Raw genomic sequence first — 71,877 nt, 5'->3', positions numbered from 1 at the left:
ATAAGAGACGGACCGTGACATGCATGCGAGACTAGAAAATTAGTAAATACCCCCTTTTGCGCACTACCTTTGCAATAAATGAAACCTGACACTTATAGCCGTGGTAACTGTAAGACAAAGATGGGTAAAATATCATTGACAACAAAATCAAATGTCTTATAATGGCAGCTTCTTACCCCCTTATTTGTGTTGTTGCACATCTAAAGTAAAGAACTTTTTGTTCAGGTATAACTCAATTCAAAACAATATTTAACAAATTACCCTTAACTTTTCTCTGCAGTTTGAACCAAATGGGTTTTCCAAGCACCCCACCTCGCAGCTTAAAGGTTTAAGAGGAGCTTAGAGACTTCTGACCTTGGGTATTTTGTAAACCTCTTTACTCTTGACAGTGATTAATTTCAGGTAGAAATGCCAGGTCATGGAAACAATAAAGATGTGTTATCGCTTTATGAAACATTAAAAGACAAGTACAACTCATTCATTCTTCCTGGTACCTCTTCTGATGACGGCTAGACAAAATATGTCAGCTGAAAAAGGGTGTTACACCACATTCTATCATCAACACAATACAGTATATTATAACATGATATATTAATCATTGTCAAGCACAATGAAAAAAGGATTGGTACTGACTGCTGCTGGCACATAATTATCAAACAGACCATGTTTATGTTGGAGCCCTTTGACTTTATTCTCAAGAGACCGAGGGTTAATGACTTTGTTTACTCACTTGAATCTTTAGATGAATATTCTGCCTCCGGTTAATTCTGCTACATTCTTGCACGTTGACAATAAGTTGGTGCAAGACTTTGAAAGATGCCCCAGAAAATTGAGAGGTCATAAAATACAGCATATGGGAATTCAGCTCAATCCAGTGGTGGGTGTGCATGCATACATGCATCTAACCTGTGCGTGTTTGTGTGTGTGTGTTGCTAGATTAAGAGGAGAAAGATAATTAAATATGATACGAAGGGCACAAGAGGAGCACCACTCCAAAATGAGAAAGCCACCATTTGAAAAATGTGACACCCCCTCTGACACAATGATTGCTGGCATTAAAGTAAAACTCATTACAGAATACTAATGAAGATATTAGCCATCAAAATAGAATCATTTATGATGAGGCTATCAATCATCTGCATTCTTTAAATATTGAATAATATATTTCAAGTATCTTCAAAGAGGATATAAGGTTGTGGAATACATTTATAATCCAGGTCATATCATCGTGACATGATATCCTCTTTCTGGTGATCGATAATCTGGTCAAAGGATATCAAAAAAAAAAAAAAAATCTGATAAATGACAACTCATTTGAAGCAGGCTAGTGATGGCACCAGCCATACCATTATCAGGAACATCTCTGTGATGCATCAAGGTTATCTGAGGGTCAAACCTCCAAAATTGCCTTTATACTTAGATTAGGGAGATACACGAACACAAGGAAATGCACTCACTTTAAATCAGTTTATCCCCGGTTGAGTGACGGCACGTATGCACGCGCACATGTATAGGGACGGATATGTTACACCGCTGTAATCCAAAAATCTAACCTCATCTCTCTGTGTCTGACGCTAGATTTCAAGGCCAACTGGCATTCACTGGATAGAGGGATGAGGCGAGGGTGATCTCCTTTCAGGCATGTATTGGTCAACCCAATTTGTCTGTGGATTTAAAAATAATAGAATAGTGTGTACGTGTGTATGATCTTACTTGTTTCCTTTTCCTTTTCCTTTTCCTTTTTTTGTTTGTTTAAAAATTAACTTACAAGTGTTGCCAGATATACAGTATAAATATGTACATGTGTTTTCTCTTCTAATCAAGCATTGATCACCTTGGATCTCTTTTTTGCCAAAATTCTACTTTGTGCATTAAGGGTAAAAAAAAAACACAAGGATGAACATATTGCTGGATAATCAAATATGATCAGTTTGAGTTAAAAGCTGGTGTTTTTATTGTGTTTGCTCGATGAAACAGGTGCTCTATGATTGCAGTGCCCTGTGTAGAGTGCAATGCAATGGGGGGTTGTTTTAACAGGGACAATGCAAAAACAGTTTGCAGTGGCTTTCTCAGGCAGGAAATTGAGTGTTCTCCCCATCAGTCTAATGAGGATGGATAGCGTTCTGTTAAGCTTTGCAACCTTTTTTTCCCCCCCTTTGCGAACACAAACAGTGGATTTGTGAATCGCTGTCGCACAGCTCTGAATGGGAAACAGCAGAAATAAATCACATGCATCACTGAGGAATGGTAAGTAGATGTATTGTCATCATTTGAATGCAACCAGAACGAACAGCTTTGATGTTGAGGAATCTGTGTGGTTCAAAGTTAGTTTTATTTATGTTAGTGCTGCATGGATAATGGTTTACCTGGACCTCCTGGCTGAGGTAATTTTTCCTGGAAAAATGAATTATGGATAATTTTTATGAAAATAGTCTTGAGTGATGTGACACCAATTTTTTCTCCGTTCCTATAAACAGCAATTCTTACGTTAACAAAAAGGATCTGAAACTCTGAATACACAAGCTAAAACACATCTAGATGTTGATTTAGGTTATTATTCTGTATCTCATAGTTGTTTTTGTCTCGTATATAGGGCTATATATTGGATAAGAGAGCAGCTGGAGAGTTTACTCCATTTACTTGCAGGTGCTCTCTACAGACTGACAACACTATAGATTTTTTTTTTTTTTTTTTTTTACAATACAAAACCTTTTATAACAATAGTAAATGAAGAGAGTACCACAGCACAGAACACGGCCCAGAACTCACATCATTATCATTATTTTTCTGTTTGGTGATGCACTGCCCAACCACACAGCATCCACAGAACATGCCATTTCAGATGGTCATGTTCCTTCTAAGTAGCTGAACAAGAAGCGAAGCGAAGAGCAAAATGATTGTTAAACATACAGCAGAACAGCCAACTGTCAAAGCGACAAAGTATGGAATCATAACATGTGAAATGTAGATACCAAATGGCAAAATCTGTTATATAATATCATTTTAGCAGTTCAATGTATGGACAATGACATTTTATTTTGAAAATGACTGAGAAATTCATTTGTACTCCTCTTGCAGTCCACAGGTGTAACACTTGTCATGTATGTCTCTCTATTTCTCATAGTCTCCTTCTCTCTACCACACTCACACCAATCTAATCAGCCTAAATGCACAACCAACCAAAACTCCATAACACACTTACCAATGTTGTTGGGTCAGTGCCAGCTATCTCCTGTAACTTTGATGTCAATTAAGCTATAAACATGCTATGATTTGGTGGGTGTGAGGCCAGATGCTTCCCTTGATTACTAATCAAAATTTGGCAGTGGCATGACAGTATGTATCTGATTGGTTAATCATTCTTCTTTTTTTTTCATCAAGAGATGAAAACTTCCACCTGGCTTCCTCTGAGACTTTATTAATGACATGGGGATAGCTATGAAATATGAATGAAGTCTCTGTGAAACACACAGACACATGTAACTTTATGTGATAACAATCAAAATAGTTAAGTTGTAAGTCTGAGATGACATTTCAACTGAATCAACTGAACTGAAACAGTTAAAACAGGTACAAAAAATCCCTGAGTCAACCTCTGAGGGCACAGGTGTTTGAAATGATTATTAATAACATCTAGAATGTTTGTGGTGTTTTTCACCTACTTTCCTTTCAAAGACTGGTACAATCATTTATTAAGGGTCTATTCCCCCATGCTCTATCCCCATTTCCCCATTTAACTGAAAATGGCAAAAATGCGGCCACAATGTCTCTGGCTCTCTGAGGGAGACAGAGCCTAGGTTAGGCGCAGCCACAACAATAATTTTGCTTTCTTCTTCTTATGCAGATTTTGTTGACTCAAGCAACATACTTGCCATGACTGTGATTCAAACCCCCAGCCTCCAAATCACAAAGTCAGTGCCATTAGCCACTGACCTATGAATTGGTTGAGCCCTTAGCTCCAAATATGAGGCCATCGCCAAAGCAGAAAATCACCCTCGTCCTTGGTGTTTTTGTCATGTCTTCACCAGGTGGTAACCCCTCAAATTGCTGTGGCAACCTCTGAACACCGCCAGAGCCACAGCTGAGAGACCCATTCATTAATTAGGGACTCCTCTGATATCTTTGCAGTTGATCAACTTCTGACCCTTTTCTCCCACACATTTATTTGGTCTCTCTCTCTATCTCTCTCCCTCTCTCTGTCTCTCTTTCTCTCTCTCACTCACATGCACAAACATAAGCTCACAGAGGTAGGTTTTTGTGATTGTAGGATATTTAAGTTGTAAGCCTGAGTTTGAGAGGTACATTTCAATTGATTCTCATTGATATTTGTCATGGTTTGTGGTTTATCACCCACTTTACTGTCACACCTACTTTTACTGTTGACACAAACAGTACATACACACACACACACACACACACACACACACACACACACACACACACAGAAAGATGACCATGTGTCTGTCTGACTTGTCTGGCTGTCAGTGATGTGTGACTCCGGATGTAAAGGTCATGAGTTTGATTCCCATGTTGACAGAATAAATCATCCCGGCAGTGCCCCCATGGCACTCTCAAAATTTTTGTGAGGAAATTTTCAAATGAGGTTTTAACTACTGTAGTTTCACCACACTTTCACACATCAGTTAGAGAAATGCTGTTTACCCAAATGTGAATGGGGAGCAGGGGGGAACGCGAAAGCAACAGAATATTTTCTACGTCCAAGCAACAGTTAACAGTTGGTAAAATCCTTGGCTTCCCCTGGCTTCTGGGCAAAACACAACAGGACGCTGGTTCGACTGAAAAAGTTGCTAGCCTTGGTGAAGTGTGTGCATGCATTTGTGGCTCTTACTGTAATCAAAAATCTTTCACTAGGTCCCTTCATAAGAAGCGATTACACTCCTACACACCCACCTGAGGCAAAAAAGGGCAGGCCTGTGACCCCTGTGTTGCAGTGCAGACAGAGCCTTAACCCTCTAAATCAGCAGCGTGTGTGTCAGCTGCTGTGCTGAAAATAGCCTATTTCACAGGGGATGAGAGGCTAATCTCACTGTAATGACTATTCTTTGGTATGGCATCACACATCACATGCATGTGTGTTGTGTGTGTGTGTGCGCGCACACGTGTGTGTATGTGCCACAAGTCAAAGGCTTCTGATCTATCAAATGCCTAAATTCACTCAATTTTTTCCATGTAGTTTTGACCATTTTCCTTTTTATTGTGCTTTACCTTCTAAAATAGACCATTAGGAATCTTGTCAGAAACATGCTACCATACATCCTCTCTCGCTCTCTGTCTCTCTCTTTGCCCCTTATCTTTCCTGTTACTGATGAACAAAAAACATTATTGATCAAAGCTGACACTCCAAACTCCAGAAACAGCAGGACTAGGGTAGCCTATCTATTCACATTTAACCATTTATATATAAAAAAAACAGTTGGCATCCAGGTGGTGTGACGTAAGCCTCTTGTGTTGGCAGCAGCCTTTCATTTGGAGGTCATACCAACAGCCCCATACCAAACAGTAATGGTAAAGATGTAAATCTCCTGTAAACATCTAGATCTGTTGAAAGGAAAACATGAAGCTTATAGCTTTCTTTCCTATACAGCAGAAGCTGCTGTGCATGAATGTGTGTTTTCAGAGCACATATTAAAAGTAATACCATGTACTTTGTGTGAGATATAATTTCAACTGTCTGGAAATGAATGCAGTGATACTACATTCCTGGTTGTGCAGCTTTGACTGGCCATGGTGTCAGTCTCAAATAGCATTACATCTCAACATACATATGACCTCAGAGAAATGTGAATTTTTAATAGGAATCAAATTGGCCTGTCGTGTCTGCTTGCTAATGTTCTGTATAATTCATGAACCTAGCAATAATGTTCTTACTCTTTGTGGCAGCATTTCACACTGCACAGCTCTAGGACATGTGCCCTAGCACGCTGTACATTTTTTCCCATCAATAATACCCCGTGGTTGTCTCTCTATTTTCCCTGCTAACCAGAGAAAAAAACACTTGAGATACGATTTTGCATTTGTTACTCTTAGGGTTTCTGACAGCCTGATCAATAATTTTGAACATAAACATATCTCTTCTGTAAAAGGAAAGGTCCAAACTCCAATCTTAGTCAGAGCAGCCCACTCATCAGTCTCTGTCTCAGTTTCTCATCAGTCATTGTCACAACACACGCAAATCAATGGTTTGATTGGCTTCTCGAGGGAATCACGGCTTATTTGAACATGGTCATGCACACTTCCGTACAAACAAACATGATCTCTCTCTCACATACACACAGACACACACACACACATATGTAGCAGACACACAAGAACGCCTCGCTCTCAGCTCTAAATCAAAGCCTCACACTCTCATTAGTATGCAACAGCCCATCTCCACTTAAGAAATGGGTTGGTAATTGATGACGTTATCAGTTCCGCAGCAGAAGATGACGAATGCCATTACTAAAAGCACTCACTCGGTTGGAACATGGCAAGTCAGTTATTATTTTCCTGTCTGTTTTGGTGATGCTATTCTGTCAGAGACACTGTGCCCTGAGAGATCTGGAAGGAAAACAGCTGTTAGAAGCTCATCAAGCAATCCGTGGCTTTCACATTCACCCAATCTCTTCCTGAAAAGCAACAGCAAACATCGAGATTGTTCAAAGCAGCGAGAGATTTGTTTCTTTTCTTTTTCTTTTTTCTTTTAAAGACACCCCACCCTCAATCAGCCCCCAACTTCCCCTAAAGCACAATCGATGCTTACCAACAAGGTTGCCTAGCACCAGTTGCTTGGTAACCGCCAGCCCATTGCTTTCTACTACAGAACGTCTCACTAATTCTATGTCAGAGCTAAATTTAGAAACGCCTTTGATTTATCCCCCTCGCTGGATTGACAGAAGTTGGCTGCACAGAGGGAGCGTTCTCGCATGGTAGCCTGCTTGATTTTCACCTTCTGCGCTGAAATCAAAAGCTGCCCGTTATTATAAACAGGTACTGTCGCATCCAATCAGTGCCAAAAGGTAAAAATAATACATTCCTGTCATCTGTGGTTTAGAGCTACTGATTACAGCCACTCAGATGATTGACAGATAGAGAATGATAGCTGCCATCTGTGTCTCAAAATGTTAATCAAAGAGATACAGTTTTCTTAAGATTATATACTGTAAACACATCTTTCAATGACGTTGATCAAAGCTCACAATGGCCTGGAATCATAATGTTATTGTCACATCTTATGGGCAAGCTGCTTATACCAGATTTTAAAGATAATGATTGTCAACATGACAGGGGCATGTTCCTTGTCAGATATTGTAAAATATTTAGATGTACGTATATCCCCTTGAGTCATCAAGAATGTGAATAAAACATCTAATACACAGTGTTGGCTGAGAATAAATTGGCTTTTCTTCAGCATTTCTTTCTCAAAGTGTCACACACACACAACGATTTTTTCCTAATCACCCATAATCATCCACCCGGTCACGCATATTGAGATGATGTCCAATATTTTTATTAGCTCTAGATCTGTTTGATTTTTAAGAATTAGCTCCAGTTTTCAAGACACCAATGCAAGCCTGATGTTTTTAAATAATCGCTCATGGCTGTGGAGAAAGACAGAAGGCTTTTCTTACCGAGGTGCGTGAACTACGTCATCATGTCAATCAATCAGCGGACACAGTTGAAGCACAAGTTAGCCTGTCACTCTCTTCGTCTGTGCCTCCTTGCTGTTTTTGGAACCCCAACAAATCTTTAATGAAGGAGGCAATGAAGTGTAATAGATGCTTCAGCTACATCGAAGAATGGGAAGGTAGTTACAGAAAAGTGAAGCCAGACGAGGGATACTCACAGAGTGTTTTTTGTCTTCTCTGCCAGAATGCCTTCTCTTTCTACACCTCCATAATTATGTTTATTTATTGCTTAATTCGTGCTAAGGGGCTAACACTGACCTCTGGGCAAAGACACACACACTGGCACTCATTGACATACACACACACACGCACATACACACAGGAAACATTTTGTCTTTTGCGCTCTGCACTGGTGCCGGGCTATTCTCCACCCCTTCCCTTGTTTTCATGCCACTTCCTTCTGTGTCTCTGCAAATATGCGGCCCCTCTCTCAGGAACAGTACAGTATCACGCTAAGCCCTGACTTAATATTCCATGAAATCATTGTAATAAACTGTTTTAATCTGTTCATTCTCTCTAATGCAAAAATATTTTTGACAATTCCTATGTAATGACTGTTATTCATGTGTAATAACACATCCACCCAAGGCCACCCTGTCCTTGGAACTCTTGAGGGGGGCTGGGATTAATAAATGCTCTCACTCTCCCTTTCATGTGGCCAACACTGGGATTCAATCCCACACCCCCCAATCCAAAATCAGCACCTTTCCCACTGAGCTATCCAGCTGGAGGTGATCTGCTCTTTGCTCCACCATACACTTCCTGATAATACTTAATAATGACACAAAGCACAATTAAATCAAAACATACAACGGCATTCATTGATTAGGTTCTCCTCTGACTCTCCACACAAATACAAACAGACAAGTTGACAGCTCCAACAAGTCAGTGTTCATAGAGAGAGATGGTCAAGTGTCTGTTGAATTGCCTCTGCCTGTACAATGTGTGACTCCTGATGTTAAGGTTGTGGGTTCAGTTCCCATGTTGACAGAGTTCACATCCTGTCCGAGCCCTCCATGACACTCTCAAAATTTCTGTAAGGAAGGTTTTTAATTTATCATGCAGCCTTGCATTTGGAGGGTGAAAGCACCATTACTGTACAGTAATATAATTTAAACCTGCAGTCTGTGTATTTATTTATTTTTTTAGGCCTGAGAGATAATCTATCAACATTTTACACTACCTCTCATGGCAATGGCTGTCCCACATCGTCCAACATACTGTAAAAATTCTGGTCAATCTGGTCACCCCATACCAACTATTCACAAATTGTCTTCTCGGGCCTTTGCCAAAACAGTTGACTGACAAGTTAGAGCTGTTGACACATCCTACTCACTCCACCAAATTCAGACAGACAGAAAGGGAAAGCAAAGAGAGAGGCACAGAGACTGAGGTAAGAAAACAACAGGAGATGCCAAGTAATGAAACGGCTGATGAAACAGAGCAGAGCTGAAAAAGCAGAAGCAATGGCTCAGCACATCATTGTCTGTGAGTTTCCCCTGTGTTAATGAACCCAGAGTGAAAGGTGGCATCTGTTTATGTCTGAGTGCATAAACTATATCTTGCTTTCTGTGTATCTGTGTTCTCTCTCTCTCTCTCTCTCTCTCTCTCTCTCTCTCTCTCTCTCTCTCTCTCTCTCTCTCTCTTTCTCTCTCTCTCTCTCTCTCTCTCTCTCTCTCTCTCTCTCTCTCTCTCTCTCTCTCTCTCTCTCTCTCTCTCTCTCTCTCCGTGTTTTCAACATGTTGTCTTATTAAGACATAGAGGCTTTCACTGCATTGCTCTCTCGACATCCATCAGTGTATTAATCATTTAGATGGGAAGAAGGACCAGATATACAGCCTAAGCTGCATTACAACGTGTTTTTTTTTCCTAACATGGGCACATCATATGAGACATCTAATCTCCAGATCAGCAGTGAGCATAAGAAGCATGTGTCACACAGGCAGTGTGTGTCTGCTCTAACCAATTAACGACCGATGGGCGCCAAAATGAAAACCAAGAGGTTCCGCAACCCCCATGCACACACAATGCATCCGTGTGTGTTCCTCCAACTGTGGTGAGTGTTGATGTAATTGCACTCAGGTGTCATCACTAGAGTGCAATGTACCACTTTAAAATCCTTAATATCCACATTCTTTTTTATGTGACTTAAAAAATATGTCTTGAATAGTACAATGCCTAAATGCAAAGCACATTATTATCAACACTTCAAGCTTGGTGTGCTGCCCTGCTGTCATATTGTTTGCAGGGATATGCATTTCTATACAAATGGATAACGCTCTGAGAGATCCTTTCATATTGCTGAAAATGCTTATGGTCTGTTTCATCTAGCCCTTTAGAAATCTTTGCAGATGCAAAATCCCCTGCTATGCAAAGGTAATATGGTCAACTAAACCAAGCAGCAAGCCAAAGGAACAAAGCAGGGAAGCATTCAGTGCATTAAATACAATGTTTTTCTCTTTTCAACCTATGATACCATTTTCATTTCACCATCATTAGATCTGCATGCCACAATCAATGTTTACCTCTCAGTGAGCTAAGTGTGGAGACCTTTTTGCAAAATGTTACAACAATTACCTCTAGCCACACATACTGAATGACAATGTTGCTGATTTGATTATGACAAAGCTGTCAGTCTCTCCAGGGACAGAGCCAAGGACACTCCAAACAGGCCAGAATTGAGGTAAATTGAGTCACAGGCATCTACAGTTAATAAATATTACATTAGCGTAAGGTTATAGAAGCATGTTGGATTAAAAGAGACAGGTCATCAGAATCTCAATCAGGACTGTGTGATCGTGTTGCTGCAGAAGCTGATGAAGCAGCTAACAGGTTTGGCCTGCCTGAGCTCTTCAGGTACCATGACAGTTTTATCTGCCATTTCTTCTCTGTGAAAGGGGAAATGAATGGCCTGACTAGGACAACACATGCCATGTTTTCATTAGTTAGATAAAGCATGGTGTTTGATTTACTGACAGGGAAGGTGGCTGGCCTGACAGTGTCATGATGTGATACTCAGGCTGATGCCATTGCAAACAACCCTAAAACGTGCCTTACCAGAAAATAAATCTGTTTTCATGGTTTTATTTGAGTTGTAAGATTTTTCCTCTCCTTTCCCCCCTTTTCTTTATTCCTTATGCGTTCTGTTCAATATGAATGAATCTTAAACACTCAATATTCAAAGATCTTCCCCTCATTGAATCAATAGCTATTGGCAGTACGTGCTTCCCTCCCTGATGAGAAAGAGCACTGTTATTAACTCAGAGGTGATATACAAGGTGTCTTTGCCTTGTTAAAACCTTAATTTAAAAAAACTGTAAAATCCACAGAAGCAAACATGATGTAAAAATCATTTTGCGAATAAGCAACTTAGCTATTAACCTGCCATGCTGTTGTAGGTACAGCAGTGGTTTAAGCTTAATGCTTTCACCATGCTAACATGTTATGTTCAAGGTGACAATATTTGTATTTAAAAAAATAATGCTTTTTTAATGTCATTTTCCATTAGTGCTGCTTACTGCTTAGTTTAGCATGTTAGTATGCTAGTATTTGCCAATGAGGACTACCATATGCAAATTCAAGCAGAAGATGGGGTTGAAATTAATTTTGTGTATCATAAACCAGCTTCTGCTTGACACCCTAGTCACTTTGTTATTCAGTAAAATTGATGGATCATGAATGCCTCTACCACATATTATGATGTTTTGTTGTGGTTATATTTCAATCAGTCTCTCAAAATCTCACTCAACTCATGCTGGCACTGGAGAAAAAGTCAAGAGACCATCAAAGCCATAAAGTTACATTTTCTGTACATCACAATCCATCCAATAGTTCCTCAGATATTGCAATCTGAAGTGATTGCGTGAACATACAGTACCCATAGGCCTAAAATAGAGTCCTGTACTGTAGTCCATGTACAAGTCTATTGTTCTGAATTGAAAGAAACAGTTTGAACCAGTAAAAGGTAGAATTAGCACCTCATGTCAGACCGATATTATGTGCGTCATGCAGTCACTTGGCTTTATAATAAACATTACCAACTACAAATCATGGACCTGAATTGAACAGATCTATTCATATCATAAACCTGATTAATAAATTTCACCCCTACTTTCTCTTATTTCTTTACAACCTTCTCCGCATGACCTCCCCCTAAAGGGCAGAAAGGACAGGAACAGACGGACAGATATGTCACTCTCCTTCTGTCCAGTCCAGCATCCACAAAACCATGACCTGTCACTCAGTTGCGTGTTGCTGTGGCACCGGCTCTCCTGCTGTCGATGTGCACACACCACAGTGCGTTGACATACACTGTGACATGACAGAATGATTGTGGTGAATGAAAGACACTATCTATCTATCTTGCTCAGCCTCAGCTGAACTGTCCTCCTGCTGTATCTTACTGAGCAGCTGCTGAACAAGACAGAATTAAAGGAAGGAGGCAGTACACTGAACACTTGACCTCTAAAGGTGGCTTGTTTCTTGACTGATGTCAATCAGTCGTGTCTGAGCAACAAGCTCTTTTCACAGCCGGGATTCCGAGATGCTTTAGTAAGAAAAGCACAAGTGTGATTAATAATTATGTCTGTGTTTCATTCATGATGTAAGCCATTTCCAGAGACATTATTGTGCATGCTGACTCACTACTGTGGCTTACTGAGACACTTACGCACTTAGTGGAACTGAACCATTGCTAATATCATTAGCTACACCTGTGCATTTCCTGCTATGACAAGTCAAAATGTCTGCTGTGAAAATGTGGTTCACTCTCTCTTTTCCACTCTGTCAGACCTGATGAGGAAGCAGGTACTCAAGGATGGGGGGAGATACAGGTAACTAAGGTGAATGTAACTGAACTGAATTCAGTTTTAGATTCAGTTTTCTAACTGAATTAACTAATTAAAATCAAAATTAATTGAAAGCCCTCGCTGAACTTAACCTTGCTGTTTATATTTGAACTGAACCAACATTAGAGATAGCAGCGCCTTATCTGTAGTGATCTTTCTGCTCTGCTCTTCTGCTCTGTTTCCATAATGAGACCTTGAGCGGGCCGGTTAGGCAGTCTGTGGCCAATACAGATCAGTCCAGATGTCTACTCTTGGCTGATTGCTTTTCTTTAAACCAGTCGGAATGACTTCGCCCCTTCTATCATGCGGCTGTGACTTCCCATGAGGGCTGCCTTTCCCTCAAAGGTTGTGCACGTGTGTTTGTGCGTGCTCAACCCTGCATGCATTGCATATCTACTGTCCATATGTTTCTCAGCTCTTATAGGGGTTTTCCCTGAAAATCTGCGGAAAAGGCTGTTGGGGTTGCTATGAAAACACCACGCCACACAATCGCTGTTTCAGTTGTTTCATGAAGGTGAGAAGAAAAATGAAACTAAGTCATCCAGCCACATCCGCTGGCCTCTACAGTTAATATATTTTATTACTTTACTGTGCAGTTATCTTAAATGCCAAAACAAATAAACAAAGGGGTCAACCAGTACATTTCAAAACATAGGATTTGAACATGTTATAGACTTAGAATCTATAAAAACCACACGATGTGAGCTGCTATGAATAGTGTAAGCACTGGAGATAAAGAGATTGTGTTCAATTTTAAACATATAATTTAATCTGTACCTCGATCTCTTCAATTATGACTGCAAATTAGGGCTCACACAATTTTTAGTACAAAAGCAGTATTTATCGTTTCAAGAATTGTAAAGGAATGTTTTAATATTTTATTAGATATGATTAAAGTGTTCTACTCCCCCAGTGCATTCAAAAATGCCACCATAACTCTTTACACATATGTAGTTTTTTTTTATCATCTAAACCCACTTGAAACAGACAGACTAGGTCCATATATCATTTAACGTGATTTACAACTTCACATGTAGGTCATACATCATTTAGAAGTTAAAGGGCAAGAGTTATGGATGATGTTACACCTGCCATGCGACTGTCTTGCAACCACAGCCTTGTGATGGGGAGAGAAAAAGAGATGGGAGGTAGAAAGGTCTCAGTGGCAGAGTGGTGGGTTTGGAGCACCTTACAAAGGCTTGACGCTCCACATGACACTTTATAGCATGACCTTCGATCACAGCATGACTGTGTCTTTTGTGCTGTACATTTTCGAGCAGCTAAAAGCTTTTTCAGGCTCCTTTGAGGAAATAGATTTGGTCATGGAGAGAAGAGAGTGACACAGAATAGCAATCTATACTCTCAGATCTACAATCTTTTCCCCTTTCGCTCTCTCATGCCAGTAAAAAAAAATGGTACAAAAACATCTGGGTGCAGCAGATGGATGGACTTGTAGAGAGCTCTTTTCATTCCCTCAGTAGACAGCTATCTTACACCAGTGGACATATTTTCTCATCTCATCTAATATCTAACATGCACAGATCTTCCTCTTTCCACTTCACCTTGTCTTCTTATTTTCTCTCCATTTCTCTTATACATGAACAAAGGACAAGAGCAAGAGCAGAGAATATAGCATCTGCTCCCTTGCTTTCTTGCAAGCAGCCAACTCCATATACTCCTTTGGAATAGGAATCAATGTTCCATCAGATGTTCCCACTGCCCCACCAAATCCTGTTTCATCTCATAATTTAAAAAAGAACTCAAATGTGTCTGTTTGTCTCATCCTTGTCAATCAGTAACATGCATTCAAATAACGGATACTAATCTGGTTGGTCTTACCATATACAAAGTGGACACAGAAGAGTATTGCAAATTATGTTGCAGAAAATCAGTAGTAGACTAGAAAAAGACACACACAAATATACAGTATTAGCGTACGTATCATTTGACTCCATGACTTTATTTTTAGATAAAAAATAAGTCAAAACAATCTGGAAAGAGGTCCTGAATTTAGTCAGTTTTGTTGTTTATTGCTTAAAGTTATTAAAATGTCACCATTTTAAAATTTAAATGTGAATCTTAAAGTAAAAACACAATTTAACATACTTTCATTTACACATGAGTGTTTGTGGAAATAAGTTTCAGTGGAAGATAATTGCAATTATATAGCTTGGGGTCATTTATTATACTGAATCTGCAAATAGTTGATTCTGGTCACGGAATGAGACTCTCCCCCTGGGCCACGAGAGACTGATGTCTTTATAGAGAAGACAGCTTTTATCCCTTGATCTTCTTTATTGACAGCAAGGATGGATCAGATCAGAAACCAGCCTGTCTGTTGCAACACTGTATATTCAGATTAAACTTGGCAACACCTCTGGCAACCTCCTGCAGAGACCTCAGTGTCACACATGTTGAAATTCTCCGTGTGATCTATCTATGAGTGAGTGTATGTGTGCGTGCGTGTTTGTATGAGTAATAGAGAGGTTTGCTAAGCAGGAGGCATAGTAATTAGTAATCATCTCACCGTATGTTACATGCAGGGATGTGTGTGCCTGTAGTGACAGCTCCAGAGTGATGCAATAGAAATGAGCAGAGAGAAACAGTTGAGGAACGCGGCTTGACTGCACAAATAGCTCACAAGGAAACATCATTTCTTAAACAAGGACAAAGGGGGAAAAAAGAAAAACCTCAGACATGAGGACAAGTAAAACATTAAAAAAAGATTTGTTTTGAAAAATAAATGAAAAGGAAAACAAATTTGATTTGTGATTTATAAAGTTACAAAGAGTCTTCTCGTCTGTTCTCGTTGCTTTTGAAACTGTGAAAGGAGCTGCACCAAAACAATGTTCTTTTTATCTGTGGGTATGCCAAGAAAAAGCTCACGAATCTCTTAAAGCTTGCTCCCTGTAATATAGAACATAATTTATTATTTTTGTCTGACTCAACCACAGAAAAATGTGTGAAATAAAAAATTAGAGTACGAGTGACAAAACAATCAATACAGCAAAATCTTTGCAGGCGTGACAACAGCAAAGAAGCCATCTAAATGATTTACTCTCCAAATGAGACACACAGAAAGTTGCACGTGTCAGAGTGAGACACCCGGGCAGAGACTTATTTCAAACCGAAAATCATCCCTTTCTCTTCTGATAACGGCTGACAGAAAATGTGACAGCTCTATTAGGAGGACTTTCCAAAATCCAAAGGTTATTTGAAGCTTTCCCAATGAAAGCAGTTCATACTTTAACTTGAGTCAGCTGTATAAAGTGACCTCTGCAGTGGGACACTTCAAATGATGGGGACATTTACAAAGCAACTGCTTTATGAGACCCACACATACTGGAATTGTACTCATGAACAAATTTTCTCCACTTTGCTGATGTGAATCCACACAGAGAAGGAGATATGCATGGCTGCATTACACATCCACAGATACACAGTTCAGGCTGACACACTTATGTCAAGGAAGTTATCATTGAGAGCAAATGTTTATAGAGTCATGTCTCTGCTCTGCTTCGCTCTTTGAGTGATCAAAGAAACTGAGCACCAGTGAGGATCCTGTTGGAACCTCTAATCTCCCATTCATAAACAGAGAGAAAATCTAAATAAGCTAAAAATACCAAAATATATAGCACATTTAAGTGATGCTTCAAGGTATTTGTCATGGGATTGTGTGAGGCAGTCATAGTCAATGTGTTACCTGTTACCTGAAGTGCATATGTGATTTGGATTTGTAACGCCAGGTAAATAGAAGAGTCTAATCTGCTCCAAGATGAAAACACAAAAACACACACAAAGAAAACCTCTTGCAAAGAAACCATCCTACCAAGTGCAACCGAAGTGCTGGCACGAGAACCTCAGATTTGGTCCAGTAGTTCTTTGTCAGTTTTCTAACTTGTTGTGTTATTATAGACACATTAAGATACTGTAACACCATGAGTGCAGTATATGCAATACCCAACATACAGAGCTGTGTGATCTTTATTACTGTAAAGCATTGTTGCCGTGGCCTTCCCCTGTTCAGGAGGAAATGTTAAATCATGTTGGTTTAGTTCTTGAACTATATATAAACGTCACCACTGGAATTGCAAACATCCCCAGTGAAGTTTAATTTATAACTTTATAAAATATATGATAGTCACACTTCAAAGAAATGTGTTGCCCTAGATTCCAGTCGTTATCTTTATAAGATCAACTAAGCTGAGCAGCAGTGTTGGCCCCGTGAATGCGACTGTATATCTCACTCAAATTTGGTACTTTCACCTGGACTCAAGGACAAACTGATGCAGGTGGCCAAAGGTCAAAGACGAAGCTCACAGTGACCTTATAAAACTTGAGTTTGGTATTTTGAACTCTAATGAACTCCCTGTGGGAAATTTGTTCACTCACACCTCCATCGTCAAAGGTCAAGGTTACAGTGACCTCACAAAACACTTCTTAGCTATTAATGAGTGAATGGGACAAAAAAAATCACACAAATTGTTAAAATCCTATATGGATGTAATCTGAAACTAGTCTGAGAGGTAGTTTTTATTGTGCAATGTGTGTGGTTGTGTGCGTGTGTTTGTATAGTGTTGCAACCTTCTTCATTATTTATGTGTGTGTTCTTGTGTTCTCTCACACCTTGGACTGTTCAAACAGGCAGCAGAGCAGTGTCAGAGGGGCATAAATAAGTCAACAACATGGCCTTATATCTGACAAGTAGACACACACATCAGAAATTGCCACAGTGGTGTGCAATGTGTTCGATAGCAGCAAGGAACATTTGCAAAGGAAAATAAAAGCACACTGGTACACACACACAGAAACAAGGTTCAAGTTACTTCCCTGTATCAAGGACTACCTGTCCAAACAGAAAAAAAAACAACAACAGCACACACTCATCTGTGTATACCAGGCAGATATTGGCCTTGTATAGAAAATGAGATGTCAAGGCTGGTGACATGAGAACAGGCTGGGAGGACGCAAGTGCAGGCGCACCGGCAGGCTGGTGCAATGAAGGAACTTTAATAGAGTAAGTGATGAGGAGCAGGCTTACAGACTGACACACACACACACACACACACACACACACACACACACACACACACACACACACACACACTCATAGACAGACATCACCAGGGCGCAGACGAGGAGAATGAGGAACAGGTGTGAAGGTAGGACGGGACGTTTCACTGATTGGAAATGCAAAACAGATGAGCAGGTGGATCTGGAGACGGGAGGAGACGAGTGGAAAGGCCAATAAAGAGGGCAGAGACAGAAATCGTGACACGAGCTGTAGGCCCATCAGTGTCATCCACTAGAAATAATGGATATGAAGCAGATTGTTACATTTTCATGCAACAATCTGCAGATTTTTATTGTCTAACACTTAAGTCTGTCAGACTTTTTTTGATCAGCAGCAGCATCAGCACTGCACTGATCAAAACTTAATGTACTGGCGCCGCAGTTTACATGGGTGGTTGTGTGTGTGGGTGCCACGGTTGCACGTGTGTTCCTTCAATGTGGCAATGGTGATGATGGATGGTGGGTCAGCATGAGAGGCTGCGTGATTCACGAGCAGAGTGAGTCCATCACCAACCAGCAGGCTAGGCTGGAGTATGATTAATCCCCACTTCCTCTGGACATTTGTCAGGAAGCTTCGATGTGTGTTTCCCATAAATGCACTGTTTTCCCCACATACTGACAATAACGGAATTTGTCGAGATTGGGTTATTTATTAAGTGATTCAACAGAATCTTTCTTGAGGAAGATTACGATCATCTTAAAAGTTTTGACCAAGTTGTTTTAGAGAGAGCAGTAAACAAGAACCATCGACCAGACAGGTTGCAAACATGCCAGCAATTCAGCCATGTCATCTAAACCAAGATACTGCATGTGCATGAGGTGAAAGAACAAGTACTACATGTTGATGTTCCAGAAACAACTAGAAGTTAGATACATTTCATAGTTTGGCATGATGATTTTGCCCAGTTATCATTGTCGTCAGCAGCTGCAGCAGCAGCGGCTGTGACACAAAAACTCATGGAGGCAGTTTTATCTAACCATTAGTTATACGGCTTGCCCTTCCAGGGTTGCGGGGGGGCTGGAGCCAATTCCATCTGACATTGGGTGAGGGAGACGAAGGCAGTTAAGGTGCTTTAAAATTCTCTTTGCATTCAAATGTGTTGTCCTTCTTGGAGTCATAACTCGGTACACACAGATATGACACATCGATCTTTATGCCTTAGATATATCATTAATAAACATCCATAAATCCACTGATGAACCTTAAAATGCTCAAAGAGGACAACTTGCCAGAAGATTGCCACTTTTTAAGATTATCCAATGAAACTACTCCGCTGATTGTTGATTGTGCACATTGCTAACAGAAATTGCTGATAGCTACTTTAATGGAGCAGTTTATCTAAATGTTAATTACAGTGGGCTAAACAGGGTTTAAGTAAAAGGTTGCAGACTTAGAAAATCCACCAAAACTTAAAGTATGGTACATGTAATGTCAACAATAACATCATGACACAGGAGAACTATCTATTAGGGTTTCATACTCCAGGTGGCATACTGTTCAGCTTTGGTACGTGACTTAAGTACCCTGGCTTTAACACAATCTTTACCACTGTTCGACTCTTCTCATGCCCTCTGACAGATGTAATTGACTCTAACATCAGGAGCTAACAAGGTAAGCCTGGATGGGTTGGAGCGCCTCTAATCCATTGTGTTTGCCGCTCCCTGGTTGTGAGGTTAAAGAGAGAGAGAGAGGCAAGAATTACTAGCTTTTCCATCAGAAAATCCATGTTGGGTTTGCACAAGCGACACAGCCAAAATCCAACTAATGCATGTTATAGGACCTTTCTGTTCCCTCCTTTGGGGATTAGAGCGTCTACCTCTGAGGGCAAAGTAAGATGAGTGTGACATGCATCTCAGTTATACACACACGAGCAAACACACACTGGAGCACAGATTTTTGTCCCCACAATGTAATGAAAACATAGCACAGTGTGTGTCCCTGTGTGTTGTGATGTGTGTGCTTGATATTTGAGGTACATTTCTGAAAATCCCGAACCGGGATCAATGTCAGGACGGCTGACACAGTCGGGGGCTTTAGTATGATAACAGCTGTGACATCGTATACATCTCAATAAGCCCCGGACTCACTTATACACACCAGCTGCAGGGGAGACACACACACACAAGGAGAAGCAGGGGGAAAGAGGGAGAGAGGCTCATTGTGGCAGACACATGAGAGACAGACACATAAATAGACACTGTCTTTCAGAGGACACAATAGTGTCGTAAATGGCGGGAGGTGTAGCCACCAAACTGGTGCACAGACAACCCTGACACTACATGGACATTATTCTGATCATTTGCGATGCCGCTGCCGATATCACATGCAGATAAAAATGTCACCTTAATTGTCTGGGGTCCTGTAAAGCTGTCACCCACACTGCAGCTCTGAGACAAAGGACCATGAGAGCTCTAAAATTAAAATAGACGACATACAGTAACTACATCTTATTGTTCTCAAGGAATTGCGCAAGGCAATTGTTATTTACATGGTAAAGTCAGTGTGCCTTGCATTGAAGGTCATACAGTGATAAGTGACATATATTCTACACAAGGTTATAAGTGAAAGAAGCAAAAATAAACTACGTAAACCACAGTAACAGTAACTGAGATTTTTATTTTTTACAGAACACCTGTGATTGATCACTTATAATCAGACGGTTTGTTCCAGAGAATAGGACCAATGTAACTGAAAGCACCTTCACCACATCTGGATCCTATTCTAGGCACAGTTAGAAAACCACCTCCTGACCTGAAAGCTCTGATTGGATTGCATCTGTCCTGGGGAGTCAGACAATTTAGTGTTTTATACGCCATTAGTGGGCTTTTACCGTTGATTCAGTACGGCACTGAGAGCCAGCAAAGTGATTTTAAATACTGGAACAATATGTTCAGCTTTGCATGCATGAATGAGGGGTGCTGTGTTTTGACTGAGCTGGAGCCGTGCTATCTCAGCCAAGACAGCATTACAGTAGCCAAAGTTGCGATGAATGCATGAACCAGTTTCTCAGAATCAGCTTCAGATATAAATCCTCTAACTTTATGAGATATTTTTCAAGTGATAAAAGATGGCCTACTTATGTTGCTGATGTGATTCTGAAAGTTAGAGGCCAAATAATTCCAAAGCTCCCCCAAGGATAAGGCTCAAGTTGTGTCTTTTTAATAGTATCAACAAATCCCACAAAAAAAAAAGAATTTATCCAACTAAAAAGTATAATCCAACCTGTTAAAAACCTATTAAAATCTCATAAAAGAGACACAATGTCGCATTTTGGTGACACATCCCTTCATTATGAAAATTATGCCAGCTGCATCCTTTAAAGTAAGCCCCAAAAATATGGTCATACCGCCTGACATTTCAAAATACACAACACAAGGCTGAAAAGGAGCCAAGTTAGAAGTTGAAAAGGAATGCACTTATGTATTATCAGAATTAAAGCAACACTATCTAACTTTTGAAAAAAGAAATGTAACCCACTCTTCATTTTGTCAATATGCTTTACACTTTACATCTCTTTTTCCTTTTTTTGGTTATTGGTTCTGATCAGTCATTTCTTTCCTTGTTTAATTTAAATGTTATTCTACAGGCCTGAGGATGTAAAATTAATTGGGTATTTACAAAAAGAGCAAAAGTTACAGGAAAGTGAAGAAGAAAGAAATATATTTTCTGCTTTCATATCCTTTGAATTATACTTCAGTGTTTCTGCTTCATACTGCAACCTGGGTTGACCCCTAGGTCTGTGGCCAAGAGCCATTTCTGTATATAACAACTTCTGGAAGTAACATGTGAACCAACTCATCTTAAAATAGCACATTCAATATGTGTGTGGAGTCTGTTCAGGGCAGATTTAAGCAGTTATGGACCCCGACAAGCAAAAACAACATATGTGTTTTGGCTGCAGTTGCAGCTGCACACACCCAGGGCTTTTAAGGTTCATATTTTCCGATTGCACACTAATACTTGGGGCATTTCGGAACGTGTGAAAGCTGCTTGCGAGTGAGAGTTCATAATCTCTCAATCCATCGTTTTGAAGGGTTTAGAGTTTCACTGGTTTGTTGGACATGTGCCCAGGATAAGTGACCACTGTCTGAATTACTGGTGCCCTGCTCACTTGCAGGGCAGAGGTAGGCACAAACACAGAGGCATGACTTTTATCAATCAGCAGCCACTGTGGTCTCAAATGGTAATTACAAGATAAAAGGTACAATGAATTTGCCCTCATTTCCCAAAACACTTGTGCCAGCTGCTTTAAAAACATTAGTGTATTTACCTGTGATGTGCAAAGCTGTAGCCACTGCCTTAGGGTACAAACTGAATGCATAAGGTTGTGTAATTTTCAAACATTCAACCATAGTTAGGTTAGAAAAGTTAAATAGTTTAGTAGTTGGATACAGCTTGCAATATCATCTCTATGTTCTCATTTATGATCAATATATCCATAGCATGTACTGCTTATCTGCGCATTACACTGCGTTTGTTGAATTAATCACAGCGGTGTGTTAACAGAGCAGTCAGATAAGGACACAGCTCTGACCTAAGCTGTCTACCCTTGGGCAGTTTCAAACATCAGCTTGGCGCTACGTGGAACTGGGGTTTAATATCACAAGTAACTGGCTCTGTACCTCTCGGAAATCCTTTGGAAAGGCAGCTGAATGTGGAGCAAGTGGATTTAGTGGATTCAGCGATTTAGCGCACACCACTGATGGCAGTGATGGAGTCTTGGTCCTCACAGTCTTGCTCTTTACAGTGGCGGTCTGTGTAGGTTTCACTCCCCGCCCTGCACACTCTGCACTTTCCTCCAGTCCCACATGTCAGAGACAAGAGACAATGTAATGGACTCTCAACCGTTCTAACTCAAACTCCCCACATAAGTCTGGGCCAGGTTATTTCCCATTGTCACTGGAGTGGGATTCTGCCTGATGTAATCAAGTGCTGCTGTGAAAGAAAAAACGACAGGCAACTTAGGAATGATTAAAAGACAATAAATCACCATGTCACTACTGAACTGTATGTGTGTGAGGGTGTGTGTGCTGTAAATCCGTTTTATGTGCTCACTTGTTTCTTGGTGCACTTTTCACAGCAATTTTGGCTTTCATCACGTCACAACAGCTCGCTTGGACAAGCAGCCATAACTCACTGAAAGTGGCTGCCAGACGGAGGACATGATTTCCTGTCTAAATTAATGGGATTGATTGGACACCAGAGTTGGGATTGAACAAGTAAACATCACACACACACGCACTCGGAATCTTGCATCAGTGTCTCTATCATTCTTGCATGCAGATGTCCTTCTCCCTCTGTCTCTTTCTCTTCTCTCTCTCAAACAGAGAAAAAGGAAGTGCACCCACGTTTTCATCACACAAATGTATGAAATGTAAAAAGACAGAAGGCCCAAACTCTGCGGTGTGCCGTCACTGTGCTGCAGGTCTGTGACTTTGCAGTGGCTCAGCTACACACAGTCACAATGTTACTCAGCTCCCTGGGGTGGGGGTCCCTGTACCTGCTGCTGCACAGAGACATATTGCACCAGCCTTGCCTGCCATTAACTGTCCTCCCCCCTTGTGACACCACACAGACACATCCTCAGCCTCATCCTGTGAGACACTGTTTGGGGTTGTGCATGCAGACTGATGCTCAGAGGACTAAAAGTAATTGGCAAAAGCTGCCGCAGAAAGACTTCAGAGGTGCAGAGGTGCAGAGGAATGAGCTGCTACCAGCTAAAGAGCACCGATTACAAAGTGCATGTCTCATCATTTCATTTCATCGTAGCAAACTGTGAATGTATTGTGGAATTAATAGGGCTCCGTATGCTATGACCCTTTAAAAAACGGGGAAAAGGTTATCTGTAAAGACATGTGGCCGTTTACATCTTAACTTCCAGCAACTCCCTTTGAAGATCACAAATGTTACCCTGCACTGCCCTCTGCTGGTAAGTGCACCCAAGTCCCATGTAGATGACATGGGATGGGAATTACAGTATAAAAGCAGTCATGACAAAATGTTATTTTTCATGTATAGACTGTTTGGCTTCTGGCTGTGCCTTGAAGTTAATGATTGTGATATAGAATAACTTTGCTCTCACCTTGAAAACCTACCAGGCACTAATACTTGTCTGTTTCCTCTCCTTGCTGCAATTTAACTGTCTCCTGTCCCTGTCCAGCAGCTGTGGCCAGACATTCCCACCTCTCCCCAGCATGACTCACCAGGTGCTTCTTACACACACACACAGCAATAAGGGAGAAGAAGATACACATAAACACCCACACGCATGCACACACACTCACTGGTTATAGAAGGTGACATTCACCAGGCCGGCCGCCAATTCACCAAGCAAGCTAGGGTGGACACAGCTGAGTGCACGGAGGTGCAGTTTACTTCCTGGCAGCTCCACCGGAGTATATTTGTTTGCTTGACAAAAAGTAAAATACCTGTGTCTGTTAAAAAACTTTCCAAGTCATATAAACTCTCCAGGATGGAAATTAGAAAGCTTTATTTTGAAAGATTGATCAACAAGCAAATGTACGTATGTGTATGAGCCAGTTTGTAATAGACAAAGAGAGAGAGAGAGACAGAGAGAGAGAGAGAGAGAGGCAGGTTTGCTGTCATCTGCTCAGATAGGCAGGCGTACCTTCCAATGTCACAGACGCTCCGAGGCTCAGAACTGACAGGAGGAGCCCAGACTTCATTAGCAGGTCAATTACTATTTCCCAGACAACATCTGGAGGACACACTGGTCATCCAGCTGCTATTACACACCTCTTAATTCCTCCTCTTCTCAGAATAGCAACAGGAGCTACCGTATGTAACTGCAGTCTAATGACTGCATCTTTGACTTGCACTGAATGTTGAACTGCATTAAGGCGTGTAATTGAATACGGTCTGGCAAAGTACCCAGGAGCTACTCAACTCATAACTGTTAGCTTTGGACTGTGGAGAGATTTTCTACCAATCAGCAGCGTGTTTGATGCATTTGTAGATTATTTTCAGTCTTCCCTCTGATTTGTGTTCAGACCTGATCATGAGCTTTTTCCTTATGGCCTCACCTCCAATACCTTCTCTGTCTCTCATGGCCCTCTCACGCTACTGCTTGCAAACTCATCTTTACAAGATTGATCTGAGCCAAATAGAGAGTAACAGCACCGTTGCCACTCAGTGTAGTGCTGCGGGCAAATAGGCATTTGCAAAAGTGTAGGTGTACACACATACACACACACACACAACGTGTTGACATTGACACATTCACACGGGATCACAGAAATACGAGAGAGGAAATGAGAAAAACAGCTCTATTTATTCTCAGCTGACCCAGCCACAGCCCAAGGCGGCCTCCTCGCATCACAACAGACTCAGTTTAAAGGTGGCTGTCTTTTTATGACTTCTTGATTCGTTTTTTGTTTTGTTTGTTTTTGTTCCTTTTGCTTCACTGTTTATTTCCCTAATCAGGACCAGGATGGGACATGGGAGATGGATTCTGCAGGAGAAAGTATGAGGGTTAGGGCACCTAGAAAGGAAACATTAGTAAGAAAATGGAAGAAATGACTGGCCTGCACTTGTTGAGCCTATATGACTGCATTAGTAGTAAAGATGAACGTGAAAGCAGATTTTGGGGGTCATTTAAACAATTTCCATAACCAACCAGGCCTGAAAATGTCTTTGCATGCCGTAACTGGCTTTATGACACAGGGCTGGGCAAGAAAATTTGCCAGTCATGGTCACAGACTGCTCACTGGTCCATTCAGATGCACACAGCTGACAGTGTGAGCCTTTCACCTGCAATCTGTCTCACTCTGCTAAACCAGGCAGAGACACTGTCCAGGTTTTTACTGAGGTTTTTAATTCAGCTGACTTTTTCAAATTCACTTTGTTCAGCTGCTCATGCTGTCATCCATCTACGTGATACCACTAAGGCCAGATGATATGGCGAATATTAATTATGTATGACTAAAGACAGAGAGAATTCATTAATGTGTAAGTTAGTGCAAAGTTGGCAGTCGGTTCATAAAAAATCTGCATACAGTGTATTATGCCCTGTAACATTTTCAAACACTTTCAGGATTTGCATATTGTGCATCCATGTGTAGGTAAAATGTAAATATCAGTTCTGTTGAATGTACTCCTGAGAGCTCTTGAATAGAATGATCAATTTAAAGAGCTTTCAAGGAAATTATCATTTTCCCCAAATCCGCATATGGTCAGACACCTGTTTATGAATATGTATCTTTTCCTTCTTTTTTTCAAATTCGCCATATGTAGATCTGTGGCTTTGAAGTTTGATTGAGAAAAAAAAAGATTTCAAAGCAGGGAAGACTGGATAAAAGGTGAAAGGCTGTTTTCCATTTCTTCATCTTAAAAGCGAAAAGTTAGATGATGAAAAGCATGGTCAAGCCTCCTTCTGCAAAGCACAGGATGAGTGATTCATTAACATATTTAATGGGCGATCTGTAATTCTTTATGACGTTCAAAGCTACTTTGTGGACAGCTTTCATATTGTGTCACAGCCAGAAAAGGACAGATGTAAAGTTCAGAGTTTACTGAGGCCCTTGAATAAAATCATTAACGTTACTATACTGTAGTAACACCTGTGCTTTGTCCAACAAACAAACAAAATCAGTCTACCATTAGAAAAGCCTCAGATATCAGTGGCAGAGGTCATACAGATCATATCTAGCCCAAAGACAACAAGCTGTATTTTGGTTTGTCATGTATGGACCAAATATGTTCTTTTTTTTAAGTTGACTGGTTCATTTGTAATGGAAACGTCAAAAGTAACATGATTTATTCAGCATTATTTAGTCTAAATTACATATTTTGCTGATTTTGGTACTATCCTTTGAGATACCGTTTGTTACCTGAAGTTACTGTAGTTAGTTAGTTTTGTTATCACAGTGTCATACACCAAAGGTGCCCATCCCTCATTGGCTTATAAAACACTTATATATATTGAAGACCAGCCATACAAATTATTTTTTCAAGCTGCCATAGGAATAATTATTTAAGAGATCCCAAAGAAAAATGTGTTTAGTGAGTCTATTGTTGGGCATATTAATCAGTCTATTCCACAGATGTGCCATGTCATGTACATGCCACACCTCACATGGCTCCCAACCCATGTCACCACATATGGCAAGTAATGGGGCCAATTTATGTTCCTGAAAGAGTTATCATTTCTTATCACTGCTCTTTTTGCAGTGCAGTACTGTCTTTGTCTACACTAGAGGAATGAAACACTTGGGGACTTTATTGTAACCATTTACCTGCTCAAATTTCTGACTGTAAGAATAAGTGAACGGGAACAAAAGAATTATACAGTCGAGCTGGGTACAGAGATTCCGCACAATTTTACAAGAATGTGAAAGACTCTCCTTCCCCTGTTCCCCTTCCAATAACATGAAAATATTATAATGCAGTGCTGATTCTCCAGTTAATCCCACAGTGGCTTGCTTAAATCTCTTCTTTTCACTGTGCCTAAACATACTTTTAAAGGTTTTTTAGTTTGTCCTGTTGTCCTTTGTTAACACCTGAATTGAATTAATTATACACCGTCTCTTAAAATAATGAGAAAGCTGAAGTAGCTGTATTATTTCAACAATGCTGATAAGCAAAAAACTATGAGGATTATTTTCAGAGGGGACTCAACACACTGATAAAAATGACAAAGAGCACGTTTGGAAAGAGCATTAGACAAATTTGTATTATAGTAGAATACAAATGATCTGGATTATGATGGTGGAGATATGTTGCTGTTGCTTGAAGGACAATTCCAGGCAAATTCAACCTGGGGCTATAACAAACCCCTTGGTGCATGTTTGAATAGCCATCTGACATTGCAGATTGCAAAATGCTGTTTTGTGGGATGTAAACATCCTAAAGAGCGTAAGATCGGTCTGCTCCCATTATACGTTGCTGTGGTGATGCGAGGACAGACAGAACTACTTCAGAACAGGAGCAATTAAAAAGAAAATCTTAAGATTCATTCTTTTAGACCTAAAATGTTGGGAAACTATAGCCCCAGGTTGAATTTGCCCGGAATTGTCCTTTAAGCTGTTGGACTGCCTCTGTATATTGCTTGGTACAGAACTAACAATTCATAGTCAAGTCAATTCAGTTTCATTCATGCTGCCAGTTCACAACATAAGTTATCTCAAGGCACTTTAGGCCTTGAGATGGTCATCTACCTCAACCTTTTGGGTTGGTGGGGAAGAGTTAGAGACAGTGAGATTTAGAGATAAGGAGAGAGATACAGCAAATGCAGACAAAATGTAAGAACAGCAACAACAACAACAACAACAACAAAACAAACAAAAAACATTGCATACCTTTGCAGCAGGCATCAAACAGGATCTGGCAGCAAAAGGTGGTTGAAGACCCAGACTGCAGCTCTGGAGATGGGAGGACCTGGAGCTACAGGAGGAGAGGAGAGGAGGGGAGGGGAGAGGAGAGGAGAGGAGAGGAGAGGAGAGGAGAGGAGGGGGTGGGTGGGGGTAAAGGTCATTCAGTGGGGGGGAGATCGCCTACAGTCCACACGGGAGCAAAGATGAGCTTCTTTCCCGAGTTTTCCATAGAGACATGGGTCTTAGTAGCAACTATCATGGCTCTGATCGCAATGTAAGTATGACCTTATTTAGATACATCGCTTTAAGATGCGTAAAGGCGGAAGCCTTTTGGAAAACGACTTGGTTTACTTTTCTAAAAGCAAGTTGTAGAATGAAGAATTCTGAAGAGCTGAACTTTGTTTTGCTTTAGTTTACCGGTAGTTCGTGTCGTTGAGTGAAGTCATAACCAGGCAGTTGTTGCGCTGTAAAAACTCTTTAGTGTCGCTGGAGAGGTTTGACAGAAGCGAGTAAACTAAGGTCAGAACATGATGGATCTGGTTTACGTTGTGCTCCCTTCCCGTTTTTCTTCCCAAGCGCGCGTCCTTATTCGACCACAGAACAGATATTGCACAACTCAGGTTTACAAGCACAGTTTGACAAGTTTCTGTTACTGCAGATGAAAATGCCCTGTTTGTTATGCAAGGCACAAACAGCCGAGCTTCTCACACACCGAAGTACGACATGACTGTCGTTGTGATTTACTGGACTATGGGGATTTACAAAATACAGTATACAGTGTGTGCCTTTAAAGTGGATTTCCCCTAAACAATCAAAATACAGTATAATGTTCTATTATAGTAAGATTTTTTTTGTGTGTGTGTGTGTGTGTGTGTGTGTGTGTGTGTGTGTGTGTGTGTGTGTGTGTGTGTGTGTGTGTGTGTGTGTGTGTGTGTGTGTGTGTGTGTGTGTGTGTGTGTGATATTCCCAAATATCTGTAACAATATAAAGAAGAAAAAGACATGTGTTTATTTGACCCATACATCTTTTTTTTTTTTAAAGACACAGTTTTTGAAATTACTTACAGCAGGATTTGGATGTTTTTGCATGTGCTGATTCAAAACCCCTGCTGTGAAAAACCTGTAGAATACCCGTGATTTTCAAGTTTAAATCCTCCATTAAAATGTCCAGGTAGAAAATAGTACATAGTATAAAATATTGAGTATAAAGTGATCCTCCACAGAAGCTCCACCTCTGCATATACAGCCTGTGGTTGTTCTGCTTCAACAGACACACACTCGGCCTCACAAGCGTTCCCAAGCTACACAACAAATGATAATGCTGCAGGATGGTTTGCTGCTTGAAAATATTTTATTTATGCACAAAAAAGCTGATAGCTGTGCGGCTGCGGCGACCCCTGCTGTGTGTGTGGCTGTGTGCTATTCATTTTGCATCTTGGTCATCAGTGTTTTCTGGTGGCACCGTGGGTCCAGTGTTCAGCAGCCCATAAAATTAAGGTCCTGTCATTCACTCCTCTCCCTCCCTCTGTATCCATCTCTCTGTAGTGATGTGACACCTTCAGTTTCTTTTAGTTTCTGTTTATTTAATGCACTAAACAACACTCACACGCTAACTTGCTTACCCTGATCACACTGATGTTACAGACATCCATGCTGATATGAAAAAAAATAGATTTTCATTGATTTCTGATGAATAAATTGTTTATGTTGACCTTTAAAATGCTGCGCCTCCCTCCTTGTCATGGCTGTATGAGTCAGACTGTGACAGCAATAAAAGATTAAATTGCAAACTTATTCAGCCCACATGTGAAGCTCAGTATTTAATAACAATAGATTAGTCATTTTATGGAGGAGACACCATCTGCATGCAAAGAAAACAGTGCATTCAAATCATAGCCCTCCAGCATTAGTGATGTGACACCTGTGATTTTCAAGTTGAAATATACTCCATAAAATGTCCATTTCAATGTATTTTAAATGACCAGGTAGTTTCATCATTTGAAGACAGGCATTGAATATCTGGCTAATGAAGCAGTAACAGTTCAATCAGGAATTAAGAGTATCTCCTCTCTGCCTCCATTCACAATTCTCGAGTGTTCTCCATCTCTGACCCCATTCTTCATGCCAGTCAGAAGACCTCAGATGTTAGATCATGTCATGATTTCATCCAGACAATCACATTGTCCCTGTCATCCTTTAAATCTTTCCTGTCTTCTGCTGTCAGCTGTCACGTCTGTGTGTTTGCTGTGACCTCCTCCACACTGCCCACCTCCAGTCTTTATATTCAGTCAAGCCGTGCTCATAATCACCACTCATCACAATAGCGTCTAACATGAAAGACATAAAGCCTGGAGAAAAATCCCAAAGTACTAAAATTTGGATTTGGTTTTAGTGTTCTAATCCTGTTTTTAATCCCTAGATATGGATATGCTCCATACAGCTTTTTCAAGAAAATTGGTATCCAAGGACCCACACCTTTGCCCTTTATTGGAACATATCTGGAGTACAGAAGGGTGAGATGCGTGTTCCAGATTGATACGGTGATCTGAGTAGCCATATTTGATATATTTGTCACTTCTCTCTCACTTTATTCCACAGGGCGCCCAGTATCTTGATACGGAATGCTACCAGAAATACGGAAAGCTTTGGGGGTAAGAAATTAGTGAAGAAAGACTACATCATGTCATTCATGTTGCATGCAATGTTCCAGGCTTGAACTGCATCACTACAATACTCGCCATTGCATTACAAGGTTGTATGATGGCAGGCAGCCTCTCCTGGCTGTAATGGACACAGCTATGATCAAAACAGTCCTGGTTAAGGAGTGTTATACAGTCTTCACAAACAGACGGGTAAAGAAAAAAACACTGCAGGGGCAATTTAATACCTCATACAATTTAAAGAACCCAGTGTAAAGAAAACCTCTGTGTGCATTGTTTAGGATGTGGGCCTGAACGGACAATTATATGATGCCGTATTCCTGGCAGAAGACAAGGAATGGAAGAGGATCCGCAGTGTGCTCTCTCCATCATTCACAAGTGGCCGACTGAAAGAGGTTGAAAAGCGCTCACTAAAGTGTATTCTGAACTTGAAGTGTAGCACTGCTTTCTGGAGTGTTCTAATTATATTTGATTCACAGGCTCACACGTTTGCTATCCACATACAAAAGGATGTGATGATTAAATGTTTTCATTATTCACTTTGAGGCAGATGTATCGAATAATGTTGAAGCACTCAAGTAATCTAATCAAGGGCCTTCATAAGCAAGTGAAGGAGAAGAAAGACATCGTAGAGGTCAAACAGTAAGTACAGAACCCACTGCTTTTTCATCAGCCGTCTCTTGCTCAAGGGTAAGAGCTGTTACTGAAGTCAGTTGGAATTACATGTTGTCCTTTTTTCAGAGTATTTGGACCTTACAGTATGGATGTTGTGGCCGGTACTGCTTTCAGTGTAGACATGGATTCCATCAACCAACCCTCCGACCCTTTTGTGACAAACATTAAGAGCCTGCTGTCAATTTTCAGTTTCAAGAATCCCCTGCTAATAGTGATTGGTATATCAAACATTAATTTGTCATCAGAATATCTTGTCTTGTCTTGTCTTGTCCTCCCAACAAGCTGAATTTAGTATATTTTCAATTCTTATTCATTTCAGTTCTTTTTCCATTCTTGGGACCATTCCTTGAGAAGATCGGTTTGTCGTTGTTCCCTGCTGACGTGATGAATTTCTTTTACAACTCTATAACGAGGATCAAATCTGAGCGAAATAAAAATAATCACAAAGTAATTCACTGTAGTTACAATTGATTTGATTTTGGGTTTCTGTTCATAACATTTCTGTTGAACTCACTTTTTTTGCATTTTCATCTGGCAGAACCGAGTGGATTTCATGCAGTTGATGGTCGACTCTCAGCTTTCAGAGGACAAAAATGATACCAGCGAACAAAAAGGTAGAGAAAGAAACCAAACAGAGGAATTGAAGTATCAGTATAATCTCTGTAGGTTGAGGGAAAGTACTTAATAAAAATATTAGGGAACATTAATCACAGAAAAGTTCATTTTCCAATGACTGAAGAAAAGAAGAGTCTTTGTCCAAGCTATGGTTGTTGAGCTTTTCCACTCATCATCATTATCTAACTGCCCCAAACTTTTAACATGATACAGTAGTAATACTAACTTAATCATGGTGTGTTTATGTTGCAGGGCTCACTGATCATGAGATCCTTTCTCAGGCTATGATTTTCATCTTAGCTGGCTATGAATCCAGCAGCAGCTCGCTGTGTTTTTTAGCCTACAACCTGGCAACCAACCCACACGTCCAAAAGACACTGCAGGAGGAAATTGATAAAACCTTCCCAGAAAAGGTTGTTCAGGTTGTACAAATGCAATTTTTCAGCACCCCAATTTGGGAATCTAACAAATTTCTTTGTAAAACTTTACTCTCCTCCAGGGTCAGCCAACTTATGACAGCCTGATGCAGATGGAATATTTGGACATGGCGGTGAATGAGTCTTTGAGGCTGTATCCCATTAATAATCGGCTTGAGAGAGTGGCAAAAACTTCCATTGAAGTGAACGGTGTGACCATCCCTAAGGGAACTACTGTCATGATTCCACTTTATACTCTTCACCGTGACCCTGCTTTATGGTTTGAGCCTGAAACCTTCAAACCTGAAAGGTATTGTACTGGATTAATGGCAAGATCATTTGACTGAACAACTAACCGATTCCTGCTTGTGTATTTTTAGGTTCAGCAAAGAGAACAAAGACAACGTAGATCCTTATGCCTTCCTAACCTTTGGAGCTGGACCAAGAAACTGTCTTGGCATGCGATTTGCTGTCTTGATGATGAAGCTGGCCATAGTGGAGATCCTTCAAAACTTCAGTCTTGTCACCTGCGAGGAGACGGAGGTGAGAGGACATTTTTTATTTATGATGGAAAGAAAGTGGGGCTTACGCTTTGATGGTGATGATTGATGTTTTTTTTTTAGATTCCAATGGTGTTGGCAAATGATTTCTTTACTACACCCAAGACACCCATAAAAGTGAGGCTGGAGCCTAGAGCAAGTGCTGCAGATTCTTCTTCAGGTTGACTTGGTGTAGCTGTTACCTGGAAATTCTCACTTCACCATCAAGTCATCAGTGTATGCTTCCATAAATGCACTTTTATAGAAAACAAACACATATTCTTATTCTTTTAAAATACAGCTGCCTGTGCTTCAAGAAGACTAACAAACAACTCACCTACATTTATTTATAGTATGTATAATTTGAAATGTAGCAAAATATATGAACAGTTCAAGCTCAATTTATAAAAATCTGAGTTGTGGATTCCCTTCTTTTTAAAAAAAAATCACAAAACTCGTATTATCTGAATAAACCATTCACTGACATTTGCTTTGCATTCTCTATTCAGCTGAAAACTAAAACCCAACCAACAACATGTTTTATTTGTTAGGTTTCTCAGTGTACTTGTACTAACAGACAGTATAATTTAATGTCTTGAATTTGAAGGGATACAACTACAACACCACTACTCTTCTAAAGTGCTAGAGGAAATAAACTTCAAGATGTAATCACAGACTGTTGCTTTGAGTTTTCCTTCATTACCCTCTCAGTTTAAAGTTCTTTTAGTACAGGATAACGACCTGGTTCTTAGAAAAATGAGGGAATTAGTTGTACTTGAAAGAATGAACAAATCACATTTATTTAAAACCCAACAAAAGAAGCCATTTGCTGTAAGAGATTCAGCAATGGAGAGAGAGAGAGAATGTGGATGGACTGGCCAGTTGCACCCACCTGCACAAACTGCCTATCCTCTTGTCAGGACCTGTGGAGGGACAAAAAAAATACAAGCACCAATGGTATGTATAAGTGAATGTAACAGCTGTCAGGTTGAATGTACTGCAAAAGCACAATATGAAGAAATCAATAATGGTCCAACATGGCCTGTTTCCATGTTGTTGTATGTTCTGTTTGGTTTTGCTTAATGTATGGAACTGACAGCTTGTCATGTGGTACACCTCACAGGCAGGCCTAAAGAAAAAGCGCAAGCAGGCCAAGTGGATGATGATGTTGTCTTTGTCTCGTGCCTTCCACAAGTTTAACCCTGAGTCTGACTCACTTGGGATTATCTGGTTTAAGTGAGCGTAACATTATGGCTGAGGTGTATTGTTCTTTTGTTGTTTGTTTTTGTCATTGTGGCCGTTAAGGCATTTATGGCGCAGCTACAGTGTCCAAGACAAATTTCCCTGAACGGGACAATAAAGTTTATCGTATCGTATCGTATCGTATCGTAACATTGGCTATTCAGTATGAAGAAGCTGGCAATCAAGTGGCTCTGTAAACTAGGGGATAACCTGTCTGCCTATACTGTAAGAGTGTTCATGTGAAAGAAGTAGCTATTAAATCTTCTTCAGTTCAGGAACAGGCACTATGTTGAAGATAAACTACTGCTAACTGATTTTACACAATCTTCTACCAATCATATTTTTTCACAATACAGCCATACTTCTGAGAACAGCTCTAGTATTGTTCCAGTATGACGTGCTGTGGTCAGAGAAAACATTAATCTCGTGAGACAAGAAAAGATGTCTTGAGCCAGGTTATACCAATATTTTCTAATTTCCACCTGTTATGCTGTGGTATTAATGATCATGTATAGTGTAATTGGACACCATTCTTAAAGAAGTTTGAGCGCACAATATTTCAGTCAACACTGGATAAAAACATAGCATTTTTAATATTTCCTGTTTTAAAAGATCTCACCCACTCAAAATTGATGCACTCAAGAAGCATGAGAAAGCTCATTGTTATGAGTACCTCCTCTACACTCTAGTGGTTAAATGTGTATTACACACAAATTACATTTTAAATGGCGCAATTACCTGACACCTTGATAGGTTCTCCATCGGTACTGCACTATGGTCACTTTAACTGAAGATGATTTTACATTTGCAGGGACATTTTTTGTCAGAGGGCCAAACTAAAAGGCTTGTCCACTTGTTCTGTATCACTTGTGTCTCATTAATATACATGTGGGTATATTTGCCTGTAACTGGATTTGTTTAATGATGTTACTCTGATTTTAAACAGATACTTTACTTTTCCAAATATAAATCTGAGACAAAATTGACATGTGATAGAGTTTTAAGAAGGTGTTACTGGGAAATGAAGTGAGATTCTGTTTGTTGATTTGAGCAGCATTACAAAGACATTATCATTATTATTATTAGCTGAGCGGATGTTACTTGGAAAAATACAAAGCCAGTGAAATTAGCATACTGAGACATGATGAGACATGATTGTTTGTTAATGAAAACACAACCACCTGCTGTGTTTTCATATTGTGGTTTCACAGACTGCACATCATGCCTGTTCGAGTCCATAAGTGGTTGTATTACTAGTCGTGAGGGTAATTGTGAGGAGCCTATACTTTATGCCGCTGTGTGCAGAGGTGAGAATGACAGGCTCATAGTGTACTGTAAGAACACTGCTTTGAAAACTTTAGTCAACAACAATGACTATCTGGACCAGATCCATTGACAAAACATCTGGTCTATCAGGTTTCTGTTCCTACTTTTCAATAAGGCTGGGTCAGTAGAGGTGTCATAATCACAGAGAGACAAAAGAAGGAGATAAACATTAGACTATTCAAAGCCAACCCTTTCTCTGCTCTAACTGTTAGGACACTGTTTCAAGGGGATGAGTCCCTTCATGTACGTGAATACAATATTGAATGACAAAACTACCACGTCCTACTTCTTTATTCTGAATCATAATCTCCAGTATTCCTATGATAGTCAGTTATACACACAAGAAACTAAAATACAAATGGACATAAAGCAACTTCCCTTTATAATTTATGAATGCAACATAAATCCTGCCTCGTTGTGTGCACTAAATTAAACTAAATGCTGCAGAAGAGTGTTAACGTAAAGGCACGTTTGGTACAGTATGCAGCATGTTCACACCTAGACAAACTGGACTGACCCCAGGCTGATTGACAGGGCCACAGGTCAGGGAGGGTGCTGTGATGCATTATGGCCATGAAGAGGAACTATAACACCGCGTGTAAGAAGATGCAAGCCCTCTTCTTTGCGAGTGTCAGTTTTACGGGGAAATAACCGGCTCCATCACTATTCTAAATACATGGGTTATGTGTGCAGGAGCAATTTTTTTTTTTTTTTTAACTTAAAACTACCACAACATGTGCGAAATATTTAACCTGTACGTTCAGTGTGCAGTCACAACAAGTCAGCCCCCACGAGATCGATGATGGGACACCGCTGTGTCTGAAACAAAGAGGTTTATCCCCACTGCCTCGGGAACGCCCTTATCTCCGCCCCTTGATAGACGAACGGGCCTCCCATTGGTCAGATTGTTGAATTACGCCCCTCTGATTGGCTGGCAGCCTCGTCATTGAACGTCTTGTTGTTCGCACTCGCCTCGCTCAGAGCAGGAGTGCCTGTGACAGTGGACTGCTTTGATTCATGCTGCTGTGGAGCCTCATATTTGGATTGGCACAACAATTAATGAACAGAGATCAGAGCGCATGAAGGTATGTTTATCACGGGAGTTCGTGCTCATATTTGCTGCTGGTTTACAGGAATTCAACCTCCAGTCTGTTGCGGCTTTTTAGTGAGAACCTAAACATGCAAAAGTCTATAGACAGGAGATCCCTGCCTCATCTGATATTTGCTCGTACTACACTGGGCTTGCCTTTTCTGGTTTTCTTGAAACTTTACCGCCACAAACTAAATGCGACTTAAAGTAATAAAGCCCAAAATAATCTCAAGATGAATCGTAAATCAGATCAACTCTCGCGGAGATCCATGGGCTTTTACAATATGTTGAGTTGATTTCCAGGCTAATGGGTGTGAATACCAGTCATATTGATGCAGTATTGATTTCTCCATTATCACTACAGGAAATCTATAAACATAAGAGGTAATTTGATGTTTATTCTGATGTGTGTGTGACACATAATAGCAGTTTACCGGCATGGAAAAATAGTGGCAGCCGCTTGTGTCAGACAAAGGCCCAGGACGGCAGGTGGATCCTATGCTGTTCCTGGGCAACCACTGCGCTCATGTATCGCTTTGAACACACATTGAACCGCCCGATCCTGCACATTGGACACATTAGCAGAGCGCAATGCCCTTCCTGGTTTCCCAGCCAAGTTTAGCCCAGAGTTGGAGAGAAATAGTTGCAAAGCAAGAAAAAGGGTGAGGAAACAATGAACTGGCTGAGTGAGTATACACACAGAGGGAGGGGGACAGGGTGGCACTTTTTTGACACTCACCACAGACCAGTGTTGCCAAATTATAGGCTTGGCTTCTGTATTGACCTGTAAATATGCCCTGCTCTGCATGAATGTAATATCTCATGACATGACCATTGAAATATTCATATTGGCCTGTTATTAGCTCATCTATACCAAAAGCTCAATTGCAACAACACTGCCACTTGAAACCATTCAGGCTACAGAGTGGGATTCAGGGATTTTCTCTTGAGCGATGATTCCCATGGTGTGGGCATCCCTGGAATGTTGGAATGATTTTCCATGGAAGCTGATTTACGGATATCAGGTGACACATAGTGAGCTTGGTCTCTAGAGTGACAGCCAGCGGCTCAAACACACACTAAACTAAACTAACCGTAATATCAGTGTGTGTGTGTGTTTGTGTTAGGGTGCCTGGTTGGGCAGGACGGGAAAACCACCCTTGCAGTACATGTCAAGTTAGCAGCCAGTAAATAACTACTGATTCACACTTTGTTGCTTTGCTGTGAATGTGTGGTGAGCCACAGAATGCACCGAGGAATTTTTTGGGAGACACTTAAAATGTTCTGGGACGCTGCATCGGGAAAGTAAACAGCACACTTGAGATTTAACCTTCACTGGCAGCACAGAGGAGAGGAAAGTTTGAGAGTTACTTTAAAGTGAAGATGAGAACAGTTGCTTTTAACAAAGATTAATGAGTAATTGAATGAAAACTTGAGTTGAGTAACATCACAATTGAGGATTGTTGTTCTGTCACTGAATTGTCTGTGAAAATGATAAGAATCATGAGTTATACCTACCTTTTCCAGCTGAACCCACATGACGGGCAGCTGCACTCTCCACCATCCTCATCAAAACACTTAATGAGGGAATATACGTTGGAAGAGTCCTTCAGAGACTGGTAGAATGTATGCCGAGCACTGCAGCAGTAAAGCTGCTCTAGTAGCTCGTCTTGGACTTTAATAAAATACTTTAGTGCTTTTTTTGCTTTAATGTGACAGGAAGTGTACACTATGCAAATGACAGAACCCTTAAGGCATCTAGCACTGAGCTTTGTTACTTGTCAGATTGTTTATTCATGATGCGAGGAGTAAGAGACAGGCTGATCATTACAGCCTCTGTTATCTGAGATCACAGAGCTCAGCTCACTTGTCCAACACATGATTAACACTCTGAGGAGCAGCCACACAACTATGAGGCTCTGAGGATAACCTGACAGCGACCTCACCCCTACTTTAAAAGATGAAGTCAGCTGTGTTTTGTCATTTTCTACTTTTGAAGGATAATGATGTCAGCTGTGTGAAGCGTGTTATGTCTGGTCACTATGACTAGACTGGGCCTAACAGATGAATCACAGGAGACAGAGAACAGAGGGTGTGATGGCTAATCCCTTTGTGCTAGTCTGTGCTACATAAGTTGTTTCAAACAGTCACATTCACTTTACCGTCCATGGTTGGCAAAGAATCTCTGGATAGTTGGTACTGTACCAAAACAAAGCAGAGCAGACAACTGTCCTCAGTCCCTCAGCAACTTAACATGCAGATATGCTAATGACTTCCTGTTTATAACCCAGTGAGGCCACAGATGGGACCCCAAGTCCCATCCTATATCGGCTCTGTGCCACTCACTGAAAAATGCACTCATACATACACATACATACATAAATACAACCAGTAACTGCGATTCTGAGAATACATGTATTTCCAATAAGCACTCATATTGCCTGTGTTGAATGTATTTTGACTGCATTTTGCATGAGTTTGTTGCTTTTTCTTTTTTTTAAATAATAAAAGCAGGTTTGAAAAACAATGGGGTCATATTAATCATTATCATCTCTTTCTCATGTTCATTCCCATTCCTTCTGTTTCTTCTTCTTCAGGAGGAGACAATGAATGTGGAGGCTCTGAGCAGAGCAGAGCTGCTGACTCTCCTCAGTATCTTGGAGGGAGAACTGGAGGCCCAGGATGTTGTTATACACACCCTCAGGGTGAGTTGGACTCTACAACTCTACACAAATCTTGAACACCTCCCCACCACCACCACCACCACCACCACCCCCACCACCCCCAGTTCACTTTAAGAGAGTATCTACATCAAAATTGAGAAATAAATGCAATGCTTTTTGTCCTCTCTTCACTGACGACATCCTTCAACGCTAAAATTAACCCGTCTCAGCATTACACCCCCAAAAAAGAATGTCAGCCAACACAGAAGGGATATGTAAACAGGAAAGTGAGGAAACAGAGCTAATAAAGACAATGGCACAAGAGCCCCACTGGTTTCCCAGCACCAACATTATTGCTGGTCTGTTCAGTCTCTGGCCGCAGCTGCAATGTAGTGTTTTTCTTTTGTTTTTCACAGTTAAGCCATTATCCAGACCTTATTTGTCCTTTGTCAAATTGCCTCTAGATGCAGCTCAGGCATATTGCTCTTTATATCTGACTGTTTTAACATGTGTTTTAATAAATTTAAAGTGAAGATGAGGACAGTTGCTTTCACTTTAAATAGAGACGGGTGAGAAAGGGTGAGAAAGAAAAACCATGAATGGAGTAACATAACAATTGCAAATGCTTCTGCACAAATCTTACACAGTGATTCCTTTTTATCCTCAGTTTTGTGAATCATTTTCAGAGTGCACCTATCTGCAGCCACAATGCTTTGCAGTGTTTGGCTCTGATTGGCTCTCTCCATGACCACAGCAGTTTAGATGAAGCTACTTAGGCCCTAAATGCCTGACTCATTGTCTGAAATAGTGGCTGAGGTTGTGATGGAGGCAAGTAGCAACCGTGAGTGTCTTGCTCTAATAAATAGGCCGTCATAGTGAAGTTTATCTAGACAGCAAGAAAGGCTGTAATTATGAGATAATTTCCGTGTCAGGGCCTGAGGGGGAGCCGCTCTTACCACACCAGCTTAGATATGTCTCGATTGGCAGTTGCCCAGATCTGACGTACACAGGGTTTTACCCGAAACTCAAAGCAAACACACACACACACACACACACACACACACACACACACACACACACACACACACACACACAGTCACCCTAAGTATTCCTCTCTCTCTTGCTATACTGCTCGTTTCCTCTCCCTCCTTTCCTCCCTCTCTCTTCCTCACACACAGCCACATTATGGGGGGTCTTTCATGTTCGACCATGACTTATGCCCTATCAGCCCCCGCACTCACGAACGCACACTCTGGTGGTCTCTGGTGGGCCAGTTAGAGGCTGTGGTGTTTATTGTGGAGAGGATGTACAGAGTTGTAGATTCAAATCACTGACTTCCCTTGTACCCACTGGGGAGCTGTGCACCATTTTAACTGACTGGTCCATACTAGGGCAGATTATGTGTGGACATGTGGCCTGCAGAGGGGAGTGTCAGGGGTTGATAGCGGACTAATGTGTCCAATATTGAGCACTGTGTCTGTGCATTAATTTGGCACCTAGGAAGTCTTGTTTGTACAGCTTGGCTTTCTCTGCCCTGACTGTTTTTCCCATCTTCCCACAGCGACCCCCCCCCCCCCCAGGATCTTAACATGCTACGAACAGTTCCTTTAACAGTGTTCTTCTCTAACTTGTGCTAACCAGTGCTGTCTTCCCAGTGTAGTCAGCCAAAATGGCACAGTAACCAAGCTCAGTGTGTGCCAGCAATGTTTACTTGCATGTGAGGACGGTTGAAAAAGACAAAGGGGTGCCCCCCCACACACTCTTTTCCTCCTTTTAAATATTTGGTCTTTTCAGCAGCAAGTACTTGGGATGCCTCTGCACTGCTCGGGGCAACTGTATTCAAGCGCTCTTTAACACTTCCGTCACCTGAATCCCCCTAAAATGTGGAACTGTGTTAACTTATTTGAAATGGTGTCTCCTGTGAGACGTGTCTCTACACATTCTTGATTTTACTTTTCCTAGTTCTCATCACCGTGGTGAGCAGGTGAACAGTTTTACTGCAGGGAACATTCCTGAAAACATGACACCAGAAACAGGTCCTGCATTCCAACAGGAGTGGCATGTGTTTTGAGTTGATCATTGTCTATATCTATATAGGAAGAATTTGCTATTATTAACTCCTCTATGTCAGGTAGATGGCACAGATCCAGCATAGAGCAGGTTGTCTATACTGTAACTCAAAGGAATGTTATTCCCAAGATGAAAACTGACGCAGGTGAAATACTCGGTGAGGGAGGTGTGTCAAAACAAACTCTGTTCAGAAATACAGTGGAAAGGAAAAGTAAACCTTACTGTGTGAACCTGAAAGTGAACCTTTTGGAATGATCTGGTTATCTATTAGTAAGTCATAAGATATGATCTGACTTTCTTCTAAGTCACCAGAGTAAGCACACGTGGTGTGTTTAAGATAATATCACAAAGAATTATAATCTTTTGTGTCTTCATTGATTATACTGTAGCTGCAATGGTGTAGTGAAGTAAGTGAACCCCTTACAAAGTTAATACCTTTTCCTTTGGTACCAGTAACCTCAAGCAAACTTGATACCTTGATTCAATTATTCCATCATTTGGCTTTTAGCTGTCCAGGCCCACAGGCAGCAAAACAGGATTAACGCTCCCTCCATTGTTCTTCACCACTGGGATGATGTTCTTATGTTGGTTTTTTCGTTACCTGTTATACACCAATAACAGTGCTACATATTCTCTCCGAACAAGTCAACATTAGTTTAAGTGCACAAAACATTCTTCCAGTAGTGCTGTGAAGTTTCTAACTGCTCTTTTCAGGCACACAGTGACATTTTGTTCCTCGGTAATGTCCTGCCATAAACACCATTATTTGTGTGGCAGACTAGATGTTAACCAGCTCCAATGACTTTAGCTTTTTCTTTCTCTCTTATGTTCCTGATCATTCTGCATTGTGCTTTCTGAGTCATCCTTGCTCAACACCCACTTTTATGGAGAGCAGCCACATCTCCATTTATAGAGCGTGTCCAACTGTACTGTAGACTGAAGAATATTTAAAATCTCTCAGATAACTTTATAGCCCTTCCAGCTTCATGCAGATCAACCATTATTGACTGAAAGTCGTCTAGGATCTCTTTTATTACAAGACACAGTTCACATCCACAGATCCAAAGTAGCTCGAATTCACACCTCCAGACTTGTTTCTTGATAATTATCCCTCCCTACATGTGTTTGAATGTTGTACTCAACATGAACAAGAACACTATGATTTGTGTGTCATCGTTTAAAATTGTTGTTTGTTCATTGACATAACACAGATGAGGATTTCAAAGCTTTCACTTTCTTTGTCTTGCCATTGTAAACCTCCTGTCTGCAACAAGGAACTGCTTTCAACTTTTTGAAGTCCCTTGTCTCCAGTACCTTTGGCTGTGAAACAAACATTTCTGTTTCTGAATTGTTTTTTTGTTTGTCCAGACCACCGGGGTTATGTAGTTAAAAAAGTTAAAGTCATGCTCAGCAGGACCTGTTTTTGTTTTTCATAGTATGTCATATCCTGTAATCCTAAAATGCTTTGTCTATTTTTGCAGGCTGACGTATTTTCCTGACTCCATAAACAATAGGGCCTGGCTAGAGTGTGCTGTTCAGATAAGATTGTATATTCTGTTACTTTACAAGAGTTGCTGCACAATTTGGACATGTTGTCAAGATTGGAGGGGGGAATGTACATGATAACAAACCACAGCAGAAACCGCACGTAAGGTACCATTAAAAGCACATGTAATAACCAATGTACCACTGTAATGCAGACTGGTCTGATGTCAGTGAAGTGCTTTCATATCAGACACTTGAGCCTGAGGCCTGAGAGAGTGAAGCTCCCTGACCTGAAAACTCTAAGATGACATCAAAGTACCTGATGCAGACAGAAACACACACCTTTCCTCACGATGCCTTTTTATAGCAGCCTCTCTTGTCCCTAGATCTGGTTATAAGCTAAAGGTTCATATCTGTAATGAAATGAACTCCACCCTTCGCTGCTATTTGCACTGAACAAAGGAGTATTTGCCTGTTACAAATAAAATAGTGATAAAGGAGGTCGGGCCAAGCTGAGACAACAGCCAGTCCAAGATAAGAAAAATCACTGCTTTTCACTGAAGCTTCTGCTTACATCTGTGTCAGTCAATTGCCCCACCAGTTGTACTTTTGACTCTATTTCAAGAAAAACTGTATGCTTCCTTGTTTCTTGTTCCATCTAGAGATCACTGCCTGACCAAAGGGTGAGAGCACCTGCTTCTGTGTTTCATCACTAACCACAGATGATAACATTTGAGGCGGTTAAAGATTACTTAGAGTTGCTTCATTGCTCGGCCCATAAAGTAAAGTGAGGTTTTGTTTGGCGTCTTCCCAGTTATCGCGGTGCCATCTGTGGTTAATGTGTGGGTGGGAGGTGTGGAGGATGCAGCTCAAGCCTTAAGCACACACCTTAGCTTACACTTGAAAAAGCATCTTAATTCACCCCCCTGTCTCTCTTTCTCTGTGGGAGTCCACAATGCCAAGCTAGAAAACAACACTCCAGTAGAACAGAGCACCTGCTCATTTCAGGATGCAAATGATGCGTGTTCACATCCTGGGAATGTCAGTTCATAATGGGTGTTTCTGTCTGAAGAGCTCTAAGCAATTATATTTTTAAGTGACTACACATACTGTGAAAGGGGTCAAACCCACAGAGAACTGTCACATTATAACAAACTCGAAAACACTCAAGCACTAAACAGCCTCTCCATAAGTCTTAACCTCTTTTAAACTTGTTCAGGCTTCACAAATTTACTATGTGGTTCAGTTAAGTCACTGTCAAAAAACTCTATACAGTATAGCCGCAGCTGATGATCCTTTTGTATGCTACCTGCTCAGTTAGCTGGGGGAAAAAACTTACATCTATGCAGCCAATGCACTTGTCACTGACAGTTGTCAGTATTTGGCAGAAATGAAAATGGAGTGGGGACAAAAACACGTCATTTGAAATCTGACCTCAGAGGAACAATAAAGTTGCTCTGTATCTGCCCCACGTGGAAGTAGACAACTCATCAGCTCCTCTGATTATAAGTGACGAAACGAAACAAAAACAACCAGTGAACGTGGCTTTGAGTTGGTTCATATGCACTCCCAAGACAATACTGCAGATTCTTATCCTGCCGAAGTGTCGCTTAGTTAATGATTATGTTGTCCATAGTTGCTAGCAGGCTAGTCATTAGTCCCCAGCAACATCTCTGTCATGCCAAATTCTTTCTCTAGTTCCTAACAACAATGCATCCCTACTATTGGCCTGTGTATGTGATATGTAATTAGTCTTTGTATGCTATTTCCTTTTCTTTACATTAATTTGCACATCACATACACATTAATGAGACATAAAACTTTATTGTTGTTTGACTGTCTGGGCTTCTAGCCTCTCCAGCTCTGGTAAATCAGATGTGACTTCCAGTGGATTGATCTCTCTCACCTGCCAATGCCTGCTTTTCAGCAGTGATGATAAACAGTGCATTATTTAGATGAGAGTAGCTATCCACTTACTTTTTACCTCTAAAATCCTGAAGCCAGAGACAGAAATGTTCACATCTGATTGCTCTGTCTGATGTTCTGCCCTCAAACAAACTATGACTTGACACTCTGCTCTTCTTGTATTGTAGGTTTATAATCAAAATGTTGTAGAAATAAATAAATAAGGCGTTTGCTTTGAAACAACAGAACACAAGTGAAAGGCTGCCTCATACACCACTTTGATTTTGTTTTACAAAAGAAAGATTTTGGTGCATCTCAGTGCATTGTCCTCCCCTGGCGCTTCTACTGCTCTTCAAGTTTTAAGTTCCATGAAAGAGGCTTTTCATATCTGACAGGTCTGTTCCTGCTGTCCTTTTGTCTCTGTGTGTCTAACTGTTCTTCTTAGGAGCGGACTAATTCACCAGGAATGCATACTTTCCCATAAGCCCCACTGCAAAGCTTCTGGATTTGAGATGTTACCCTGGAGACAGCAGCTTATGCAGTGTGGCACACATACAATAAAGCAAATATATGCAATGCTCATAGATTCACACACAGATGCTCCTATATGCATGCGTATCCATCAGATTTATAGCAGATAAACTATACAAGTGACTACACTGCAAATGTACCCGACACCATTCAGAGCTGTAACTTTGCCCATGCTGAGTGCTGCGTTCATTGTGTGACATCCATTACCCAGGCTCAGCAAGGAAACAGGACTCCCTGGCTCTTTTCACTTCACACAAGGGCATGATTGTGCCCCGAGGTTGTAGGTAACTGACTGACAGAGAATTTCACCAGGTGAAAGGCATCAGGTTGTCTTTCACACCTTGCTAAAGCTGTGGGAATGCATCAGAGGACAGGACACAGGCTTTTGAACAATGGCAATGATCAAACAAGCTGCAGTGCATCCAATTCTATACTGTAGCTACAACTTTGCATGAAATACAGTTTCATCTCACATACAACAAAGTCTGTACTTGGTACCGTTTCAAAAGCAAATTATTGATTCTGAAATGGATCACAAATAGTAAATTCATAGGATGTAATTTATTTCTTCCCACAACTAAGCTGGAGAGACACTTATCATCAGTCGTTGGGCAGAAATGAGAGCTTTGCAACAGAGAGGGTTTGGTTCTTACACTCTCTCATAAAGGAAAGCGCACTCTGTCATTATGATCAGTTGTGTCCTGAGAAAATCATGAGAGACCAGAGCCCAAGGCCTAGGCTAGTGCTACTACACACACACACACACACACACACACACACACACACACACACACACACACACACACACACACACACACACACACACACACATACCCCTTAATGGCCTGTTTAAACAGTTATTTAACTCAGGAAGCGGCAGTTTTGTCTGCAGCTAGATGAAAAGGCTTTACGGCTTTACTCCAAAGCCCAGTGCAAAAACACATGTACACACGCATGTTTTGTACTCACAGAAAAGGAAAAAAGAGACATACCACACACACATACACTCATAACTACTCTCACATATTGAAGCCTACTGGGTCAGACATGGAGACAATGCATGGGACTGAGGGCATTGAGACAGTGTCTTTGTGCAAGTCCTGTAATCTCTTCACTGAGGGTCGCATTCTTTGTGCAGCCACTGAAAAAGCCTTCTTACTGACACCCTCAGGGTGTATGTGTGTGTGTATGTGTGTGTATTTGAGCTGCAGTATGGTCTTGGAGAGTGTGAGAAAAAGAGTCTGACAGAGAGGCGGAAGTGGAAAGAGGCATTTTCTGAGAAATGATGATGAACCGGCAGAGGAATGCAGTGCCATGCATGTTTGGGCAGTGGGATGACGGGGGCAGGGGGGACCGGGGTGTTTTGATCAGGACTGCATGGGGAGACGGAGACGGGTGTCCTGGAGGCACGTGGAGTGAGCTTTGTGGCATGTGCTTGCATCATTAGCACCGCCAGCTGACCCTGCATGCCTCACAACTCAAGCCATCCAACTATACGTAGTTAATGAGACCTCCTGATGACATAGGATGACCTGGAGTGAGGTCAACAAAGGCCCTATCACAAATTCACCTCTCATTCCAGCCAGTTTCTCTTAACAAATTGAAATAAGATAAGAATTAGTTTCCCTGCATTATGTTATACCCCAGGAGGATCTATTTTTGAGTATACAGTCGCTTTTTATCCACTTATTTTGTTTTAACTAAGGTACAGTATACCATTTCACTTGAGACAGCTCTGTCTTTGTGTGTGTGTGTGTGTGTGTGTGTGTGTGTGTGTGTGTGTGTGTGTGTGTGTGTGTGTGTGTGTGTGTGTGTGTGTGTGTGTGTGTGTGTGTGTGTGAGTGTGTGTCTGTCTGATTTCATGGCCTGGACCTTCACCCCTTCATCCCTGGGGAGGAGTTAACATCTGTCCCTGGTGGGGGTTGGACAGCCGTGCCTCACCTCCTCTTTGTGTTTGGGTTGAGGGGAAACACCATCTGCTTGTGCTGACACTGACAATAACATCACCCCACACTGATTTCCTGCACATAAAGTGCTGAGTGTGTATGCGTGATGGTGATGGTGTGGATGTGAAACGTCTAATGTTATTATCTACAAGTCAGTCATCTCTCGTGCATCATGTGCTGATGTGTGTGTGTGTGTGTGTGTGTGTGTGTGTGTGCCTTTTGCTTCCACAGTATGTTTGTGATGAGTTGCTTGTTACTGTTTTTCTTGGCTCTGGTACTTGGGCCTCATGTTATCTTCTTCACACATTCTTTCCTGAGCTGCAGTGTAGAAAGGGGAACTCATCTATCAAAACCATTTACTGACACACATAAGCACACCTTTATTAATGCTGTCTTCCTGTAAGTCACTGGATGGAGGCCATACACATTTAATGGATCTCATCTAATTATTTGTTTAATCAGCTCTGAGTCATACATGTATATTTATGTTTACATGCATTTCTGTGGTTTGTTTGTTTATGCATTTGGTAAAACTAATTTTCAAGAGAGTCAAGACTTGAGTGTAATTTAATGCATCTGCCTAACAACACAATAATTTGTGTGTTTGTATGTTTGTGTGTATCTATCAGGCTGAACATAGAGATACTTTCATCCAGGAGCGCTACGGCCAGTACGACCTCAGCGATCCATTCCTGGCGCTGCAGAGGGACAGCGAACCTGAGGAGCGACAAAACACACTCACCCAGCATCACACCCACCAGCAGCAGGGCAGAGCGGTGGGCCCTAATCCTCTGGCTGTGCTTAAACTGGTCATGGCTCACTGCAAAAGGATGCAGGACCGGATGATGGGACAGTTGGCTGCTGCTGAGAGCAGACACAGGAGGGTAAGAGAGCAAAGCACACTCATGCACAGTCACGATCGCACATTCTGTGACTTCTCCAGCTCTGTCTGCCATGTCACATTTGTGTGTTTGTATGGGAGGGAAGGAGGTAATGTTGCAAGTACCCAGCCATTGTCACACGGGGCTTCACACTAGTACAATAGGCTTGTTGTGTGTGTGAATGTGTCCAGCATGTATCTATTTGTCTCCATGACTCAGACACTGTAGACTTGGCTTGGGCGAGTGAGGCTGACAGACGGCAGCCACGCCCAGGCCTAGAGGGGTGATAAGGAGCTTCATGACATCGGATTTATTGGCGTTATAAACACTCAACTTATAGACTGTCTAGGAGTCAACTTTAGAGAGCTGATGAAAAAGACAAAACCTCGTAAAGAAGAAGAGGTTCTTCTATGCATGCTGATGAGTCAGGGGACAGGTTTCACAGCAGTAATACAGTCTGTGGCGGGAAAAATAAATCAAAGAAATGTAATTTGCCAGTTTGAGCATGGTGTCAAATTTATGCACTTAATCCTGCAGCAAGAAACCTGTCTGCGTGTGATGTCATATCATTTGTTTTATTTGGCCATGTGCTTCACAGATGATCGCTGATCTGGAGGAGGAGAAGCGACGGCGTGCCCAGGACTCTGCGCAGAGTGACGACTTCGCCACCATGCTGCAGACAGAAAGAGGCAAACTGCTGCAACAGGTGTGACTGACGTGTAAAAAGATGCCGAGTTTACATGAACTGCTCTGCTGTATGAGTATGTATATGTGTGGGTGTGTTGTACAGTTGTACAAGTTTCTGTTTGGTGAAGCTGGTGCTCACTTGCTGATGGATGGGAACATCTGTCGGGAGAGATTTTTTTTCTGCTTCCTTTTCCCTCCCCTCTGTTCCTCCTCTTTTCCCCTCTCCTCTGCCTGTCTGCACAGCGTGTAGCTGTGATTTAAAACCCAGCGACTGAGCAGGGAAGCTTCAGCGCAGCTCCACTGTTGTGTAACTCAGTAGGGTGGAGAGGGCTTGGCCTGTTAAGACACACACAGGCGCCCATACGCACAAGCACAGGGCTGTTCCATAGGAAACAGAGGCGGAAGAAGCCATTGTTTAGTTAGTCCAGCAGCTATGGTGCTTTTATGGCCGCAGGAAACCTGAGATAATGGATGTCCATGTCTAACGCAAGGTCAGCTCACGCACACACGCTGCGAGCGCACAATCAGCAGCATACAAACTGCACAAGGGCCTTATGTAAGAAAGAGTTCCTGACTGTCTCCCAGTATTCCTCAGGCCTTTCCTGTCTGTGTTGTTTTTTGTACACTACTCATACACACTCAATTGTATTCCATCACCTCCCATTTCCTTGTGTTACTCATCAAAGCTTCAAAGCTGTCCGGTCACCCTCCTATTACCTCACACCAAGCTGGACTTTCCATAAACATGCCATGTAAGCAAATAATTCTTGGATAAGGTGAAACATGAAGAACTGCCCCTCTTATCAGTCTCTTCCAGCTCTAAAACCTCATCCCCTTTCCTGATTCCTTGTGACTCAAGTGGACTTAGTTTGAGTTTTGAGTTTGACCAAGGATGTCAGCCATTTTGAAACTTCATGATATGAGGCTCCATTTTTATAAGCTTTTTGAAGAATAAAGCAAATAGGCTACACTTTTTATACCACTTCATTCATTTAAGATAAGCCATTTGAATGAAACAAGATCACGTGAGGAGGTATCATGCATGTTATTGGTAAATTATTAAAAAAATTGTAAAAGATGAGCTTTGTTTTATAGCAGAAAGCCAATGGTAGACTCAGACTTAGAAATTAGACTTAAACATTATAGTGATTTTTAACATTTATATAGTATAGAGATATATTGAGATTAGTTTAAAAAACACATTTATATGGTTTATACAAAAAATATCTTTATTGGCACCTTTGTAATGTTTTTTCAGTTGTGTCTCATTCTGTCTGGTTTGATGCATCAGAGCAGTGCTCTTTTGCCTCCTTGTGGTCAAATAAGGAAGAGCCGCCTTGCCTTGACTCATTATTTCTCTCCTCTCCTTCTAGTTGGAAGTGGAGCGTGCAACTGTGCGGAGGTTAGAGAAGGAGCAAGCACAGCTGGTGAGCAAGGTGGAGGAGTCACTGTCCGAGCAGCAGCAGCTCTCCTCCAGTCTGACCTTGGAGCTCCAGAAAGCCAGCAGCCAGGCCCAGGAGGAGGCTCAGAGGGTCAGCCAACTTCGCACCTTGCTCCAAGAGGAGACCACCACCCTGGAAAAGATCCGGGGGGTTCTTGAAAAAGAGAAAAGCAGGTCAAGCCAGCTGGAGGCCAGGTCTGAGAGGCAGCTGGCTGAGTTCGACACAGAACGAGAGCAGATGAAAGCCAGGATCAGCAAAGAGGAGGAGAGGAGTCGGGAGCTTGAGAGACAGGTGGAGGAGCTGAGGAAGAGGTTGGCAGAACCGGACAGATGTAAAGAGGAGGTAAAGGAGGCAGTGACGGAGACGAAGGAGTCACTTTCCAAGACGATGGTGGTGTCCACCTCTGTTCAGACTGAACCAGATGGAAAGATAACTGTCACTCCTAAATCCACCTCAGTGTCAAAGGTCAACGGCCATAACGCTCATAAAGAGACAGAACTAATGCAGGAGGGAAGGGGGGCAGAAAATGGAGGAGTGGTAGAGAATGGGGGAGGAGCAGCTTTGCAATCCCCTCTGCACCCTCATCCTCACACTCACCCTCACTCTCCATCCAGCACAGCCTCCTCCTCTCTCTCCTCGTCCCCCATTTCCTCGCCCGTTCTCGCCAAGCGTCTAGGTAGCCCCGGTTTCCATCAGTCCTCCTACCAGACCAGCGTCAACCAGCGATTCCACGCTGCCCGGCACAAGTTCCAGAGTCAGGCTGAGCTGGAGCAGCAGCAGCACGGTGGGCCTCTGTCCCCCAGAGACCTCTCTCCCACCACCTCCTCCATCCCTCCCCCACCAGAACACAGCACAGCTAAGCAGCTGGCCCGCAACACAGTCACCCAGGTGCTGTCCCGCTTCACCAGCCAGCAAGCGGGAGCCAAGCTGGCGCCGATCAGCAGCTCTCCGTTTGGTACGGACTACCGTAATATAGCGGCATCTCCACCTGGGGGGCGGTCACCTTCTTCTGGGCCCCTATCTCCGGGCATCCGCTCCCCCCTCACTCCTCGCTCGGACAGGACCCATCCTCCTCCTCCCATCCCTCCCAAGAAGCCAGGCATGAGTCCAACTCCAGGCTCGCCGAGTCACTCTGCCCGGACCAGCCTCTTCCCAGAGCTGACGGGGAACTGTGGGCACAGCAACAACGGGCAAGAGGAAGCCAAGGAACCTGACCTTGTTTTATCTTCTAGCAGCTAACGGCCAGATCATATAAAATAACTGCTAAATGAGTCAGGCCTTAATCATCAGTTACTGTAATGTTCAGCTTTGCTAGTCCTTGAGCACACACTCATAATCAGTAGTGTAGACATTTCTTAACTTTGGTTCAAACAGGTGGATTTAGGAGTGTGCTGCACCCCTACCTCTATGCCACACTTTGAGAAACAAATGGGAAAGAATATCATATAATATGTTTAAGATTATTTCATTGCATATATTATTTGTTACATTACCTTTCCTGTCTTTATTAATGCCTATAAAATATTTCCAAGAGTGAAATTTTGGAATGAAAATAAATATCTCAATCATTTTCCACTTTAATCCCATGTTAAGGGAGCCGAGTGAACATGTATGAAGGGAAAAAATGTCAATAGGTTTTCATAGCACAACACTCTTTCCCTTTCCCCCTAATGCTTAAACTGCCAGTCCTTTTAGAATAAAAGACTTTAGTCTGATACCAGACTTAATAGCAAGTAGAAGAAGGCTTAAATCCATGGATGTAGAATGTAACAGACACGTAGCTATCACCTTTTCACAATAAAATAGTGAGTAGTTTGTAAAAGTTTTTCCAATGAATTCTTATGCAGATGAGAAGATTAGCCTGTAAATAGTTCCAATGAACAACATCAAATGCATGTGCTGTTTTTCTTTCTACTGGTCATGAATACACTGAATCTTGTCTTGAAAAGGGAGATCCTTGCTTTGCACTACATTACTGTAAAATACTGTATGTCTACAATTGCATATGTTTTATTCAGGGAACATTCAATTCAGCTTCACTCAATCCAATAACTATTTATCCTGGTTATGTGATAACTCTTTGGCATATTACATCCATGAAGAAAATGGGGACTAAAAGCTTATTGAGTCTTGCTACTGTTAACGATTGTTTCTGTAGTACATGTCGAAAAAATTGCATAGCATTGTTTGTTGTCTTTACAGTGCTACACAGCAGATTTTTCTTTTAGGTTTACAATGTTTTTTCTCTCTATTGAAACCAAGAATTCAAAAGTAATTATCAAGTAATTATTTTAGCCTATAAGTCTGTTGATTTATACACTGCTTGTCTGTGAGGGAGTGTCCCTCAAAACATCTTAACTAAATAATATGAGCACCTGCAACACCCAGTGCTGTTTTTAAAATAAATTACTCTTGCCTTAAAGTGTCTCAAAGTTTTTCCATTAAAAGTTTTGTCTGGCAGTCTCCTGGATCTGGTCAGCTATGCAAGGTGTGTGTGTGAGAGAGAGTGTGACAGCCAAGATGTTCAATCCATTTATTTGTACAACAGAATGGGGCAGTACAGTCTTGAAGTTTATAACCGATCGGCACACAGTTGTAGTATAGTGTGAGGGTTGAACACAGCACTTAGTCTAGCTAACGAGTAACTGATCCAGAGTCAGCCTACTCAGAAGACATGTAACACATACAGTATGTGGCCTTACAGAAGTCATGTAATGTATACAGTATTATGATCTTGCCTTACATGGCAACTGCATTGCGTTCACTTGGCTTTGGCCAATACACAATAAACAGTTTGTTATGGTTAACAATGCAATATTCTAGGACTCCAACAAAAAAAACCAGCATATTAAAATAGAAATTTGCATACATGGGTGGGAGGATGGAGTTCTTTACCATAGGAAAGAGATTTTGGCAAATAAATCTTGGTTATTATGAGTATGTTTTCCTTTCACAAAGGAAAAGCTGTACAGCAATAGAGGTGGTGTTGCCAAAGTAAGAGACCAGAGAATGCAGTATAGATGCAGCAGCGCAGAAGTTGCTTTATCGTGTTTCAGTCATCATAGCTTCAGTCATCATAGCTTGCACTGGTGGAGACATACATCAGTGGAGTGCAACAGAAAAAAAAGTAAACATTCCCTCAGCCCTGACAGACATTGACAAACACACAGGTCTACAGTGCGGGGAGCTATGCTGAGGCTTGTGCTACTCCTACATGTTAACAGCAGGTAAAAATACTGTCAATTTCCTTAAAGATGGATAACTAAGTTCCCTATCAGTTCAGCAATACTATAGACCTATAACAGTTAAGATGTCAGATGACAGGTATTCATTTTCCTGCCTACGTCCCAATTTTACTGATGCGGCTGATTTGGAATTTCAGAGAAACAAAAACATAACATTTGACATATTGAAATATTTTCCTGTCCAGAAAAAAAAATCATACCCTGATATGTGATGGTGTGCTTAATTTCTCTCTCTCATCAGCTGCCTTGTGCAGTTTTGGTTTTTGTTCCTGTGTGCTAAGATCTCCACTGTGACATGATCACAGTTCCGCATCAGTTTGACAAAGAAAAAAAATATTGCAACTTCTGACATCTGAATGTAAAGAGGTCTGCGTTAACCCAGATGGCCGAAGGAAGATGTACTTCCTTAATGTAGCAGTCCTGAGCACAGCCCTGCACACTGACCCAACACAACTCTTTCAAAAACACACATACAGAAGTAACCAGTTCCTCCAAACCATCAATTATCTCCATAACTGCAACTTCCTTACAGCAGACAGATACCTGTGCCTAACAGTCTGCAAATCTTCAGTTATACCTTTTTGTTTTTGTTTTTATTTTTATTTTTTTCTTGCCCCATACTGACATAGTTTTGCTTTGGTTAGTCCTTGCGCATGTATAGGTGGGTTGTGGGACAAGTGGAGCGTGCGTCTCCGTGGTCAGTCCCTGACCATCCACTAGGCATTCTGCATCTCCTTGCCAATTTTGTAACTTAGGATCTTATTCCAGTCGATCTTAGTGCGTGTAACGGGCAGCTGACGACGCAGCGCCTTAAAAGTGGTATCAGACATGGTTTGGTAGTTCTCACTGATCGCAGTCTGGGGGCAGAAAGAAGGGGAAATCAATTATATAATTTGGGTATTTACTTGAAAAAAGTCAAAATGTTCCTTCATGCATGTTACCATGAAAGTAGCACATGTAAATATAAAGATAAGTACAAGAAATGTGTGGTTAGTCAAAGGTAGCCTACCTGGTAGTCATTTTCAGCATTCTCAATAATGTCAACAAATTCCTTAGCTGTTTGGCTTTCGTTCTGTAAAAAAAAAAACACACACACACACATACAAACACACAATGATCAATCTTTATCTTATCTGAGAAATGGCACCACCTGTCACTACTATGTACCAAAAGTGCAGACTCAAAAGTCAAGTCAAGTGACATTCAATCTTTCAAAAATAGGCATATTGTAAGAGATTGTTTGTATTTGTAGGATTAAGAAAGATAATGAGTCAACTCTGGGAACAGATTATATCTGTTGTGAGGTAAACAAATACAACAGAGGAAGTACTTCTGTAAACATCTGTGTGCAGAATAGATACAAAGCAGAACTATGTGTAAAGCTCTGCACTGTTTGTGATAGTGATCAAGTTAAAATAAAACATCATTATTAAAATGACAGCCTTTACTACATACCCTTTGCACATACGTAAATGTATCATGCAGATTTATTTTACAGGTTTGGTTCATTTTGATGAACATCACATTTCAATCTAAAAATCTTTTTTGACACAAACTTGAGCTCAAACAAAAGTAAAGTTTAAACCATTACAAAAACCCTGTATTAAATGGGTTTGTGCTTACTGTAAGTATTAAACCTTGACTTACAGTCACTGGTATTGATTCTTCTACCTCCTTATGGCTAACCAGCTGCACGTTGCCATCTTCATAGTAGTGCACCTGGAGACCAGAGGAACTTCGTTAATAACCTGGCCTATTTGAAAACAAAATATCACTCTTTGTCTTGATGTTCTTTATGCAAAAGAGCACAGTGAAGAGAAGTTACCTGGATTTTCAGCACTCCCACCACCTGAGCAGTGGATTGACCAATGGTGAGCTTCCACTCTGACCTACAGCGACCATTCCTGTACAAAAGAGAAATCAATACATGACAGTGAGACGGGAGCATCAAGATTATTTATAAAACTGAGATCCATCACTTCACTTTCATCTTATTAAAAATATATACTCTGTGATAAAGCTGTGCACATACAGAACAGTACAGAATGATACAATAAGATATTTGTATAAAAAGCTGTTGGCATGAAGATCACTATACTGTACCAGAAGTTTTTGGGCTGAAACTGATGTCCCTCAATGCAGGCTATGATAGTTTGCTGACCATCAACCATTTTTCCATACACCTGCAAAAGACACATAGTACGGTTATGGGTAAAATTGAATATATACTGTTGGTGGATATTTTGTCACAATTTTGTGCACTTTACCGTGGAGACTCCAGTAGGGTAGTGCTCCTTCACATAGGCACTGAGGGCAGTATCACAGGCATCTCTCCAGGTTCTCAGGGCTGTATCTCCTTCATAGGGCTGCACATCGCTCACCTCTTTTCTTAGGTGATCGAAGCGGAACGACAAATGATTGCGGGGATCCAGGAAACGTCCTTGACCTAAATCACCGTGCTCTGTGATCAGTACCTAAAAAGAGGAATGGGAAAAGATTGACATTTTTGGCTTGAACACTTGCTCTTCATAAATCAATATGAAATACTTAAGGATTAAACATACCGGCTCATCATAGCCCTCTAGTTTGGCAGGAGTAAACTGATCCATGTTGTACTGGGCAAAGGAGCTATACAAACAAAATGAGCACAAATATACAGTACATATTCATGAAAGCTTTCAACAGATATTTTACACTGACCATGTGTGTGTGTGTGTATACTGTATATTTGTGCATTTCTCTCTGTCTAATTTAATTCAAACGGCAAACAAGTGTTCAATATGAATTCCCTCGTGTTTTTTTCTGTGTGTAAATAATATTTGAAATTCTGGCAATATTTATAATTCAGCATTACTTACTGTGAAGCCCCCTCCCTAAGGAGGTTGTCATTATTGAGAAGGAGCCGCACATCTAAAAAGACAAAAAAGGAGAGACAAAACAATAAAATCAAAGGTTTAAGTGTCCCATGTTATACTGAAAACAATATCATAGGCATGTTTCTACAGCTGCTCCTTACCATTGAAGACTTCATTGAACTCTCCTGGAGGGGCATGAGTCACAAAGTTGGCCGCTATGCGGACCTAAGGGGGAAGAAAGTGACCAATTTAATTATGCAATCAGGATATTATATGAAATATGACTTATATACAATGAGCAGAACAAATTACACCACAGATCAATAAGCAATAACAAATTTAAAATCCTGATTACCAAGTCAAAAAAGTTGACAAAATGCAGTTGTAGGAATCCAGTTGTTAGATTTAGGTTCACAGTTTAATCTTGGTTTCATATAAAACGCAGCCAATAATAACACAAACCGCAGAAAATATGTTTTACATAAATAACACTGCACAGTGAATATATCTGGTAAAGATCAATCACAACTTCTGACATAAAGAGAAACATGTCTGTCAAGGAATTGACACTGAATTTGAGAGCGGCTGGTATAGGCTATGTTTTCTGCTTTTATAATATCATACCCATAGTAGTCATTCAGTCTAAAATATCTCTTGACATAGCACCGCCTCTGATTTTCTAGCAAACACACTAACTTACGCAAAACCTGTCATTCATAATAATTTGAGCCCCTTGCCACCAGCTGCCATTGGTATTACGAAGAGTGTCACTATCCCGGTGGCTCCATCTAAATTGTAGGCACACATATCCTGATCTGAAGCCATGTGAGGCTAACAAGTATTTGAGCTGCAACTGAATCTGTTTGACCCAGAAATCCAAAGCAAAGTAACGTTAGCCGCTAACGTTAGCTAATGTTATCTGAGAGGAATACATTAATGCAGACTAGTATAGACACTGGAACACGACCTTTAGATGCACATCGCCACATGCGTGTCCATTAATTTATTTACAACTACAAATAAGTTTTCAGTCGAGATTTTCCCTATTTTGGTATTTTATCCAGCTGCTAGCCCACTATAAGCTTTAACTAGCATTGGCTAGCTAGCTAATCGTAGCCTTGAAAACACAAGTTTAGCATTTCGATGCGTGACCAAAAAACTGACATTCTCTTTCCAAAACTTAACCGTTCACTCATGCGAACATACAACACCGATAGCTCTCTACAATTAAGAGAAATCACCACTTAGTAAAGAATAAAAATAGTCTGCAAACCTTCTCTTCATCTGACAGCGGCTCCTCAAAGTCAGCCATCTTGGCTCTTTGTGACCCCACCTACCCCAGCTGACTGACAGAAGCAGTGCGGAGGTTTTTTATTCACGTAAGAAACGGACTAACTCATACTTATTATAAAATATATCTTGTTATAATACACATTCAACTGTGCTTCGGGGGGGAAATGCAACTCACTGAATCCGATAACTATGCATAAGCACAATAAAAATTAGTCTAATGGTTTATTATTTACAACGCAAGAGGGCGTTAAAAGATCAGTTATTTTACTCGTCTACTTCTTCCTTATGAGCGTTGTGGGGTGATTTCCCTACAAAATAAAAGCACAGATATATGCTACTGTAATTAATAAACAGTTTATACGTCAGAAACCCCTCTACGTTGTTTGACAGCTGCTATATGCGATTTATTCATTCTTATTCAACACTGATTCGTTCTTAAATTCCTGTGTTTTTATTACATTCAGGAAGTGTTTCAAGGGCGGCTTTTATTTTAATTTTGAAGTTGCAAGCGGAAGTTGTAAGAGGTTGATTTTTTGGCTAGCTTCCTACTGGAGCAACTCACTCACTCTATTGTGCTTTCAGAGGGTTGGTGTTGTTGCAGACCAGCGACACACACTGTTCCTATCATGGACTCACAGGTAAGATTACATTTAACTGACTTCCTGAGCAAATAACATACGCTACACAGATAAAACCAACTTTTTTTTTTTTTTTTTTTTTAATAATAATAACAACAACTGAGCGTTAGCAAGCTCCCAAGTCAAGCTAGCAGACGGACTGGTTTGGGTGTCTGCTGCTGTCAGCTGCCTGCCACAGGAAGTTCCTGCTCCAATTAAACCCAAACACTGCTAGCAACAAACTAGCTCGGTCACCTCTTTACTCCGTTGGTCGCTCAGAAACTGCATAACGAATTAGACTCATGTTTATCAACTGACCCCTGGTTTTCGTTTTAACTGCACAAACTTCTGTTATTACTGGCTAGCAGCGTCCTAGGTTGGGCATGAATAAGGCATTGTTGGTTGTGAGACAGTTTGTGTCACAGAGGCGTAGTTTGAGATACTCTGCTGCGTGTTGTCAGGTGATGACCAACCCCGAGGAAATCGCCAGGCTGTACAGAGAACTCAGCCTCTTTCCCTCTCTGAGCAGAGCAGACGTGGGACCTGTCATCACCTCTCAGTATGGAGGCAAATACAGCAACATCTACACAGGTGCGTATCTGTAACGTTAACTTGCTATAGCCTATATATCTCTGGAAAAAATTAAGAGACCACTTCAAAATGATCAGTTCCTCTGGTTTTACTATTCATAGGTATGTGTTTGAGTAAAATGAACACTTTTGTTTCGTTCTATAACCTACTGACAACATTTCTCCCAAATTGGAAATAAAAATATTGTCATTTAGAGCATTTATTTGCAGAAAATGGCAACAGGTCAAAATAACAAAAAAATTCTGGTGTTTTCAGACCTTGTATAATGCAAAGAAAACAAGTTCATATTCATTTTAAAACACAACACTACTTTTTAAACTTAGGAAGAGTTTTGAAATCAAAATTGCTGGAATAATCCCAATTTTTATTCGCAGTAGTGTTTTTTTATTTTATTTATTTATAATCTTTCTTCCCCATTCAATATGATTTGGTTCAGGTGATGAGCTAAGTAGAGTGAGGTGTGCTTGTGTTGGAGTTCAGTAGACAGTCACTGGAATCGATGGCTGCCATACATGTAGAGAAGCTGATTTATTAAGAACATTTTGGAGTGGTCTCTTTATTTTTCCCAGAGCTGTATATAAACCCAGCTCTGTGTATATCCCTACTTTCTCATTGGCAGGTGAATCATTAGAGGTTGTAAGCCAGGTAAAATACCTGGGTCGCATCACATTTAAGGGCACAATTAGGGACGATGATGTGTGTAAAAGTGTTGTAAACTTTATGGGCAAGCTAACATGCTGGCACCTGTTGTGCAATTTTAGAAGGGCAAAGATGAAGAAACTCCAAATGGCATATAAGTGAAATGTTTGTTATGAGTGATGTACCCACCTTCCATGCTTTATTGAGGAACCTCATGTACAGATTTATGTGTAGACTACAGGAGTCAATAAATGAAATTATAAGGGACCTTGATGTAAGGTATTTCTCATGCTTCTGGAAATGGAGCCATGGGCTGTATGTTTTTCAATCTCTGGATTGAGAGCCCCAGTTTAATTTATAGGCTTTGTTGTTGTTTGTGTTGTTGTGTTTTTTATTGTTTTATATATCCGCCATCAGTGTGTGACTGTGCGTGTGAATGGGTGAATGCGATGTATGATGTAAAAGCGCTTTGGGTATCGTTGCAGGTATAGTAAAGCGCTATATAAATACAGACCATTTACCATTTACCATTTATATGGACCTGATTGAGTCTGAAATAAAGCTCATCATAGAAAATTATAACACTTTATTTACCTAACTTTGCAGAATGGAGCCAGCGGGATTTGGAGAGGAACGAGAATGTCAAGTTTTGCCGCCAGTACATTGTATTCCATGATGACAAATCAGTGGTATACTCTGGAGCTTCAGGAAACTGCACCGAGATCAAAGGAGAGTATGTAACAAGTTTCTTATGTCATCTGGAGAGTGTTGCTGGAGAGTTGCAGACATCCGCCAAGACCTAACACTGGGCAGAGTGAACAGTGTGTCATCTGTGTGTTTCTCCTGCCAGGGTGCTCAGTAAGGATTCTCCTACGGGTGAAATGAAGGCTGTTGTAAGAGAGTGCACGGTTAAAGGAGACGACAAACAGTTTCTGGAGGTGTGTGGCTTGCCCCATGTTGTTTCCCTGCTCTGCTGCATTTTCCACAAAATCCCACAAAATACATGTGACTAGCCATTTCAAATACCCTTCTGCTCTGATGACATACGTATGTGTGAACTTACAGATATGGAGTAAAAACATCAAGATGAAGAGCATCAATCTAACAGCCTTAAAAAAGCACGGGAAAGTCTATGAAGATGGTGAGTCATCTCCACTTCCAAATCATTTTTTGTTAACAAATTTCTTTTAAAATGTAAATTTGACTTTGACTTATGTCAGTGCATGTGTTAATCACATTATTTTGCATCCTTAGAGCAATTTGGCTCCTTGGTTTGGTCCCACTCTGAGACACACCTCTTGTATGTGGCAGAGAAAAAGAAACCAAAGGCAGAATCTTACTTCCAGGTCTGTCAACACTTTATCACAGGGCACAGCTCCTCTGCTTTCTATAGGTTAGACTGTAAAGTATGTTGATTTATATTGATGCTTATGTTGCGTTCAGAACTGCTCTGGCCTAGCACATTGGTTCAGTGGCTGTGTTGCTGGTACAAGTTGCTAGCTATTCTCTAGCTTCCTTTGAGAAAAATGAAGATAAATAATATATCTCATAAGGGTTTTTAGATGCCATTGAATAGAAACTTATTGCTCAGTCTTAGCAACACTGCAAACCAGTTTGTCTTGTAAATGGTTTCACTTTGAAAATATCCCAGGTATTTTCATCACCTATCTCACCCTTCAATCAGAACATAACTTGATAATAATGGAGTTTTACTGAATTGTGGACGGAAGAATAAAAAAGCATGTTTTCTGCCATTTGTGCGATTTAGTGTTGATTCCCCATTTACTACAGGTTATAGGTACTGTGAACAAGATAACTGAAATGAAAAGGTAATCATTTGTTATTCTCTGTCTTTTCTGTTTGTAGACCGTGTCACCTGAGTTGTCTTCTATTGGGGACGAGGATGAGGCCATGAGATTGGAGAAAAAGGATGCTGTGAAAGTAACTGAGATTAATACTTAATGAAAAACAAAACATTCTTAGATTCAGTTTCTCTTTTTCTTAAGTTGTAGTGTTTCTTTTATTCCTGCAGGGGGAGCAGTTTGTCTTCTCTGAGGACTGGGGAGAGGCACTCGTTGGTAAAAGCTGTCCGGTGCTCTGTGTTTTGGACATAGAGGGTGACAATGTCTCTGTGCTGGAAGTGCCTGAAAATATCTCACCTGGGCAGGTTAGTAAAACAGTTTCTGCAATAACAAACACTTTTTGTTGGGGTATTTGTCATGTTTGTCATTTTGTCTCTGTCTCTGCAGGCATTTTGGGCTCCAGGTGACACAGGCGTGGTGTTTGTGGGCTGGTGGCATGAGCCTTTCAGACTTGGCCTTAAGTACTGCGCAAACAGGAGGTGATTATTATATTTACTAATCAGAGAAAAGTTGGTAAAAGCTGGACTGTCTCAAGAAAGGTTCAAAGGCTAACACTGCAATTCATTCATGTTTCACTTGTCTCCCCTAGGTCATCTTTGTTCTATGTGGATCTCACTGGCGGGAAATGTGGTAAGTGAATTTCCTCTATCTTGAAGGTCTCTATTACCTATTTCATAAGCCAGATCCATGTAAGTTAGGTATGATTATGAATATCTGTCCTGCTCTGAGACATGATGCACATCCCTGAAATCTGCTCAGGTACATGTATTACACACCAGACAGCTAGCCTGGTGTGACATTTGCACATATAAACATGATTGCAAATGTTCATATGTATTTGTTTGTTGTATCCCTCAGAGCAGCTGTCATCAGGCACCAGTGGAGTGTGCTCCCCCAGGCTGAGTCCAGACAAGTGTCGAATTGTGTACTTGGAGTGTTCTGTCTATGGGCCACACATGCAGTGCAGCAGGCTCTGTATGGTAAGACTGAATGAAGCCTCTTCAATCTCTTTACCAAGTATAGTCCAAGGTCTTAAAGGGGAAAAAAATAGAATTCATGTTTCTTCACACAATAATAGACCATCTTGTACTTTTCTGCTGTCTTATTTACAGTACAATACAAATAAATTATGCTTTGCTCTGTGCTTGCATGCTTTATTTCTAGTATGACTGGTATACTAAGAAAACCTCAGTGGTTGTGGATGTGGTACAGCGACCTAAGGAGGGTAAGGAATACTTGGTTGTCGCTTGGCCTTTTTTTTTTTTTCAGTATATCGTACACTATACCATTGTTATATCTTTCTGTGTTATTATGGCTTTACAGACGGCTTCACTGGTATCTACAGCTCTCAGTTGTCACCTCAGTGCTGGTCAGCCGACAGTCAGCGCATTATCGTAGCTTGTCCTCAACGCAGCCGCAAGGTATAGCAATCTACATGTTTTTTCTGATAAATTAACATTTTGCACTTCAAGTGTTTTTAACTGAGAATGTTGTAATCATTTTTTCATGAAAAAAGTTGTTATGGTCTCTCTTATAGGATCTGTTGATGGTGGATATGAGCACAGGGAGTGTCACCTCTCTGACTTCAAGTGAGTCACTCTGTTAGTCACACTCAGGTCCAGACAGCCTATTTTTCTGATGTTTGGTGTTGACAGACTCTAATGCCTGGTTTCCTTACCATAGATGACAGTTTCTGGGACTGCTTGAACATGTTAATTTCCACCTGTGTCTAATGATGGTCTCTGTTTGCACGCAGAGTCTGAAGATGGTAACTGGTGTCTGCTAAACATAGAGAGAGATCTGATGGTGGTCAGCGTCTCTTCTCCGAACTGCCCTCCAACACTGGTAGGACTGTGTTTTCATTAAAAATAGTCTTTATTTGAGTATTAATAATTTGACTTGACTGAATCTAGTGTCACTCATTGCAATGTCATTTGTATGTCCAGAGGGTTGGGTTTCTTCCGGCTAGGGATTCCCAGGAGGAGGTGGTGTGGGTTACTTTGGAAGACGCTCAGGTGTTGCCAGATATCCATTGGCAGATCTTAACTTTCACCCCTCCCCCAGAGCAAGACAACAGTCAATACCGTAAGAATGCAAATTCTTCATTTTCTCACAACAAATTAGTAGACAGGGCTCCTAGCAGAATGACCAGAAATTCATAGTTTTCCTTCCTGTTTTTGTCAAATGTTTAAAAGAAATGCAGTTAGTTTTGTCCATCCTCTTATGTGTGTCTCATACATATGACTGGTACAGAATGTGTGAAAAACACCTTCACATACTTTGCAGTCTTGTTGCCACAACTACCTACAGCCTAGAAATAATCAGAGAGTTGAGTTGAGACCTTTCTGACAGAAACCACAAAATAGTAATAATGAAATCACATAAGATAAGCTTGGACAGGTTTGCCTAATAAAAAGGTAAGGAAGCACTGTATATAGTATATATTATTTGAGGCTTTACAAAAACTTAACAGTATTTGTATTTTTTAAAGAATAAATGGACTAAATGTAACAACCACTTAGTTTTACAAGTGGTTTCTACAGACTTGGTTGCTATGGTTAGGGTCCCCAGCTTTATGAGGAGTTGAATAAATTTGAATGTTTATGGGACACAAGTAGAACTGTATATAAACTCAACATGACTGTTTTTTCTACATTTTAGCTGGCCTTGATTTTGAAGCTTTGTTGATCAAACCAAAGGAGGTGAAGGATGGAGTGAAGCTGCCTCTGATTGTCATCCCTCATGGTTGGTTACTCTCATTATGGTTCCACAGTTATTATTACTACTACTATTTGTAATGCAAACAGAATTATTAGTTATAAAATACTTGTAAATTGTTGTACAATATTAATCCATTTAGTATTCCAAAAGACAGTATTAATCATGCAAATGTTCTCTATTAATACACACAATGTTTACATCCTGAAATAAGAAATAGTGCTTTTAATCTGTGTTCAGTTTATTTGTAGAGCTGATTCTGTGTTGGGATTTATTTCTATTCAAACAAGTGCTACTGCTGCATACAAGACTGGCATTAACAAGAGTGGTTTCTATGACAATAGTGCCCTTAGTAGCAAAATGTTTAATCATATGCTTAAAACCAAGGTTGGACTTTTGTATCACAGCGCTCACACGCACACAGCTCAGCTTTTTCATATATTCTACATGCTGATTAATGTCAGACATTTATGCTCCACAGGACAAAGGTAACAAAGACAAACTTAACTCTCAATCTATATAATACATAACCAGTTTTGTTTTCTATTAGGGGGTCCCCACTCAGTGATTGTGGCTGAGTGGCTTCTGTCCTCCGCTGTCCTGTGCAGGATGGGCTTTGGTATATTACTGGGTAAGTACATGTGTGACACCTGCTCAGAGGTTGGTAAAATAGTTTGATTGATCAATAAATTGGTAACTTCAGGGCATTTAAGAGACTTGGCTGAGACAGACTTTCCTATTTTGTGAACATTTAAAGACCTCTCATTTACCCTAGGATAATGCTACTCAGTGCTCACAGTACACAGTAAGCTCACACATACATTATTTTCAGTGGATTAATATATTTCAGGAGATCTCCAGTTGATAACTTATGCTTGGGTTGCACAACATCTTGGTTTCCATTTCTGTGTCAATGCTAAGGGTTAAGAGCAGACACATGGCCTGCACGATGCATGTGAGAATAGAAGGCCACATGGACTATATACCATAGTCATAGCAGACTATTGCAGTATAGCAGTATTCTCCCAGTGCTCTCTGTGTCTTTTGCTGTCCCTCTCCTGCATTCTGTGTGAGTGTTGTTCTGAACAAGGGTAAATAAGGTTAATGAGATTTATAATGAAAAGATTATTCATAGCAATATTCAAGGCAAATTTGTGGCAGTTAGGGAAAGATAGAGCTGGCAATAACAGCAACTCAGCAGACATGACGGTGGTGTGAACATTGTGACATTTACACACGTGTGAGCTGTAGCCACCATGCACACACAAAGCAGACAGGCAGCCAGTGTATGACCTTGAGACTTTTATTATTGGATTTCATATATCGTGAGGTCATACATGCTGTTCTATGGCTTGTGTAGTTTAATAGTTTGTGCTATGGTTTACTCATTTGTCTTGGGAGTGTTATTAGTCAGTTCTGTTGTTATTGAAGCAGAACTATTCTCAAGTTGTGGTCAGTAAACCCACACAAAGCAGGAGTGGTTTATGTTTTCACCATGTCTTTGCAGTTTAAAAACAAGCTGTATGTTCTTATGCTTCTTATGTTCATTTCTTGATCACAAAATCCAGCCTCGATATATATATATAGATGGCAATTTGTTTTTGTTTTCCTTGTTTTTAGTGAACTATCGTGGCTCTCTTGGATACGGCCAGGACAGTATCCTCTCACTACCTGGCAATGTTGGCAACCAGGATGTCAAAGATGTCCAAGTGAGTTTTTTTGGGGGAAAAAAGGCCTGAAGATACTTTGAGTGTTGATTCATAGTTATTTCTTGATTTACACTGTTGAGTCAAGTCAACTAATTTCTAAATTGTATTTATGTTGGTTGCTTTTGATCATGTCTCTGCTGTATGCATAACTTCACAGTGAACAATTTGCTCTTCCTTTGCCGTTTTTTTTCTCCCAGTTTGCTGTTGAAAGTGTTCTGAAAGGTGCTGAGTTCGACCTGCAGAGGGTAGCAGTTTCTGGGGGTTCCCATGGTGGTTTCCTGGCTTGTCATCTGATTGGCCAGTATCCGGAATTCTACAAGGCCTGTGTGGCACGCAACCCTGTCATCAATTTAGCCTCCATGATTGGCAGCACAGACATCCCAGACTGGTATGTTTGAATATTCACCATGCCATACTCTTGCCTACATTTGTTTACTTATTTTGTGACTGTGTCAGCCATACACAACTACACATCTGTGATGTTTTATCACTGGCACCCCTGACAGTCCCTACTGGCAGCTGCAAACAAGTGAGTGGGATAAAGGGCATGTGTCTGCCTCACTGTCAGGGAAGGAAGTGTTCAATAATGCACACCAACACTGCAGGAACGAAAAACCTCAAAGCCGTTGAGGGATTTTTTTTTTCAAATTTCTTCCTGTCGTGGTTTAACTGTTTTTTGCAGGTGCATGGTTGAGGCTGGCTACAACTACAGCACAGACTGTCTACCTGATCCTGCTGTTTGGGAGCAGATGTTGAACAAGTCCCCAATCAAATATGTCCCACAGGTATGAGAATTTCTCTGTATGCGTCTGGACTGCATACATGTTTTTTCATTGGAGTTGTCACCCAATAACTAACAAGTTATTTCTAATTTAGGTACAGACACCAGTACTGCTTACCTTAGGAGAAGATGACAAGCGTGTACCTAACAAGCAAGGAATTGAATATTACAGGGCACTGAAAGCAAAGCAGGTCCCAGTCCGGTAAGCTGCTTGTCTAAGTACCATGTTTCATTGGTTATGTCAGATATGCACTGCATGACAGGGATTTTATTGTTCATTCACTAATGCCCTGACGTGTGTTGTTTAGGTTGCTGTGGTACCCAGGGAACAACCACTCTCTCTCCAAAGTGGATGCTGAGTCTGATGGCTTTATGAACATCGCTCTGTGGATAATTCAGCACATGAGTCAGTGATGGTAAATATGAGACAAATACACAGTAGTGAACTAATGCTGCTGTTGGTGCCAGGAAAACATAGCAAGACGCTACTCTGTGTAAGGGATTTTGTATGCTTCTGTTGCAAAGACAGCGTAAGGTCCAATCCAAAGCCAAAGTACTGAACATGCTGTCCAACCACAACACACCGTGTAACTGTTCTTAACTTGTAATCTCCAGGTTTACTTCCAATAAGTCAATGGAGAAATAATGATTTTAACACAATACTTTAATACAACAAGTTTCGATGCAGTTTTGATTCAAATTTTTTTATTGTTGCTTTTTTGTTTTTTTTGCAGTCTATACATAAACTCAGAAGGGCTTTTCAGTGTGTTTGAAGTTATATTAACAAAAAGGTTTGATGTAATTATCCTTTTCCTTCTGCTCTTACTGATGGGTATTAGAAATCACTTTTTCTTTCTTGATTTCATGGATTTCATGATTCAGTGCACTTAATAAAGCGATTGTGAAAATAATACCAAAACCAAGTTTGTCCATCAATGGAAAAAAAATCCCTCCTCTCAGTCTTTTCTCAGGTCTGTCTGTACTGTGAGAATAAAAGCACTGACTAGATTTGAATCTTCATATATTCTTGCGTGATTGTCTGAGACAAAACCGTTTGTTTTGCTTTTTTTGAATCACTTGAAGTGATGTCTGCATCAAAGGTCCCCCATGAATTTGTCTTACATCACATGATTTGCATCAAGTTGTGGTATACGGTACGTACTTTCACTTCTGCATAAATGCAACCCCTTTCTTGTCGCTGCACAGACTTTAAAGATACCCTTTCTTATCTAACACATCTGCTCCTGGATTAAAGATTGATTCATCTGCCACCTGCTGATTTGAATTGTGTCCATGATCTACCTGCCATGGTAAGTGAGATTATATTGTATTATACCACCAGAAATATACTAGGCATTTACTTACTGACGCTTGTTGTGATTTTTGCGTTTAGTCACCATTTTAGAGAACAGCATGTTATAATGAAACACTGAATGGTTTTCAAAAGTTTAGAAAAGGTCAAATTAAGTTAACCTGTAAATATAGTGCATTTTTGGCGCATTTTGAAATTTCGTTCAAAAGCCGAATATCCCTAACTTTTTTGTGAGTAGTGTATATTGAAAGATAGGTATGGTACAAATTAAATCCAAGAATGTGTTTAATGATTACATGTTCTTCCTTACCCTAAAACACAGGCCATTTATTAAAATGGGGAATGTTTACTAAGATGTTTTTGGTTTCAAATTAAGCAAATAACATCTAAGGAGACAGGGCATACATTATGTATGTTGTGTGCAGTATGTTGCTGCCAATATCAACATGACACAACATAGCACGTTCATGCTATTGTAAATATAAAATTAGTAGAAATGTGTAGCAATCTGATCTGGGTGGTAGTCAGTTTATATTTAAGGAAATATATTTTGATTCTTAGCCCACTTTTTAACGGCAGTAAGGTGTTATTGAAAGTTTAAACCATGCGTTTAGATTCTATCTTCAGAGCCATCAACAAATAACTAAGATTCATTTTTTGGTTTATTGTTTTTCCTCAGATCCTGTTCAAAAATATCCTCATCCTTAGTCAGCTTCTTCCATTAGTGAAGACCATAAATACAATCTTCTTCCCATGTGACACTGATGGGAATGTAACCAAAGTGGATTGCTCCGAGAGGCCACTCAGGCATGTCCCCTTCATCAAGTCTACTACCGTAGTGTCACTCAATTTAAGTTGGACAAAGATACAGCAAGTGGGGCAGTATGCATTTGCAGGTGTCCCAAACCTTCACACTCTGAAAATAACGGGGAACTGTCAACCAAAGCGAGCCTTAGAAGACCGCTCATGCAAGATGGAGATCCACCATGATGCTTTCAAGAGCTTACGGAAGCTTAAATATCTTTATCTGTCAGGAAATAGCCTCACCTCTATACCCTGGTTACCTGAAACCCTGAAGGTTCTCGATCTAGAGAATAATCACATCTTCAACATCACCTGCCTTTCAAAAACTCAAAATCTTGAAGTGCTCCTTCTCTCTAAGAACTGCTTTTATGCAAACCCTTGCAACCAGTCCTTTTACATCAGTGAGATGGTTTTGCGGGAGCTCCATAAACTCAAAAACCTTACGTTAGGGTATAATAATTTGACATCTGTCCCTAAAGGACTGCCCCACTCACTGGAGAGTTTGGATTTAAGAGAAAATACAATCACAGATGTCTTAAACAATACATTTGCCAACCTGACTAATCTTAAGACTTTGAATTTGGAATGGAACTGCCAGCGCTGTGACCATGCTGCAAGGCCCTGTTTCCCTTGCCCACAAAATCTCCCTCTCAACCTACATCCAAACTCGTTTTATGCTAAGAAAAGCTCTATCATTTACCTAAGTTTGAGGGGCAATTCTCTTAAAACATTTCCAAAGGGCCTTTTCAGACCTTTGAAGAATTTAAAGAGACTGGACCTCTCTGACAACCTCCTGGCATATGCAATACGTAATGGCACCTTCTTCTCTGAGCTGAGTGGGCTCACTTGGATTAGCCTTATCTATAACTATGAACCCCGGAGGACATTTCAGGAACTGATCCTCTCCCCACATATTAACGCTATATCGGGTCTAGAAAGCCTCCTTCTGAGTGGTAACTTTTTCCACAAGCTTTCGATTCAGAGCCTTGGAGTTTTGTCTAAACAAAAAAATCTAATGAGGCTAGAACTAAGAATGAACTTTATTGATAGTTGTAATTTGACAGATCTGAAATCCTTACCATCTCTCATCAATGTCGACCTTTCCCAAAACATGCTTAACTTCCTTCCACACTGCTGTAATTCGTCAAGTGATATTATGGCACAACAAAATGGTCACAACCAGAACTCGTATACACACAATATAGATGTCCATCCCCTTATTGTAAGACATCGAGAAATTACATCTGTAAATGAGATAAGAGAGCTGAAGAACAATTCATCCTTATTTCCATCTCTACAGGACTTCAGAGGTAATTTCTGTCGACATAACTTAACATTTGACCTATCTCAAAATGATATTCTATCTCTTAACAAATATGTGTTTGTAGGCATGGAAAATGCTGTGTGTTTAGATCTTTCCTTCAATTACATGAGTCAAGCCTTGAAGGGTGGGCAGTTTGATGGATTGAAAAATTTAGTTTTGCTTAATTTGTCGTACAATAGGCTTGATCTTTATTATGATGATGCTTTTAGTGAGCTTAAATCTACTCTGAAGGTATTAGACGTTAGCAACAATGAGTTTCACTTCAAAATGAGGGGCATGGGCCATCGTTTGCAGTTCCTCCAAAATCTGACCAACTTGGAAGTCCTAAGTCTTGCGAACAATGAAATTGGGATGAGAATAGATCAAAGGCTGATCAGTAGCTCAGTGAAGTATCTCTACTTCGGTGGAAATCACCTAGACATTATGTGGGCACCTGACAACAACAAGTATACTAATTTCTTCCAAAACCTGACAAACCTCATTTACCTGGACATTTCCAACAATGGTCTAGTGTCAGTCTCGTCAGAAGTATTGTGTAACCTCCCACAGAGCATTAAGGCCCTCCGCATCAGCAACAATCAGCTGAACTACTTCCCATGGAAGAATATCTCAACACTCAGCAATTTGCGTCACCTTGACCTAAGTCAAAATTATCTCTCCTATTTGCCTCATAGAGTTATAGAATTTGGAGCCAATATTTCTCTCTTGGACCTCAGTCACAATCGCTTTAGTTCAATTCCTGTGGATTTCTTTAGAAAGGCAAATTCTTTACAATATCTTTATCTAAACAATAATCAGATCAAAGAGTTGAACCACCAGTATATCCCTGCCCCTTTTAAAAATGGTAGTGCCCTTAAAAAACTCACCCTCCATGCCAACCCCTTTAAATGTGATTGCCGTACATCCTGGTTTGCGGACTTCTTGAGTTCTACTCCAATAGAGATCCCTTATCTCATCACCCATGTGCACTGTGATTACCCAGAGACCCAACAGGGCCGTAGTATATTGTCTGTGGACCAGCGTTCCTGCCAGGATATATATGGTGGCTTAGCTTTCCTCATCTGTTCCTTCTTGGCTTTGACATTCACTGTTCTGCCCCTACTGAAGCATCTTTATGGCTGGGATATGTGGTACTGTTTACAAGTGCTATGGGCAGGACATAAAGGCTATACGCAGCTGGCTGGTACTGATTCACTGCATCATTATGATGCTTTTGTAGTGTTTGACACTAGGAACAAGGCTGTGAGGGACTGGGTCTACAATGAGTTAATTGTGAATCTGGAGAACTCGGATCACAGGAAATTTTGTCTCTGTTTGGAAGAAAGGGACTGGATTCCTGGACTTTCATGTATTGAGAATCTGCACAGTGCTGTCTACAACAGCGTTAAGACAGTGTTCGTTCTGTCAAGTGGTTCTCATGGTGGAGAGACAGTGAATGGTGTGATTCGTCAGGCTTTCTTCATGGTTCAGCAGCGGCTTCTGGACGAGAAGGTCAGTGCACTGTACTTTTTACTGGCATATGCATTTTAGGATGTCAATGTCACTTGTCTTGCTGTTATGTTTTCACAATGCAAAATTATTAAAGAAAAATCTTTATCCAAACAAGGTGGATGCCGCTGTGCTGGTTCTGTTGGATGAGATGTTTCCCAAACTGAAGTATCTGCAGCTGAGGAAGAGGTTGTGCAAAAAGTCTGTTTTGTCGTGGCCAAGAAACCCAAGGGCTCAACCCCTTTTCTGGAATAAAATAAGAATGGCATTATCATCGGATAACCTCAAATTTTATGACAACAACATGAGTGAAAGTTTTATGTAACACTGATACATCCTCCCCTTAGCTAATTAGACCTTGTCTGATTTAGACTAATGATACTTTGTGATTGTGTCATTTTCTCATAATGTACTGTAGCTGCCATAGACTGTAAAAAGAAGGTAGCTGCTCTTCCATGGTTTACTTTATGTTCTGTTGTTTAAAATAAATCATTTAGTTTGCTCTGTAGAATGGCTTAAATCTTTTT

The 71,877-nt window shown here is 40.8% G+C and overlaps 5 protein-coding genes across 5 annotated transcripts; 4 read left to right on the top strand and 1 right to left on the bottom strand.

Annotated features, from left to right (window-relative positions):
- Positions 1-28,143: 28,143 nt before the first annotated feature.
- Positions 28,144-33,041, top strand: LOC310988363 (cytochrome P450 3A27-like; the record flags this gene model as incomplete). Its single annotated transcript, XM_083974938.1, has 13 exons — positions 28,144-28,214; positions 30,359-30,452; positions 30,538-30,590; positions 30,692-30,791; positions 30,881-30,994; positions 31,150-31,241; positions 31,341-31,492; positions 31,594-31,721; positions 31,813-31,888; positions 32,142-32,302; positions 32,389-32,615; positions 32,686-32,848; positions 32,929-33,041. The coding sequence occupies 13 exons, from the start codon at positions 28,144-28,146 to the stop codon at positions 33,028-33,030; spliced, it is 1,533 nt and encodes a 510-aa protein (XP_083831064.1). The 3' UTR covers positions 33,031-33,041.
- Positions 33,042-36,400: 3,359 nt separating this feature from the next.
- Positions 36,401-51,413, top strand: cttnbp2nlb (CTTNBP2 N-terminal like b). The gene is made up of 5 exons (XM_083975030.1): positions 36,401-36,497; positions 39,100-39,207; positions 47,732-47,986; positions 48,582-48,689; positions 50,044-51,413. Exons 1-5 carry the CDS (start codon positions 36,492-36,494, stop codon positions 51,349-51,351), a joined length of 1,785 nt encoding a protein of 594 aa, XP_083831156.1. The 5' UTR covers positions 36,401-36,491; the 3' UTR covers positions 51,352-51,413.
- A 2,172-nt stretch (positions 51,414-53,585) lies between these two features.
- capza1b (capping actin protein of muscle Z-line subunit alpha 1b) lies at positions 53,586-57,746 on the bottom strand. The gene is made up of 10 exons (XM_083975900.1): positions 57,486-57,746; positions 56,374-56,437; positions 56,216-56,267; positions 55,922-55,985; positions 55,625-55,831; positions 55,461-55,540; positions 55,183-55,261; positions 55,005-55,076; positions 54,367-54,429; positions 53,586-54,214 (listed from the first exon to the last, which is right to left on the bottom strand). Exons 1-10 carry the CDS (start codon positions 57,522-57,524, stop codon positions 54,074-54,076), a joined length of 861 nt encoding a protein of 286 aa, XP_083832026.1. The 5' UTR covers positions 57,525-57,746; the 3' UTR covers positions 53,586-54,073.
- A 617-nt stretch (positions 57,747-58,363) lies between these two features.
- LOC310988509 (acylamino-acid-releasing enzyme) lies at positions 58,364-67,353 on the top strand. The gene is made up of 22 exons (XM_083975146.1): positions 58,364-58,713; positions 59,959-60,085; positions 60,203-60,290; positions 60,418-60,493; positions 60,607-60,698; positions 61,219-61,293; positions 61,385-61,519; positions 61,602-61,693; positions 61,804-61,844; positions 62,073-62,194; positions 62,379-62,439; positions 62,538-62,635; positions 62,752-62,803; positions 62,971-63,059; positions 63,161-63,299; positions 63,876-63,959; positions 64,483-64,563; positions 65,553-65,641; positions 65,839-66,029; positions 66,324-66,426; positions 66,518-66,624; positions 66,731-67,353. The coding sequence occupies exons 1-22, from the start codon at positions 58,506-58,508 to the stop codon at positions 66,834-66,836; spliced, it is 2,256 nt and encodes a 751-aa protein (XP_083831272.1). The 5' UTR covers positions 58,364-58,505; the 3' UTR covers positions 66,837-67,353.
- A 154-nt stretch (positions 67,354-67,507) lies between these two features.
- Positions 67,508-71,675, top strand: tlr9 (toll-like receptor 9; the record flags this gene model as incomplete). The annotated part of the gene is made up of 3 exons (XM_083974619.1): positions 67,508-67,576; positions 68,414-71,353; positions 71,469-71,675. 3 exons carry the CDS (start codon positions 67,508-67,510, stop codon positions 71,673-71,675), a joined length of 3,216 nt encoding a protein of 1,071 aa, XP_083830745.1.
- Between the last annotated feature and the right edge of the window lie 202 nt (positions 71,676-71,877).

The sequence above is a fragment of the Trachurus trachurus genome (genome assembly GCF_905171665.1).
Source record: "Trachurus trachurus genome assembly, chromosome: 7".
Classification (NCBI taxonomy): Eukaryota; Metazoa; Chordata; class Actinopteri; order Carangiformes; family Carangidae; genus Trachurus; species Trachurus trachurus.
This window is presented reverse-complemented; position numbering and strand designations above follow the sequence as displayed.

Coding starts and splice junctions, on each gene's coding strand:
- cttnbp2nlb (XM_083975030.1), top strand. Junction 39,208..47,731: donor TTGTTATACACACCCTCAGG/GTGAGTTGGACT, acceptor TGTATCTATCAG/GCTGAACATAGAGATACTTT. Junction 47,987..48,581: donor CTGAGAGCAGACACAGGAGG/GTAAGAGAGCAA, acceptor TGTGCTTCACAG/ATGATCGCTGATCTGGAGGA.
- capza1b (XM_083975900.1), bottom strand. CDS start 57,524: ATGGCTGACTTTGAGGAGCCGCTGTCAGATGAAGAGAAG. Junction 56,438..57,485: donor CGCTGTCAGATGAAGAGAAG/GTTTGCAGACTA, acceptor CTTCCCCCTTAG/GTCCGCATAGCGGCCAACTT. Junction 55,262..55,460: donor TTTCAGCCCAAAAACTTCTG/GTACAGTATAGT, acceptor TCTTTTGTACAG/GAATGGTCGCTGTAGGTCAG.
- LOC310988509 (XM_083975146.1), top strand. CDS start 58,506: ATGAATAAGGCATTGTTGGTTGTGAGACAGTTTGTGTCACAGAGGCGT. Junction 60,494..60,606: donor CGGGAAAGTCTATGAAGATG/GTGAGTCATCTC, acceptor TTGCATCCTTAG/AGCAATTTGGCTCCTTGGTT. Junction 66,030..66,323: donor AGCACAGACATCCCAGACTG/GTATGTTTGAAT, acceptor TGTTTTTTGCAG/GTGCATGGTTGAGGCTGGCT.